General features: G+C 37.6%; 1 protein-coding gene across 1 annotated transcript; it reads right to left on the reverse strand.

Moving 5' to 3' along the window:
- Positions 1-12,805: 12,805 nt before the first annotated feature.
- Positions 12,806-28,483, reverse strand: LOC129401694 (L-lactate dehydrogenase B chain-like). Its single transcript, XM_055124480.1, has 2 exons — positions 28,357-28,483; positions 12,806-13,182 (listed from the first exon to the last, which is right to left on the reverse strand). Exons 1-2 carry the CDS (start codon positions 28,481-28,483, stop codon positions 12,806-12,808), a joined length of 504 nt encoding a protein of 167 aa, XP_054980455.1.
- Positions 28,484-72,089: the final 43,606 nt, after the last annotated feature.

Below are 72,089 nucleotides of genomic sequence, written 5' to 3' on the forward strand. Positions count from 1 at the left end.
AACCACAATGCAAAGAAAAGAGAGATAGAGACAGAGAGACAGAGAGAGACAAAGAGGAGAGAGAGAGAGAGAGAGAGAGAGAGAGAGAGAGAGAGAGAGAGAGAGAGAAGAGAGAAAGAGAAAGAAAATGTACCTGCCGTGGAGGCAGGCTGTATGTGTGTAAGTGTGTATGGGGTGATGATAGTAGGAAAACAGGAGACATTGGTGGTGGGAACTGTGCACTAGTGGAGGGAAGGGTGTTGGATTATTTTATTACTGGGACTCAATAATGAACAGTTTGGTGGTGGTCTAACTCACAAATATCCAATAAAAATTTTAAAATGTATTGCTGTCTTTTATGATAGAATTGCAATGGTTTTGTTAGTGCAATGATAGTCTCTTCATTTCTATAACATATACTTACATTTTAATTTTTGAGGGAAAATATCCTAAAATTCTGATTGCAATGTTCAGATTTATTTTACTTATGCATCTTTTGTTAAATAAAATCACAATATGTTAATTAACATAATAGTTGCAAATTTATAGCAACTTGTACTTTTCATAGATTCCTACACAGTGCTCGAAACAAGTAATGTAGCATTTGTCTCTCAACTTTTGTCTAGGGTGCCACATAAGTAACAGAAATTGGGGGCCAGGAACCTAGCAAAACTCAATTTGACTGCCATCACTAATGGCACCAGGAACCTTGCCACTTACCAGATCACCACAAGATAGGCCGTGGATTCTCCTGAGCACCACCTGGGTGACCTTGGTGGTTTATGCTACTGTATTGAGCAGTCCAGATCAGCTTTCAGAGACTCCCAGGGAGATGTCTGGTAGCCCCTGCCCTGGCTTAGTAGGTCTCCTACTGAATCAGTAATGACGTTCTTCATCTGATCTTAATATCATATGACACATCATATGATATAGTATACTATCCTCAATAATGATTATATATGTGCCAATGAAAGCTACTATACATATGTGGCTATGCAAACATTTGGAAAGAAATATCACAGAAAGAAAGTACATTTAATCAATTAACTAAAAGTTATCCCACACTTAAATAAAAACTGCTGATTAGATATTTGAAAAGATTCTAGAATAGATACCACCAAAGAAAGAAGAACATTCATTGTATTACTTATACAGACTCATAGAGGGGCTGGAGAAATATAATGTAGTGGGTAGGACACTTTCCTTGCAAACGGTAAATCTAGGTTCCATCCCTGTACCCCATATGGGCCCCCAAGCACTGCCAGGAGTGATACCTGAATGCACAACCAAGTTCTAAATGCAACTGATTGTGCCTTTCCCTGCCCTTGCTATCTCCAACCCCAATACTGTCCAAGGAAAAGCAATTTTAAGTTTCCTGAGAACCCTCCATACTCTTTTCCACAAAGATTGAACGAGACTATATTCCTACTAGAGTTTCTTTTTTCACCACATTCCCACCAACAAAGATTGTTTTCATTATTTTTGATCACTGGTGTGAGATGGTATCTCATTTGATTTGGATTTATCTAATAATAAGTGATGGTGAGCAATTTTTCATGTGCCTGTTGGCCATCTTTTGGTATCCCTCAGAGAAGTTCTTATTCATTTCAACTCACTGTATTTTGATGCACTTTCTGGGATTTTGTTCCTGATTTTTTGTGAGTACTTTATATATCCAGGATATGAACTCTTTATCTTGTGTGTTGACCCCAAATATTGTGTTCCATCCAATTAGCTGTCTTTTGGTTTTAGACTGTGTTCTTAAAAAGTAATGAGAACAGTCTGTGTCGGTGGGCACGGGGTGAAAATGTAACTCTAATCTACTGCTGGTAGAAACATAATCTGTTAAACTCCTATGGAAAACAGTATGCAGTGTTCTCAATAAAGTTAAAATTGAGCTACCCTATTATACAGCAATTACACTTTTTGGGTATCCCACTCCTGGGTTCAAAGACACTCATTCAAACAAATGTATGCACACCACTACTCATTGTAGCACTTGGTACAATAACTAAATTTTGGAATCAACTAAATGTCCAAGGCTAGATCAGTATATTATGAAGTTGTGGTATATATATATACAATGGAATACTATACAGTTGTAAGAAATGATAAGTCATGCAATTTGTTGCAACATGGATGAAAGTGAAGATATTATGTCAAATAAAGTAATCCAGAAGAAGAATACAGGATGATATAACTTATATGTGGTATTTAGAGTAACTGAATGAGGAAATGCAAAAGTTTAAGGGGAGGAAGATGCCTAGATGACCTTTGACCCTAGAATACAGGCAGGAGAAGGAAAGAAATAAGGTGAAGATAAAGGGGAAAAGAGATATATAGAAGAAACAGGGGTAGGGGTCAAGGGAACTCATGTAAATTGGTGGGATTAAGTAATGATAGAGGCAAATGTCCAAACCACAGAATCAACAATGCTGATATCATGAAAATCAAACTTTAATAACCATATTTAAAAGTTGCCTGTTAAGAGGGAAGGGTAAGACTCAGGTAGGGGCTGTGATCAGGAGTAGGAACCTGGGAACACTGGTGGAGGGAAGTTGTCAATGGTAGGGGGGATGGTGATGGACACTGTGTGTCAAAAACTCAATTGTGAATAATTTTGTAATTCATGGTACTGTAATAAAATAAAATTTGGGGAAAAAAAGAAAAGAGAATAATAGCCTTGAAAAATTAAATTTGCTATGTCAAGTGTAATTATCAGTGGTTAAAAGAAATATTAAGCCCACACCTTAAACAAATTGTGATCATCAATGACTTATTTTTTCTGCTTATTATCTATGCTTACAAAAATCACTAAGTTTAGTTCAAGTATTTTCTCAAGAAAAGTGTGTTAGCCAAAGATCAAGTAATCATAGTTTTCTAGGTAACTACATTATTTATAATTTAAAAATTGTGTGTAAATTTTTTTCTAGTTCTAGTTTATTCTTTGACCTTAATTTTCTTATGTCATAAAGATTAATATTATTGCTTGAGATTCATTCTTAGACAAGCTCATAGCCCTACCAAATATTTTATCTCATTCTTTGTGAGCATCAGATTCATCATGGATTTTTATGGAATAGATTTTTATAGAATACTATATGAATGGATTCAAACGATAGCACAGCGGGTAGGGCATTTGCCTTGAACATGGCTGACCCGGGTTTGATTCCTCTGTCCCTCTTGGAGAGCCCAGCAAGTTACTGAGGTATCCCGCCTGCACGGCAGCCTGGCAAGTTACCTGTGGCATATGCAATATGCCAAAAACAGTAGCAACAAGTTTCACAATGGAGATGTTACTGTTGCCCGCTCGAGCAAAATCGATGAACAATGGGATGACAGTGCCTCAGGGCTACTCCAGGAACATATCTCTGAAGAGTTTTTGAATGAGGTCTGGAATTATGTATTTGTAACTTACGGTACATTTGTGGCATAATGGTGTGAGTATATCAACACATTTTTTCTCCAGAAATCCAAGAAACCCCAAACTTCAAACAATTGCAGAACTAAGCATAGACTACAGAATAAATTAGGGACACAAGAGAAAATAATAGAAAACAATAACTTATAAAGTAGTTCCTGTGAAAATATCAATACAATTGAAAAAATCACTGCTGAGTTACAAATATTAAAGGAACATATGTATATGATAAATATAGATAGGTAGATAGATATTAACATATATAAACATTTATTGTTTTTTTTTGTTTTCTTGTTTTGTTTTGAGCTTGTCTATGTTCAGAGCAGACTCCTAGCTCTGTGCTCATGAGTCACTCCTGGAGGAATGGAGAACCATTTGAGGTGCTGATGATCAAACTGTGGGCCAATCATGTGCAAGGCAAGTGCCCTACCTGTTATACTATCTTTCCAACTCTTTTCTATTTTTCATACTGGCTAAGATGACGAGGGTATTCCTCAGAGGAATAGATTCCATCAATTATGGCCAAAGCACAATGCAATGAGTGGGAAAAAACTTTTCGGCCACTCCAGAAGGAGGCCACGCCCCCTGTCGTGTGGCCACGCCCCTAACACCCTGGTCGGGAGGGAAAGTGAAGGCTGCCGCCGCAGGGATGAGACACCCAAGAGGGGCCTGGGGTCTCCAGACCCCCAAGCGTGGGCGTGGAGGAGATCGCTGCGTTCTTTGGCAGGGGGCTGGGTCTCCGGCAGAACATCCCAAGTTACCTGATCAGGTGGGTAGGGAAAGTCAAGACCGCTGCCACAGGGAGTGAGACGCGCGAGAGGGGCCTGGGGTCTCCAGACCCCAACTGACCTAGCCTATCCTAATTTTACAAAAACTCTCAGTGAACACATCAAGCTGCACATAAAGTCCTTTGTAAAAAGATCATAGCCCCACACTTTCTCTTGAGAGTCCTCTCTAGCTAAGGAGAGCACTTAACATTAAAACCCAAAACGACATGAAGAAACAGCGAAAATACCCACCACCAGCAGATTTGGAAGAGAGGGTCTCATCAATCCCAACAATGGCTCCCCAGAAATACAATCTCCTCTCTGATAAAGAATTCAGAGAGGAAATCATGAAGATGGTTGAAGAACTTAAAACAACTATGGAGTGAAGATCCAATAAATTAAGGGAGGATATGGATGCAGCATTGGAACGATCCACCAAGATAATCCAGGAAGAAATGAGATCAGAAATTTCAAAGCTACGAACAGAAGTCACACAACTAAAAGAATCGGTATACGAAATAAAAAACTCAGTAGGAGCCCTTAACAGTAGAATGACTACTGCCGAAGAAAGAATCAGTGATCTTGAAGATGAGCTGCAGAAAGCATATAGGCAACAACAAATAATGGCAAAAGATCTCAAAATGGCTCTAGAGCGAATTAGAGTCCTAGGGGATGACCTTAGGAGAAACAACATAACAATCATTGGAGTACCAGAACCACAGGGGATCAATCCTAATGAAAAAAAACACAATTAAAGACATCATTGCTAAGAAATTCCCAGAGCTAGAAAATATGGACATCTAGTTCCAAGGAGTCCGAAGGGTACCAGCTAAAAGGGACCCAAATAAAAAATCCCCAAGGCATATCATAGTCAGAATGATGGATGCTATGGATAGAGACACAATACTGCAAGCAGCAAGATCAAACCAGGAGATCATATACAAAGGAGCACCCCTTAGATTCACAGGAGACCTATCAGAAGAAACCTTCCAAGTCCGAAGACAATGGTGGGATATAGTGAAAAAACTCAATGAAATGAATGCCTCACCAAGAATACTTTACCTCGCTAAACTCTCAATTAAACTTGAAGGAACTATACACTATTTCACGGAGAAACAACAGCTCAGGAACTTCATAGACTCAAGACCAAATTTAAAAGAAGGACTCAAAGGGCTACTATAAGACAAGGAAAATAACCTATAAGAACAACAAACCCTACAGAAAAATGGCACAAAATCCCATGACAATAATTTCTCTTAATGTTAACGGTCTAAATGCACCAATCAAGAGGCACAGAGTGGCAAAATGGATTCGGAAACTAAACTCAACTTTCTGCTGCCTACAAGAAACACATCTGAATAGTCTATTTTTCATACTGGGAGTTCTCAAAAAATCAGGCTAACAAAGAAGCAAAATTCCCCCTCTGGGACTTTGCCTTGGCCTTCTTCTCTGTTATTCACTTATCCTGACGTCAGTCTATAGTGAGTCACTTGAAAATATAGGAGAGCCTCTTTCTAGGAAATGTATCTTATGTTCAATCCTGAATGCGTGCAAAGCCATTTGGGGGCAACTGGAAGACACAGAAAGATACGGGCACTCTTTGGGTTTCTCAGAAGCTCATTGTCTGATGGAGAGGTACATAAGGATCATCTTAGCATAGTGAGTGCAGGTGCTTTCTGAGAGAGGTTTTCAACTTAAATAAGGAATGAAAATAATATCAAGATCAGTTCTTCCATTTGATGAACCTAAAAGTACTATAACATGATTAAAATGACCAGAAATAATTTAGAGAGAGAAAAGTTGTGAGCCAAATATATTCAATTAATATCAAAAGACATTTTACTTTAATCTCATATATGGGTAATTGTGAATTTTATCTAAACTTACCAATGAGCAATAATACCAGTCTTTTGGAGATGCTTTTAGCAAAATAATGGATGGAAAAGTACTCCTTCCCAACTTACTTTTTAAAGTCAAACTGCTTCAATTCAGAGGATTTCCCAAGAAACACAAGATCCATGATCTGTGATGATATGCTGAGTTCCTTAACAAAATATTAGGAAATCAGATTGAGCACAAGATTAGAGAAGTTATGTGTGATTGCCAGGTGGGAGCTCTCGCAGAAATTCTTTTATTTATCATGTGGAAGTCAATGTAATACTCCACATTGATATGATAGAGGATGAAAAATTACCTCAAAAGACAGCTGGCAAAATTCAACATTTAACCATGATTAAAACTCCCAGCAATTTGATAAATAGAGATCAAATAAAGAAAAGACTTACGCATAAAATAAAAACCAAGATAGGCAACACCTTGGCTATTCTCACACTCCAATGTTTAAATTTTAGTAGTTTGAATATGAAAGGAAGAGGAGTGAAAATACCAACTTTGGAAAACAAGAATAAAATCCAGTTTGTTTGAAGATTACATACTCCTAAAAAAATATTCTCAAAATACTACAAACTATAAAATGTTTTATAAAAATATAAGTTAATTTAAAAGCTTTATGATGGTTTTAGACAACGTGCTTGATGAACATCTTTAATAATTATATAACACCAAAGTGCATCAAAACATGAAATACAGAAAGCAATGTCACTCAAAATAATCACTGTATCACACTGTATCACTGTCATCAGTTGCTCATCGATTTGCTCACGCACCAGTAATGTCTCCATTGTGAGACTTGTTACTTTTTTTTGGCATATCAAATATGCCACGGGTAGCTTGCCAGGCTCTGCCATGCGGGTGAGATACTCTCAGTGGCTTGCCGGGCTCTCCGAGAGGGACAGATGAATCAAACCTGGGTCAGCCGCATGCAAGGCAAACACCCTACCTGCTATACTATCGCTCCATAATTTCAGCTCCCAAATTTAGATGTTACATTTATTTCTCTGAATTATTTGTAAATAAATGGGACTATCTCAAACTAAGAAGCTTCTGCATCTCAAAAGAAACAGTGACCAAAATACAAAGACAATCTATAGAATGGGAAAGGATATTTACGTAGTACCCATCCGATAAAGGGTTGATAACAAGGATGTACAATGCACTGGTTGAACTCCACAAGAAGAAAACTGCCAACCCGATCAAAAAATGGGGTGATGAAATGAACAGAAACGTTGCCAAAGAAGAAATCCGAATGGCTGAGAGGCACATAAATTTAATTTATATTGAATTAAAATTGATTCACAAAATGTTTTGGAAGTATGTGTATTTGCTATTTCTAAATTTATATAGAAAGCATAGACCCTAGAATAGCAAACCGATTTCACAACTCAATATGTTATAAAGAAATATTATTTTCTAGGCAGCAGTGATTGGACAGTGGGGTAGGACACGTGCCTTGCATGCGACTTCAATCCCTGGCATCCCATATGGTGTCCCAAGCACCACCAGGAGTAATTCCTGGATATAGAGCCATAAGTAATCCCTGAGCTCTGCTGGGTGTGGCTCCCCAAATATACGTATAAATGTTCTTTTCTTTCATAATACATTATATTCTTCCCATCCCAACAAATTGTTTTATAGAGCATAATCCCTTCATCCAAAAATGCACATATTTGTAACACACTGTAACACTGTCATCCCGTTATTCATAGATTTGTTCGAGCGGTCACCAGTAATGTCTCCATTGTGAGACTTGTTACTGTTTTTGGCATATCGAATATGCCACAGGTAGCTTGCCAGGCTCTGTCATGCGGGTGGGATACTCTCAAAAAATTACATATAAACATACATCCATATACAGCAACAAATAACTCTTAATTTCCTTTTTTTATGTCATAAAATCAGCCATTCACATTTTGCTACAATTTCTTTAACATATAGGCTAAATTCAACATCTCTCTACTACTCATTAGATCTTTCAAAACATATACCTTTGTAGTTATATATTTTATATTTTTTACATACCATTTATAATTATACCTTTTTAAAACCTATTTGCCTCTGTTACCTTAACTTGAAAAAAGACCCTCTAAACTGTAACAGTTCACTGTTCTTTGATAAGTTCTCTTCCAAGGACTTTGGAAAATATCTTCGAAAGGAAAATAGAGGTTTCTGTCCCAAGAACCCCATAGGAGTGATCTCTGAGTGTATACCCAGGAGTAAATCCTGAGCCATACCCAAAAGCTAGGTATGGCCCAAAAGCCAAATAATAAAATAGGAGTAGTAGTAGTAGTAGTAATAGTAATAATAATAGGCAAATATATTGAGATTGTTAGGAAAATATAGTATTTTTCATATAACTTGTCTCCACACACACATAGCTTATGTATACATATATATTGTTTTATTAAACATTCTGAGAATTGAGAAAATGTTAGTTATAATTTTTGCATCTATAACTTATTTCAATAGATCAAAGCATGTTAACTTACTAAGAATCACTTGATATTCTTTTTTTTTCAAATGGGTCAGAAGAAATTTTAAGGTATCTTTTAATAATAAAAGTAGAAAGGAGATAAAGAAGGAGAGCTATATTTAATTTGGAAATGATATCATAGGTGTGACTAAGAGCATGAGGTAGTAAAGATAAAAAACAAATAAATAAGGCATAGGACAGATAGATAAATAAGGCTTGGGCACAGACATTGCAAATATGCATCCCAGTGCAAGCCCTAGCATCACAGCTTGGCCTCCAAGCACCATCAGGAGGGAACGACACCCAATGAGCAAGGAGCAGTGATGAAGACTGCAAGGTAGTGGCCCCATACTCAACAATAAGCAATATTAAATTAAATAGATAAATTAGACTGCATCCCACTAAAATACAATAAGCGACACCTACACCAAAATTAAAGCACTGTGCATTAAAAAGTACAACATGTTTTAATTCACCTTATAGAACAACAGAACATATGTGGAAATCAAATATCTGATATTAATATCAGAGTAAAGGAATGCAATTTTAACCTAAATAAGACAAATAACCTAAATAAAATGGGCAAAGGGCTTAAATAGAAATTGCTTTAAAGAAAATGCACAAATAACCCACAAATAGATGAAAGTCACATCTTAGTACATATCATTAGGAAAACACAAATCAAAATCAGGAAAAAAATATCAATATGTAATCCACTGGAGTGACTACTGCATATGGACAGTTTGAGCAAATGTTGGTAGGAATAAGGAGAAATTATAACCGGTGTGGTGCTTGGGAGAATATAAAATAGTATGTTTCTATTGAAAATAATATGACATTTTCTGATAAAATTAAAATAAAATTACTCTACAAAATGCCCAATTATAGGGCTGGAGAGATCATAGAGTAGGCAAAGCACTTGCCTGGCATGCACTCTACCTGTTTCAATCCCCAGAAACACATATGTTTCCTTGAAAAAGTGCTAGATGTAAGCCCTGAGCACTGCCAGGTGTGGCCCCAATTAACAAAACAAAACAGAGTTCTCAACACATTTCTAATATTTTTTCCCAATTTGTAGTGATTTAGGAGGACAATGGACTTCAATAGCCCCTTAGAATTTCTTTTTAAAAAATCCAATCATAGCCCAGATAAATCCGGAGCCACTGAGCATGAAGAGGACCCTCTACGCCTAAAGACTTTGATTCCAGAGATCTATCACATTTGGGCATCCAGCGCAGCATCTAATAGCAATGCACTGGGACTGCGAACTGGGCTACAACTCTGTGCTGCCGGGGGGTGGATTTTTTTCCTCCCCATCCTGTCTTCCTGCATGGAAAACGGCAGGTTGGCAGCAATCGCATGGCAGGCGCCATCTTCTATGACTCCAAACCCAGAGGTATTCGGTTTTTACTTTTGGGGCTCCCAGGAACTCATGGGAAGGGGGTGTAACCGGCACGCCCTCGGCCCAGATAAATCCGGAGCTGCTGAGCGTGAAGCGGACCCTCTGCGCCTAAAGACTTTGATTCCAGAGACTTCTTACAGCAATGCACTGGGACTGTGAGCTGGGCTATGTAATTTCTGGCAGAATTTTCCCTGGACTTTATACAGAAATCCAAAACTGCATGGACGCTGCCGCATCCGCGCGACTTAACATTTATAATTGTCAGCAATGTGAAACGGTTCCTTTTGAACAGGTCTGACTTGGGGGGAAACTCCAAATAATAACAGTAAGTTTTTGCTGAAATATTGAAGGTTATTAATGTAGCAGCCACCTCTCTGGACTGTGAACTAAGCAAAAGCCCCACGCTGGCAGACGTGGCGTGGTGTACACCATACTATGAGGCGCGGGAAGGGGGATGAGGGGGAAAAACAAAAAGGGAAAAGGAAAAAGAAAAAAAAAGAGAGAGTTATGTACTTGTAGCAGTGAGGCTACATATCTCTTCATTATCTCTTCATTTCCAGCAATGGAAAACTAATTATCAAATGCTTCCTTGGTAGTAGGTCTGTCTCTCTTGGGTGGAAACTCCAACAACTATAGTGAGTTTTGTAGTGAAATATGGAATGTAATCAAGGTAAAGAGAAAATGAAGTGAAATTCATTAGTAATACAGTATGGAGTAGGGGGTGGGGCGGGGGGTATACTGGGGTTTTTGGTGGTGGAATATGGGCACTGGTGAAGGGATGGGTGTTTGAATATTGTATAACTGAGACATAAACCTGAGAACTTTGTAACTTTCCACATGGTGATTTAATAAATAGTTTAAAAAAATCCAATCATAGTCTTTCTTTAGAAATATATGTAAATATTATGTAAAAATATATATACATAACTATGCAATGTGTTTCCTAATGACTAGAATTTTTATACACAGTTATGGTTTTTTCAATTAAAATACAATTATACAATTGTCAGACTCCTGTCCTCATTAAAATGTTGATGTTCCTTGACATACTGTTATGAATTGTTTTTAGAGATTTTGTAGGTGCTACTTAGCATCCTTTCATTCACTGGAAACCACATTTGTACACAAATATGTTTAGAACTTACACATGTAGTTTTCATGCATTTGGAAGTAATTCAAGAGTCTGCTAGGATTTTATTACTATTTCGCAGGCTCGTTTTGCCCTGTGTTTCACTTTATAATTGTTCACTAATTTCTTTTCTGAAAATCTGTATTTGGATTCCAATCCAATGATTTCCCTCTGGTTTATTCCTTTGTTACAAACCTCCTAGGCAATTAACTTTTCTTGCATGACTGTATGCTTGGCCTCCCATACCAGCAATAGAAAACATCAGGAGAGCAATTTTCTTTGAATATTTTTTCAACTTACTCAAATTTCACCTTGCTGCTGATTGCAGTGAAGAATTGCCACTCATTTCCAAGAGATTGCTCTCCTCACCTTTTCCATCTCCAGCTAACTAGTCAGGATAGTACCTATTCCCTCTAGGGTAAACTCCTTATTGGAAGAAATTTTATGCAGCTGTGACATTGCCAATTTTATTTATTTTTTAAACTTTTTTTTTTAACTGTTTCTACATTCGGTCTTAGTAAATCAATAATATGTCAGAGTAGTCACATTCCTGAAATGGTTGATAAGGGGTATCAGATGCGAAGTGGGAGCCAAATTATATTTACTTCAGACAATAATGAGCTGGGATTTGATTTAAGCTCAAAATTATCTTTAAAACTGAAGTTGTTTTCATGCAAAATATATAGTTTAAAGGCTAGGCTATCCCATGGAGTAGGTGACTGACCTGCAAATGTTAAGTTTTGGGATATTAATGCTAAGTGCTATAGGTTTCATCAGAGAATTGCCCCTTTTCCTCCCCCAGAGAAACTTACAGTGTTCTTGGGAGCACCGTGAATTGCCCCAGTTTATCTTTAACTTTTCCTTCATGTTAGTTACTAGATATCCCCAAGCTAGTCTTGGTTATTTATAAGTCAAAACTTCTTGTGATTCTGGATTTTGTATTTGTAGTGAATTACTTGCTTTTCTATTTCCCCTATAACCTTTCCCTATTTTATTATAGAGCAATGTTCTTTACTTAAACACAGAAAGACCATTAGTGCTATGTTCCTAATATTTGGGAGCTGATTTCACTGTCACTGTCATCCCATTGCTCATCGATTTTCTCGAGTGGGCACCAGTAACGGCTCCAATTGTGAGACTTGTTTGTTACTGTTTTTGGAATGTTGTATATGCCATGGGTAGCTTGCCAGGCTCTGCCGTGCAAGCAAGATACTTTAGGTAGCTTGCCGGGCTCTCCGAGAGGGGCAGAGGAATAAATCTCGGGTGGGCCGTGTGCAAGGCATATGCCCTACCACTGTGCTTTCTTACTCTGAAATATATCTATTCCTGGGCACCCATCAGAATTACTTGAGTCAGGCGTTGATCAGTTTGCAACAATGGAATACACTAACATTCACTTCAAAATATTAGACAATTTTAGGAGCTACAGTGATAGTGAGTAGAGCTCTTGTCTCACAAACAGCTGACTGGGGTTCTATTCTCCACATTCCACACTATTTCCCAAGCACCTCCAGGAGTAATTCTAATTTTTTTTAACCCTACAGTTATTAATTTATTATTTGTTCAAAGGTTCATACTTCAAGCACTATGCCAGTGAGGTCTTTGACATTGGGGTGCCCCCTTTTCACATGTTTAGGAAGATAAAAGCTGACTGAGATGCATGTATATGGATGGAAACTAAAGGCGCCAAGTCCGTCACGGTGTCGCCTGCACATTTCTACAGCCTGGCAGCCCGCAGTCACAGGTCTTTGAGGTCCTTCTGGATGTTCCACAGGGTATCAGCGCTTTTCTTGCGTTGTGCGACCTCATCATCCTTCAGCTTCTTGTTGATAACACTGGTCAAGCCGCGAGCATTCAGGATACAGGGAATGCTCAGGAAGACTTCGTTCTCAATACCATACATTCCCTTCACCATTGTTGATATGGGGTGAATCCTGGAGAGATTTTTGAACATGGTTTCAATGAGATCAGCCACACTCAGTCCAGTGGCCCAGTTGGTATATCCTTTCAGCTTGATGACCTCATACGCACTTTCCACCACCATCTTATGCACTCCCTTCCAATTTTCACTGTCGTGGTCTGTGCCCATGTCTGGATTCAGTTCCAGGAGTAATTCTTGAACACAAAAACAGAAGTAACCCCTAAACACACCTCTTGTTGCCCCCAAATCCGTAAATAAACAATAAAGCATATTTAAAGACAAGTAAACAATACAACATATATTAAAGACAAAAGTAAATTTTATGTCTGCTTTGAAAAAACGGTTCAGAGTTGATATTTTTCTAGTTTACCTACACACAGGAAAATATAATTTCCCTTTTTTTGGGGGGGTTATCCCCTCTTCAAATGAGATAGCATATTTTTAAAACTGACACCTAAATTCTAAAATCTTTAGTATATTTAATGCAAATTATAGTCAAATATTTTTAAATATTTTGTACCTTTTTTTTGTACTTTTTTATTTATTTGGCATCTCTCTAAAAATACATTCACTCAAACTTTTATATGATGCTTTGTTCATTTCTGCCATTTATTTTTCATTTGCTTTGCTCTTTTCTTCTCTATCATTTGTACTTGTGGAATTTACCTCAACAGCCATTTTTCAATCTGCAGAACCATAATTCAAGTTAGAAATGACTATCCAGAGAGAACTTTCATTACTTAACCCATGTTCTAAGTAATCTACTTTGCCAAGTCAATTTTAATTCATGATTTCTAAGATAAATATCATACAACTATTTTAAAAAGAAAAATGAAAGTCATTTTAATGTAATTAACCATCTAAAAGAGAAGAATAAAATACCAATCTCCCTCAAAAGCACAAAATAAATAAATCTACCTATGAAGAAAAGTGTTTATTGGCCCTGACTTGGATTCATTTGATATAATGGATAATTAAGAACATTTTTTAAAGATAATGACATACTCTAAAATTGTAATGAATCTTTACAGGAAGATCAAAGAATAATAAATTACAATTTAGGGTAAAAGAGTACATATACAGAAAGAAAAATAAACACCATTCTCACAATATCTAAAATAAACAGATTCTACTAACAATGCAAATATTTAAAAACTAATATTGAAAACAAATTGAATGATAACATCATGAAATTACCAAGATAATTTTAAAAGCTTTTGTTTTACATTGCATGAAATCAAGACAAAGGTAGAATTACTCTTTTTTTTTTTTTTTTTTTGCTTTTTGGGTCACACCCAGCGATGCTCAGGGGTCACTCCTGACTCTGCATTCAGGATTTACCCCTGGCCGTGCTCAGGGGACCATATGGGATGCTGGGAATTGAACCCAGGTCAGCCACCCTACCCGCTGTGCTATCACTTTAGCCCCAGAATTACTCTTTCTTAATCATCATATAACTTGAAAGATCTTTTAACACACATGGATTCATTATTTATAGTATTGTTTAGCTATTGTATCCAGCATCTTATTATTTTTCCATAAGTGCCATATTTTTTAAAATAAATCTCTGTCTGGTAATTTCAAAAATGTAATATGGTGGAAATTTAAAGTAGCAACCCTAGATAAAATGACATGCTGAGATTTGAAGAGTAATTTACAGATTGAAAAAGAAAACTATCTGACTAGTATTTGGGAAATAGCACCACATTACATGACCTGCGTAAATTCGCCTTCTGAATGACGGTCTGAGAAGCAATCTCAGACAAGGACACACATTTGTCAATAGAAATGTTTTGATGGGCTAAGGCACTAGCTCAAGAGTTAGAGCAAAGTCTTAGCCTGTGCAAGACCCTGAGTTTTTCCTTGGCATTGCATGTCCTACCTTCAATACCACTGGATATAGCCTTTATTAAAAAATTAAAAAATAATTGGGCTGTAGTGAATTGACTTTAACAATTGTTTATACAAATGAGCAATTCCTTATGAGAAAATAATTGACCAGTATAAAGGTATTTAAGAAACCAAATGAGAAATCCAGAGGTTGGATAAAGGCTCAAATGAAAACTGACACAAATAATTAAGATGAAATTTCTTCTACATTTTGCACAGGGAATCTCATATCTCAGTCCCCCTATTCCTGTATGTCCAGCTTGAGAATTTTATTTTCCCTGTAAAATCCTAAACTAATTTTGGAACATCCTGGAGCTAGTTTTTTATTTTTCCTCTATGATGACCCTTGTCATATTCTTTCTGATATACTTCATTGCAATTTTTACCTCTTTTAATAAGTTATGTTATGTACTGAGATTTTAGAAAATTTATTCTAAAGGAGTTGTGGCAATCTTTAATCTCATCAGTAACATACCATGTGATAGCTGATTTGTTGACTGATAATGAAATACTGGGAATAGGTAATTGTATCATTTACATATGGATGCTTCTAGTTTAAATATTTTTTCTTCTTATTTAAAAAGTCTCCTTTATAAACTTATTATTACTTCCAATGAGCCTAATACCTATAATACTTATTAACATCGTTTAGGAAAAAGTAAAAGGTCAATGAATTGTATCTCATCCTGATAGCTGAAATATTATTTACTTACACCGTTTCAAGTTTTATTTATTTACATAACATAACATAACATTTTTCATAACATGTGGCCACAGAGCGGAGTCTTTTGCCCCAGTGCCTGACTGTCTTCATTGGGGCCCCTCAGAGGGGGTGGGTTGAGTTTCCCTCCCCACCCAAGCAGAGACCCGGCAGCCAAAGACCTCCGAAACCCAGCCACAGTCATGCTCAGGGCCCCTCTCCACACGTTTGGACAAGCCTCACACAAGAAGAAACCAGCAAAGGAACCCAGGCGTGTGGGACCTGGGGCCAAGATCTCCAAGCCTGCTCGGATCAGCACTGGGCCTCTTACGCCCAGATCCCCTATTTTCCAGATCCCCCATTTTCCAGTAGCTGGGCGGTCACACCCAGAAATTGCCCCCGGCGCCCTGTAATCCCATTAGTGGCCAAGATCTAGAGATTACAAAACCAATTTCTGGAAGTGGCTGCACGATACCTTATAGCCTAGTTCTCCCTCTCAGAGAACCTGGCAAGCAACCAAGAGTTTCCTGCCCACATGGGAGAGCCTGGCAACCTTCCCATGGCGTATTCATATGCCAAAACCAGTAACAATGATGAGTCTCATTCCCCTGACCCTGAAAGAGCCTCTAATGCAGCACCGTTGGGAAGGACAAGTAAAGAGAGGCTTCTAAAATCTCAGGCTGCTAAAAATCTCCTAGGAAACAAATGGAGATGTAACTGAGACTGCTAGAGAAAATTGCCAATCAACAGGATGATGATGATGATGATGACGATGAAGATGATGATGATTCATAACAGGAGGTGGGCCACACTCAGCGATTCTGGGCACTATGCAGTGTTCTGGATCAAACAAAGGTTGATACAAGGCAAGAACCTTAACCCCTGTACTCTTTATCTCACAAAGAAACAAAAGATTGGAATTTTTGTTTGTATTCTGACCACACTCAGCAGTGCTAAGGGTTAACTTCTGGCTCTGTGCTCTGTGTGCTCGGGAGGCAATATAGGGGCCTAAGTATTGGACCTGGGACTGCTGTGTGCAAGGAAAGTAACTTTTTACCACACTATCTCTCTGGTCTGGGAAAATTTGACATTTTAAAACAGGGTATATAAACATGAATACTGAAGTTAATTTTTCTCCATTCTTCCATATATTTCTTTAAATTCAGAGATGTCATATACTTTTAGTTTATGATTTTTTAACCACACATTATTTGGATATTTAAGACTTTCACTTTTTGTTATGTTGGGTTTGCTATTATAAGACCATCATATGAAATACGTTTTTTGGGTCTAGCAATGGATATACTTTAACTGTGTTTATTTTCTAACATATGACTATTCAGTGGTTTGGTTTTGTTTATTGTATTTCTGGAGCTTCTTGTCTGAATGATATCTGCTATTCTCCCAGTCTCCCTTTTAAGAGAATTATCAAGCCCAATATTAAAGATTTTTTCCATGATTTTCACTCTTGTTATTTCCACCATATATGAGCAACATAAAATTGTAGACAATATTATAACTCCAATTTTTTTAAAAAAGCATAAAGAATCCCCTTTTAATGCCCCGGAGTTGATTTACATTTCAATGTTACCTCCTACATGCCTTTTGCTCTCATTTGTAAAGTGATTTAATGATTTATACTTCAATACATTCACAGTGGAAAATAAAAGCATCTCAAATGTTGACAGTAGCATAATTTATTTGTTCTGCCCAATAGAGCAGATGTGTATTGCTTATTAAACACAATGAGGGCAAAAGACTCAGTATAGTTGTTAAGGCACATGCTTTTCAGGTGACCAACCTAGGTCCGATGCAGAAGATCATCGGGTGAAACCCCAACCCTAGACTTCCCTCCCCACAAGCGTTACCAGTATGACCCAGGTAATTCCTGGTGGAGATGGGCCTGAGCAGTGCCATGTCCCTGGGTCCTTGAAATGAATTGATGAACTGATTGGCTCAGAATCATTAGGAGAAAGCCTGGATCTTCTGAGAACCACTAGGGGGTGCCTTGCAAAATAAAATTTTTAAATAATAAATATAAAAAAGAAGGTCATTGGTGGGATTGTGGAATAAACTTGAACCAGAGATTAAAGTAAAAGTGGGGGGCTGGAGCGACAGTGCAAAGGGTAGGGCGTTTGTCTTGCACGTGGCCGACCTGGGTTCCTAGCATCCCATATGAGCACCTCAGGTAGTAATTCCTGAGAGCAAAGTCAGGAGGTTATACCCCTGTGCATTGGCAGGTGTGATCCAAAAAGCAAAGGGAAAGAAAAGTCAAAGTGGTTGGTAATGGCTCTTGGGAACACACTTTATAAAAGACAAATGATTCATAGACTTTGCCTCTTGTCTTTTCCTCAACATTGTTCTTTGAAAGTCGCGGTGTACCCTGGAAAACAGAACTTGTACAATAACAAATTAGGGGAGAAATAGGTCAATGTATTTATTGGATATGTTTGGTTGGGTTTTTAATCTGGAACTACCAAGAAAAGAATACTTAGAATTCAGACACTGGAACCGGCAGTTAGGAATCAGTAGCCGATGCCTGGTAAAGTAGAACATAAATAATAATGAGTCAAAATTATCTTCTTTTCTATTAGGAAACATAATCAATCACAGAATATAGTCATGGTTGTTCCACCAAGCCAACAATATTATTTTTAGAATTGATAACTCACAAAACAGATTCTGCATATACAGAATAATTTGCAGATTGTGCTTAATTTCTAGACCATGTCCTTGGACCATTCTCATTTTTCTATAACCTTTAACATAACTTGATGATCAAATTACATTTCTTTTGTTTATGTACATGTCATAAACACAAACCTGCACATGTGCTCAAGCATCTTTGCACCCAGGGAAAGTTACAGAGTCTGCTACTGAAATTTTGGCAAATTTTTATAAAATGTCCATTTATAAATGTTCACTTGATTGCCAGTTTTCACAATTAGAAAAAAAGACAACTGAATACTGCCAAAAATCTAGGTAGAATACAGGTGTGTAAAGGAAAAAAAGCAATAATCAAAAGAATAAAAATTACTAGATAAGATCTGGTTTTAAAATAAGCCAGTAGTTTCTAAATGTATTTAATGAAACCAGGGTCCTTTTGAATTTTTTTTCCATGCAAGGATGCTTTATAAAAAGATTCAGTGGTTAAATAAGTATGCAAAGTCTTTTGCAACTATTATCTATTATTTTTTCTGACCATCTGCATTTGTGCGTTGAAAAAGCACTTTTCAAAGAATTTCATAATCTTCGTTTCTAAGCTCTAACTTTATCTGTCCTTAAACTAAGCAATTACTTATTAGATTTCATATTTCATCGTGTGGTGGAGAGGTGGGGCTTTTAGTCCCACTCTCTTTTTTTGGTTTCTCTTGTTTGATATTTTCTTTGCCATTTTTATTTGGCTCCACGATTTTTTTTTTCTTTTTGGGTCACACCCAGTGATGCACAGAGGTTACTCCTGACTTTGCACTCAGGAGTTACTCCTGGCGGTGCACAGGGGACCATATGGGATGCTGGGAATCAAACCCGGTCGGCCACGTGCAAGGCAAACACCCTACCCGCTGTGCTATTGCTCAAGCTCCCTCCATGATTTTTAATACTGTTAATTATACATTTCATGCACAATTCATACAAACATCATTCTAATACCAAACCCATCATCCAGTGTCCCGAGGACCTTCACAACCATTCCCCCTCCCACTTAAACTCAGTTTTATAGACTGAGTTTATATCAATTCAAACACCTTTACATCAATTCAAACACATTTGGCCACTTGTTGTTCCCTTACTATATTTCTTTATGTTCCACATATGACAGATATTTTTAAAATAGGGGTGATGACACTTTCACACATATAAATGAATTAAGCTTAAATTGCCAAAATTTCACAAAATCGTAAATTTATCATAAATTGAAAAAAGAATTAAAACTGTGTATCTTTGTTTTTTAAGGAATATACATTTTATAAGTAAATAGTAAAAATAATCTATGCTAATAAAAATTGACATGAAACAGATAAATCCTATGAAGATACAATTTAGTAAGTGTGAGAAGAAAACGAAAGAAAATCTGAATAGGTTTCTGAAAGTATAATAATGTGCTTTATTCTAAAAAATAATGTTATGTTAATAAATATGTTGACATAATTAATATTTAAGTATTATGATTAATTAGTAAAAGTTTATAACAATGATATCTTTAGGCATAAAAAAATCTAAATAAAGATAGAATACTCAGAATAAATAAATTGGGCTGGAGCAATAGCACAGCGGGTAGGGCATTTGCCTTGCAAGTGCTGACCGGGGTTCAATTCCCGGCATCCCAAATGGTGCCCTGAGCACCGCCAGAAGTAATTCCTGAGCACAGAGTCAGGAGTAATTCTGCATCACCAAGTGTGGCCTAAAAAGCAATAAATAAATAAATAAATTATTAGTTCACTACTGAATAAGTATTAAACGCCCTAGAAGTTAAGAACAAATAGATCTTTCTTAACCTACTGGAGGGCAACCATACATGCCGTCCACGAGCCAACACCATGCTCAAGGGCACAGTGCTGAGAAATTTGTCTTGTTTTCAACGAAACTTCTCTAATGCTTCTCAAAAGCCGGTTTCAAGGAATTCTCTGAAATGTTGCCTGTCCATGAAACTTTGTTTTATTTCTTCAAATGTGAATGATCCTCTAGCTGGACAGAGTGTTCCTGGTGAGATGTTCATCATTTTTTAAAACTTTACTTTATCCACAAAATTCAATATATCCACAGCATTTTACTATATCCATGTCATTTACTATACTCATGACCGAAATGAAGAGTAATGGTAGTGACATTAAAATCTCAAGAGAAAGTCTGAACAGCAGACATAACAGCAGTAGAGAAAAACATTGGAAAGCTCCCAGACAAGATTAAAGACATCTTGGGGCTGGAGCGATAGCATAGTGGGTAGGGCGTTTGCCTTGCACGTGGCCAACCCAGGTTCGAATCGCAGCATCCCATATGGTCCCCTGAGCACTGCCAGGGGTAATTCCTGAGTGCAAAACCAGGAGTAACCCCTGTGCATTGCTGGCTGTGACGCAAAAAAAAAAAAAAAAAAAAAAAAAATTAAAGACATCTCTTAAAAACAACAACAACAAAAATATGGAGGGAAAGATGAAATGAAATAAACATTATAACAGAAAATTAAGGGATGAGTTTAGAGGATGTATTTAAGAATTATCAGTGTCCCTGAAGAAAAGGAAAAAGGTAAATTCAATGAAGAGCCACTAAAGAAATCACAAATAAGAATCCCTCAGAGTTAGTAGTGCTGGCACAATAATCAGCATGACAAAAGGCAAAGACAGAGACAACTATTAAAAGCATCAAGATCGCCTTTTCCGGCCCCGCGCGAGATCGACCCCGGAGGCAACTGAACCACTTTGGACACGGACGGCGCCCCCAAAATGCCTCCAAACTGTGTGCTCGGAGCTTCTGGCCCAGGCGCTGCCAGCGAGTGATGCAGTTACCAAAAGAATTTTCCCTGGACTTCATAGAGAAATCCAAAACCTAATATCTCTTGATTGTCAGCAACGTGTAAATGTTCCTTTTTGGCAGGGCTTAACGTGGGGGGAAACTCCAAACAATAGTACTAAGTTTTTTGTTGAAGGGTAAAAGATTGTAGCGATAGAATTTTAGGCAGAATTTTCCCTGAACTTTATATAGAAACCCAAAACCGCGCGGCCGCAGCAGCCTAATGTCATCTAATCATCGGCAATATGAAATGGTTCCTTTGTAATGGGTTGGACTTTGGGGGGACCATAATAGGGTTAAAGTTTGTAGCGACGTGTAATTTCTGGCTGTACTTTCCCTGGACTTTATACAGAAATTCAAAGCCGCGAGGCCGCTGCCATGGCCGTGCAACCTATTGTCATTTAATCATCACCAATATGAAATGGTTCCCTTTTAACGGGTTGGACTTTGGTGGGAAATCCTAACAAGAATAGTAAGTCTTTTGCTGAAATATTGAAGGCTACCAAAGTGGTAGCCATCTTTATAGACTGAACTAAGCCATATCCCCACGCCGGCTGAGAAGAAATATCCTTCTTTCTCGGGAAGAAACGCGGCGTGGCATTAACCATAGTATGATGTCCATTAAGCTGACACGGATCTAGTGGCGTGGGAATGGGATACAAGGGAATAAATTATTATGTACTTGGAACAGCGGGACGCTGGTGGAATCTTGAGCTGGGAACAATACCAGCATATTACTTTTGGTTCCAGAAACTGCTGGCAGACATTCTACCAGACTATCAACTAAGCCAGAGCCCCACGTCGGCTGATGATGAGAAATAACCATCTTTTTTGGTTTGTTTTCCCTTTGTCAGGCAGCGTGGTGATTACTAAACAGGCGTGATCTCGGTGGCGCGGGACGAGGGGGGGAAAAAATAGAAAAGTTATGTAACAAACAGCAGGACTTAATATCTCTATATTCTCAGCAATGGAGAGCCATCAAATGCTTCCTTGACAGTGGGACTGTCTTTTCTTTTTTGGGGGGAAACCCTAGCAACAATAGTGAGTTATGTGTTGAAACATGGACTGTAACCAAGATAAAGTGTAAACGAAGTGCAACTTATCACTTACAAGGGCGGGGACTGGGGGGGCGGGAGGGGGCGGGAGGTATAATGGGGTGGTTGGTGATGGAATATGGGCATGGGTGAAGGGAAGGGTGTTTGAGTATTGTATAACTGACATAATCCTGAGAACTATGTAACCCTCCACATGGTGATTCAATAAAATTTAAATTAAAAAAAATAAATAAATAAATAAATAAATAAAAGCATCAAGATCAAAAAAAGGAACTTACTTACAAAGGGAATTATATAGGATTCACAGCTGAGCTATAAAATGAGGCTCTGTGAGCTAGAATAGAGTGATATATTTAAAAAAGAAAAAAAACCACCAAACCTCCACTTTCTTTTTATTCCATTTTATTATTTATTTATTTATTTATTTTTTTGTTTATTTATTTATTAATTAGTGAATCTCCATGAGATACAGTTACAGACTTACAACTTTTCATGCTTGTGTTTTAGTCATACAATGCTCGAGTACCCATTCCTCCACCAGTGCCCATTCTCCACCACGGATGATCCCAGTATCCCTCCGACCCCCCACCCAATCCTCCCCTCAACCTACCCTGCCTCTGTGGCAGGGCATTCCCTTTTGTTCTCTCTCTCCTTTTGGGTGTTGTTGTTCACAATAGATGTATTGAGTGGCCACCTGTGTTTGATCCACAGTCTACTTTCAGTGCGCATCTCCCATCCCCAGAAAGTCCTCGAACCACACTTTACCTGGTGTTCCCTTCTCTGTCTGAGCAGCCTTTTCCTCCTGCCCAACCCCCACTTTCATTTTTTAACTTGATGGACTAACCTAAACCATGGTTAACATGTGAAATCTCTTTTCATTTGTGTTGTCTTAGAAAAGATGAATAATTACTCTTCGCCTTGGAGGAGTTGGGAATGGCTATTGAGAATGCCGAATTGGGACAGACTCACAGGTTAAACATTGCTTAGTGAAATAATGTGTTAATTTACTGTTTGTGTTCCTTTAGGGTTTCTGTTCCTTTAAGGTGACACAAATTTGTGAATAGATAACACAAATTTCCTGTACCTTCAATGTGCAGATCCTTCCCCTCTGGCCTGAAAAGATAAATCTTGAGAAAGAGAGAACAGTTGATCCAAGATGTTTCTGCAATATTCCATTTTTCTTAGGGACCATCTTAGGTTGGGCTATGCAATCGAGAGCTGGAGATCTCTCTTGGGTTAGGCCAGGCTCAAATCCCTGGTATTATACCAATAGAGTAGAATCCAAAGCAGTAGATGATTTGGGGAGAGAAATCTCCCAAGTGACATTCAATAAGAATGTTAAAGAATCTTTTGTGGCTGTTTCCAATTGTGGAGACCCCAATTACACTATTTCTTCAATGCCTAAAATCTCTCCTCTACTAAAGACATTGAGTTGACTCAGTCCTCTGACGTTCCGTATCATTGTCAATAGCAGAAAGGCACACAAGACTATGTGTGGTACTCTATAAAGGTCACGCAACTGCAACACAGAGAAAAAATAGTAAGAATGGGAAGGCTAAATAGGAATTATCCTGCATTAGCTGTAAGACTCATTTGTAGAACCAGACATGTGGAACAATAATAAAAGAATTCTGAGCTGAAGTAATAGTACAGCAGGTAAGGCGCTTGCCTTGCAAGCAGCAGACTCATGTTTGAGCATTGGAACCACATATGGTCCCCAAGCCCACCAGCAGTGATCCCTGAGCACAAAGCTAGGTGTAGCCAAATATTTTTTTAATAATAAGAGAATTAATATCGTCCCCTTTCTGAGTCTATGAATGGAACCAAGGACATGTGTGATAATAGATAAAAAAAAATTAGTCTGTTCCTTGCAAATTTAAAGCATCAACCAGGCCACGTTTCAGAAATGCTGGAGTAAGCAAAGCATCAGGCTCAGAATACAGGATGGAACAAGGTAAGATATACCTGGAAAAAAAAACTTAAACTGAATGGAAATGCATGGTAATTAGAAATTAAACTGGCAGGGGCCGGCGTGTCCTTGGACATAAAGAGCAGGACATCGGACTCTTGAAGCCAACTCTCCATGCATTTAATTTTGCTCTCTTGGCCAGTCCTTTCTGCCTCTCTCTACTCAATCTACATTTGGGTTTTTAGAAAGAGTGAAAGTCCTGTGTGCTCCACTGTTAGGGGTAAAAGAATTTCCATCCATTGAGATGTATTTCAAAGTGTGATGTTCAGATAAATCCAATGCAAACTGTTGGAGTTCTGGGTGAAATTAAAAATTCTAAATTCATCCTTGATGAAGTGGATAATCTGCATATTAAAACGATCCAAGAGATCCTGATCTTAACCGAAGTTTAGTAAAAGCCATTAGAAAGGCTTTATGTTAGGAAGTGTGTCTACCATGTGCCAGACCTGGTTCAATCTCTGGTAATACATAGTGCCCTGAGCATCCCCCAGTGTGCCCTGGTGTCCCCAGGGCCAGAGTAACCCTACATCCTTGTTCCCACACTTTGAACCACCAGTCCAGTGATCTAAGCATTGTTGGTACAGGTTCCAAATCTCCTGAACATCACTTGAAAGCACCTACCTAAAGAAACACTATGTAATTAATGGAGAATTTTCCTTCTTCCTTTCTTGTGAGATCTGTCAATGCATGCCATACTCTCTAGATAATGGCACTTGAAGCACTCACTCGACATAAAGCATGACTTCATGACTTAGATTTAATAATGTGGGGCATAATTATCTCTATAAGGTAGCCTTTTAATAGATATCTTATTTAACTGCATGTTTTCTGGAACAAAAAAACATAGTTTTATTTTATAAATGGTTGTATTCTTCTAATGAACAGTTTCTCTAAGAATTGCTGTTTAGCAGACTGATGCGTAAGAATGCAAATATAGATATAGATCATGTAGATAGATGTCTATTTGGAATTTGGCTTTGTCAGCATTAATAATGAAGTATAGAGTTTGAAAGTTACTATTCTGGTATTTACACAATCAGACTCAGCAAACTCAGGAGAATGGTAAAATGTAATAATAAAAGACTCAAGGAGTGTACAAGTTTTCCCCTGAGTTAACATCGAGATCTTGCCTCAATGACAGAAAGCTCCAAGGAATATGCCCCAGTCTTTATCCCATGCTTTCCCTCAGATCATTTAAAGAAGAACCCAACCGAGTTGTCTGCTTCCTTTTGAAATTATATCTGCTTCAGGCAAAGCTAGCCTCAAAGGGACCAATTACAGTGCAAACGGGTGGTTATTTCCTTTTCAAGTCCCTGGGCTCTGAGACTCAGCTCTCCTTGCTCAAGCCTTCAGGAGGTCCTTCTTAGGACTATAAAGTTAGTTGGGCAGAACTGTCTTCCGCCTTTCTAATTCCCCGTGGTACTTCACTCCATGTTCCATGTATAACGCACCGCACGACAACTTCAATAAATTGTGGTAATGAAGTTGATGATAAAATAATTATCTCTTTTGTTTGTCCTCCATAGTCCTCAGCACATTAGTGGAAGCAGCTTTATAGAAGCAGCTCTGAGTTTTCAGAAAGGTTAATACCTATCTAGTTATCTGGAAACTTTCACAGGAAGACAAATTAACCTTTTTTTTTTCCTTTTAAATGAGGCTTTCCTTCCTTTGGAAAGGTTGAGTATCCTGAAAGTCAGTCAGAAAGGGTTGTATTAAATAGCTCTACAGTCTAGCAACTTTCGCTCTTTGAAAACCTTAGCCAGACATATTACTACAGAGGAGACCTTAGGCAATTAACTCAGAGAAAACCAGGGCATACGCCCATTATCCAAGTTTCAACAGTTCTCTTTGTGACAGGTACAACACAGGTGAAATTCTCTTTTGTAATTCCTCTTCTGAAACTTGACAGGGTTCTGTGAAGTCTGTCACAGAGCAATTAAAAGGGAATCCAATCACACAATCCGACTGTATCTTCAAGCTGCACCTTGTTCAGCTAAGACAGGCATGTCTTTTAAATATATATATGTATATATAAAGATTTATATAATGTCCTTTATGTATCATTTTTATTGGTTCTGATACTGTATAGATTGTAAAAAAATTTAAAGAATTTAAATTCCCCTGATGTAAATATATTACGTTATTTTCCACACATTCTTATTACTACACTACAATCTTTCACTGTATCACTGTCATCCCGTTATTCATAGATTTGCTTGAGCGGGCACCAGTAACGTCTCCATTCATCCCTGTCGAGTGCTAGTGGCTAGTGTAGCCCGGTGGCATACTGGGGGCTCTTTCAGGATCAGGGGAATGAGGACCGTCGTTGTTCCTGTTTTTGGCATATCGAGTACGTCACGGGTAGCTTGCCAGTCTCTGCTATGTGGGCAGGATATTCTCAGTAGCTTGCCGGGCTCTCCAAGAGGGACAGAGGCTTTTGGGGTGGCCTCTAATCGCCTTTACAGGTTTTCCCGTCTACCGAATGTAAGCTTTTGGTTGACTAGCATGTTGTAACAATCTGCACACTGACAAACACAGACGTGCCTGCATCTCTGGGCGGCACCTGGGACATCTGTGGCCTCAGGTTGGTCTCCTTGAGGCTGATGGAGTGCGCCCGTAGGTTATTGAACAGCTGGTAGAGCAGGACCCTATTGCAGAGGGTCTGTGGCAGGTTGAACACCTGCGCTGAGTCCCAGGTCACCTGGTGGTTGGCTGACAGCACCCCACAGCGGATGAGCCACTGCGCTCACTGCCGCCATGGCTCTATGTCTGAGGCGCTGCGACTCCTCCGGGGTAGGGTAGGCGGTGAAACTGCGGCCGCCGCTGCGGTTTCTCTATTTCAAACACTTAAATATATGAGACCACTTCAATTGCATTTTCATTTGATTCAGAAAATATGGAATTATAGCTGTTTTCAAATAATGTAAACTTTGGCTGGTTTTTATTCTAATTAGTCTACCTGCCTAATTGAATTTGGGGGGCAGGTTATTTTAAAGCATTGTAGCATTCAATCTTTGATTTCTTTAGAGACTAAAAATATAAAAAATATATAAATACCCCCCAAAAAGCTAACTTCTCATCAATGAGAATGAGGCATATCCTGCCATATGTGAAAATAAAATGATCTTTTAATACTATGCAAGGTAAATCAGATAAAAGATGGTTAATATATGATATTAACACATAGAACAGAAATTATTGAGTCTGTAAAAATTCTGAAAGCTAATACTGCTATGACAATTTTCATGAAATATAGGACAAGCAGACAGGATCCATGGTTTAAAGACACAAACTTGTAATAAGTACTAAATAAGCCTTAGAGTTCAGCAATATAATTACATTGGACAAAAGTGATTTAAAATGATAAATATTACTTCAATGGCAAATCCCATTAGTACAACTCAAAATTACAACTTAGTAATACAGAGAAAATAACATACTATATGACACAAATATATGAAATATAAGACACTGGTATGTGATAAATATATCAACACAAAATCCTTATTAATCTGTATGTTTTAGAAAGAGAACTGGACAAGTCATGCTCTTGATTCTTATTTTTACTGCATTGCTCACAGATATTAAGCTTTGAGTGAAAAGAGCTGAGTACCCTTTATATGCCAGAAACTTTACACATTTTCAATCCATACTATCAAAATGGCAGGCAGAAATGAGAAACTCTGGTAATGGGTGTTGGGGAAAACAATGTCTGAAATCATCTGAAATCCAAACCATCCCAAAGACCTTTGACACAACAGACACACATTTCAGGAACCAGGAAAGCTACTGAGATGCAGAATTCCAGTGCTAGGGAACTTCCTTCGAGGAGCGATGGCTGGACCCTCTGCAAGGAGAGCTCCATCTACAAAGGCCAGATCTCCAAGATCTCCCCACTTGACAACTACCTTAGATCTGCATGAGGAAAAGGGGAGTAGTTTGGCAAACTGTATCACTGTATCACTGTTATCCCATTGCTCATCGATTTGCTCGGGTGGGTACCAGTCTCCATTGTGAGACTTGTTGTTACTGTTTTTGGCATATTGAATATGCCACGGGCGGGTAGCTTGCCAGGCTCTGCCGTGTGGGCGAGATACTCTCAGTAGCTTGCCGGGCTCTCTGAGAGGGGCGATGGAATCAAATCCGAGTCGGCTGCTTGCAAGGCAAACACCCTACCACGGTGCTATCACTCCAGCCCTTGGCAAACTGTATATAAACTAAGTTGGCAGAGGAAAAAGCACGCACATACCTCCCACACAAATGCTGCCTGCATCATCCTTCCAGTTCTGTGAACTTTCATACTTTAACATCCATTTTCCTATAAGTGGGAAGTGGTCCACATACCCATGCCTGGGATATGTAATGACTCTCTCCATTCTGAAGAAGCCTTGCAAGGAGCAAAATCTACCTCTCTTCTTCACCCATTAGATTCTCCCAATAAATTTACTGTACTACACTATTTTTCTCCTGGTACCCTATTTAAATTTTTTTTTTTTTTTTACTTTTTGGGTCATACCTGGTGATGCTCAGGGGTGTAGGATAACATAGCCTCAGGTAGTTTAGGTTTATTTGGGTTGTTCCCATCACAGTGCTCCCATTCCTCTGTGCTTATTTTTAATCCTTTCTTTGTGTTCTGTTGACTTGTAAATATTGTTTTTCTCTTCTCCTTGAGTCCTTTGCATAGTTTATTCAGGGCCAAGTCCTTTGTATGTGCACAGGAAGACTTGTCCCAAATGCTATGCTTTTGTAACCTGGGTGTCATTTGACTCTACATGATATTTTCCTCCAGGGCATCTGTTCTCTTGACCTAAGCCTCAGCTGCCCTTACTTCCTAGCACCCCCCAAAACAGGGTCCCAACGAGGGACAGGACAGACCCAGGGCAAGCGGTGAGTTATGCGCTACCCTGGCATCGAGATGGGCCTGGCCAAAGTGCCTAATGCTTAACTATAACTTAAGAGATTGGTCATGGACAAATGCTGCCATCATCCAAAAAGTAACAACTAGATTCGGATCCTGCTAGGGTTAGGAATGATTAAGCTGACTTGAGAGCTATAGTCTGAGTCTGTGGCAAGATGTTGCCAGGAGAGCTGCCCTACAAGCCTCAATGTATCTCTTACTATGTCTACTCAAAATAACTACTGTTAAAATGTTGATGGAGTTCTTGGACTGAGGAAAAGAGAAAAACACCTTAAGAAGATATTTTGCCTGCAGGTGGTCAGGGAGGGCTTTGGAATACCTCTAGGTGATGTTTCCTGTGAACCTGGTGGGCCCTCAGGAAGGTCTTTCTTATGTTGATTTTGCTACCAGACTGTGTGTGGCCCAGAGGGCAAGGTGGGGAGAGACTAGTAGGGGTAAGAGATGAGGGAAGGGGAGAGGAGAATCCAGAGACTAGAATCCAGAGTAGAATCCAGAGAGCAGGGATGGAGGAATGAGGAGCTAGGAAGGAAGAGTGTGAGAGAAGAGGGACGGAAGATTGAATAAATGGTAACTGATCAGCAACCAGCTTGGTCCTCGTTCTTTCACCTGCCCAACGTCATCGACCTCCCCGGGGTCGGGGAAGCAGCGTGAGACTACTGAATTCGGGCTGTGGGAGACATGGAGCACCTGCCCCTTTTTGTGATTACACACAGGGGTTGCTCCTGGCTGTGCACTCAGTAAATGGGGAGCTTGGTATCTTCAATGATAGGTATAATTGAATACTTGTAGAGAAATGCTGGAATGATTTTTTTAAATACTGGAATAGCATACTAAAAATGATATGCTGAAAAGAAAAGTAAATTTCTAACTCACACCAGTGAAAAAATCATACTAACAACAATTTTAACATTTAGAAAAATATAGAATGTTGCCTTAACTTCAAAAATTACTTCTTAGAGGAAACAAACAAAAAGTTTGTTTTCTATTTTAGGTTCACTTAAATAAAGATGTAATGTTCTTCAAAAGACATTAACAATGAGGGAAATCACAGTGGTCAGCAGTTAATTACAAGATTCTACCAAGAAAATTTAAGATCCATATTTTGAGAATATTACCTATAATCCAGAAAAGTATATTATTCATATATGTGGGATCTGCTTGATCTCACAAATATATGAATATAAAGAAAAGTCACAAAAAAATTCAATTTCACATTGCACAAACTCTTTTTAACTTCACTAGTATGTCAACAAACTGAAGTGTAACCCTCTGATTATGAAAATGCAAATAAACACAGTCCCATTGGAAAATCAAGTTGCTGGATACCTACTAAAGCTGTGATGTGTGTGTGTATGCTCCAAACAAGATATTTAAATATAGATTTAAGTCCTGGAGAAATATATAAATATTTTCTCTTATATTAATGTGTAGGAATGCTCAGAGTAGCAATAATTGAAATCTCAATACCAAGGATTATTGAGATGTTCAGGGACTGGAGAGATAATACAGTGGGTAGGGTACTTGTCTTGCATGCAGCTGGCCCGAGTTTGATCCTCAGTATCCCATAAATCCCCTGAGCACCACTAGTAGCAATTTCTCAGTGCAGAACCAGAAGCCTGAGCATCACTTGATATGGACCAAAAAACAAAACAAAAAACTATTATCGATATATTGAACAAATAGCTAAAATATCCACTGGCTGACTGAATGATAAATTTTAATTTATACACCAGGGACTCCGCAGCTCTGGAAATAAATCATATAGATTTATGGGAATCATGATGCAATTTCTGTAAATAATAAAGATGGAAAACAATGTTATGTATTGTTTTCATTTTGTATGTGTATATAGCAAAATATAAAAACAGGTGAAATTTATAAACACTAAATCAATTCAAAATGATGACAAAGATTGTTAAAAGTGGAGAAAATGATTCTAAAGAATTACTAAAGGATTCTGTGATGTAAATACATTATATATTTAACTGGGTTGTTGATATCCTGCCATGCAGTATGTAAAATCCTGACATGCCATATGTAAATTTCTCTCTCCTTTCTCCCATCTTTGTTTCTTTTTGAAATCATGATTCAATACAAATATATATTTAGATAATTTTTCAAAGTCTTTATTTTCTTCAGAGAATTAATTTGATTTTATTTGGAAATCGAGATTGTTTTCATTTTTGATTTTTTGTTATATGTGAGTCAGTTTTAAAAAGCACTGGATTATTTCATTTTATAACAGTTCACAATATTGGATGCATCAGTTCTGACTTCAGTGAAGTCAGTTCTTTGAAGGATTTAATCTATTTGATTCTCAATCAGATAAATTTTCCCCAATTCAGGGACAACTAGACAACATTATAAAGGTATTTGAAGGAACAAAGATCATGTCATCATGCTGGGAATTCATCTGCCTTTCTGATTAATATTGAATGTGAGCAATTTCAGACTACTGATTAGATTTATCAATAATTAATGTAATGTTATTGTGGATGATTAAGGTTATTTCACTTAATGTGATTTTCAAATCACTTTTAACACCCTTATATAAATTCTTGATGACATATAGCCTTACATACCCTTTACCAGAAGTACCAAAGAAACTTTCTAGTGATTCAACCAATTTTGGGCCATATGCCAAAAAAAAAAAAGGTTACAAGTTTACCTAATAAATGTTTATAGTAAAATCTTTCAATGTAGCAAGATGACAGTGTTTTATAATTAGTCTTAGAAACGGTCTTTTACTTCTTTGTAATTTATTTCAATCTAGTTTAATATTTAATTATGCTTATTGTTTAATATTATGCCTCTAATATAAAAGATATATTTAAAATTAGGGAATCAAAGATGTTAAGTGATCATATAAAAATGTGAAAGAATACAAAATATACAACTTACTGAGAAAAATAAATTCATCATAAAAACAGAATAAAACATATCTAGTAACTGTATAACTGAAACATTTAAAAGCTTACTGATCAGAGTCCTTATATAATTATTAAAGATTTTAATAAAAATCTTTAATAGATTTTTATTATAATAAACACTGTAATAGGAATACAATCTTGCAACATGAATACTGAAATTTCAAGAATTTGAATAAATGAACATTTGTATATCCAGCTAGTCACTGTCACTGTCATCCCATTGCTCATCGATTTGTTCAAGCGGGCAACAGTAACGTGTCTCATTGAGAGACTTATTGTTACTGTTTCTGGCATATCCAAACAAATAGTACGGGTAGCTTGCCAGGCTCTGCCATGGGGGCTCGATACTCTCGGTAGCTTGCCGGGCTCTCCAAGAGGGGCGGAGGAATCGAACAGGTCGGCCGCATGAAAGCCTAAAGCCCAACCTCTGTGCTATCACTCCAGCTAGTAATCAAATAAAATAATATACTTCTGAACAGCTATTCTTGAGCTATTTCTGTTCAGCTACTCCTATTCAAAGTTACAAAATCATTTAACCCAGCAACAAAAATTTCAGAACAACTACTTATCAATACATAAATTGGATATATGTAGCACTGCACTGTCCTCCCATTGTTCATCAACTTGCTGGAGTGGGCACCAGCAATGTCTCGGGTGCTTGCAAGGAAAACGCTCTACCCACTGTGCTATCTACCGCAGACTGGAACATTATTCATATGCTTATTAAATATAATAATGGTGGGGTATACAAAAAAGGTAGAGAAATGTATGTTTACAAAAAACAAAACAAAACAAAACCCAAAAGCAGCCATGTACTAACAGAAGTTCAGGGAATTGCAAGAACACAAAGCCCCTAATTTATTAGAATTAGATTCACATACAGCTAGAAAGACCCCAGATGTCAATAGTTTAAAGTAAATAGGATGTTTTTTCCTCCAACTTGAACATCTGTAGGTAAACACCTGGATAAATTTTTCCTCATGTATTTTTTTGGCCCTGGCAGTGCTCAGGGCTTACTCCTGACTGTGCTTCGGAATTACTCTTGGGGGACCAGGTGGGGTTCCCGGGATCAATTCAGGTCAGCTATGTGCATACAGTCTCTCTGACCCCAAATCTTGAATCTATGTTTTGTTTGTTTGTTTGTTTGTTTGAGGGCCACAACCTGAAATGCTCAGGGCTTACTCCTAGGGGAGAATTTTGGAGACCATGTATGGTACTGGGGATTGAACCAGAGCACAGAGCCAGGAGTAGCCCTGAACACAGCTGAGTATTGTCCCTCACTAAAGAGTGTTAGAAATGATAAATTCAAGAGAATCACTAAAAATGGGTTTATCTTTATGCAGACTGTTACAATGATAAAGAAGAAAATAATTCATTTTACTGGCTCTGATGAGAAAAAAACAAGCAAATGCTTCTTTCCTTTATTGGAGGTTATATGGTGAGCATTTAACATCTAACATTAGTGAATGTACCTACAATAATGATACTTTAAATTTATGTTCAACTTTTCAAACTTACCTGTGTAAACTCCTATTACGGGCTGTGTAAACCTTTTTTCGGAGCTGTGTAAGCTCCTATCAGGCTTTGTAAACACCTTTCAGCCGGGTAACGCTAGGAGTGATCACCCATTAAAGCGTGTTCAGCTGCATTTGGTGGTCTCAGGCCACTTCCCCACCCAGGAGGGCCGTTGCCTTGGGTAGAGGAAGGAGGAACGAGGACCAAGTTGGTTGGTGTTTATTTGCCGTTTATTCCATTCTCCTCTCTCCACAACTCTTCCCCCAACTCGCAACTCCCTCTCTCTCAGCTCTCTCCAGCCCTCTCTCTAACTCGCTCCACAGTGCTCTCTCCAACTCTCGCTTGCGAACTCTCTCTCTCACTCTGCCCGGGCTCCCACTCTGCCTCTCTGGAACTCTACCTCTTCTCTGTCTCAGCTCTGTCCTCCTACCTTTCTCAGCCACCACTTTGACCACCTCTTCCCTAACCACGCCTCCCCACCCCTCCATCCCCCCAAGCACAAACAATCAACAAGTTTTTTGAGCTGAGCCTTCCTGACTACCTGTAGCCCAGGAGGGCAAAAGGGCAAAAGAGCATTTAAGGTGTGTTTTTCCTCTCCTCAGACCCAAAACTTAAATTAACATCTTAATTCTGCTTCCTAATATTTGCCCTTGTGAGACTTGTTACTGGACCCGGAGCCAATAGCACAGCGGGTAGGGCATTTGCCTTGCACGTGGTCAACCCCTTGTTGGATTCCTTTGTCCCTCTTGAAGAGCCTGGCAAGAAGAGGTGTTGTGCAGCCATGCATGCAGCAGCAAGCTTTAGGAGAAGTTTGCTGAAGTTCATAAACAAGCTTAGCTTGTTAATATGGCAGAGGCCATCTGTGGAGGCTTCCAGGGTCAAAATCCTATATTCCCTTTCTTAGGATAAAACACACGTTTATGCTTTTGCAGGTCTATTTAGATTTTCCCTTTTAATGTTTCTTAATTCTTGTCACTTAATAAATTTGCATTAGTAGGATTTTTCTATTTCAAGTAAACTTTAAAATGTATTAACACAGAATGACTCATATTTTTTAAATTCATATATATGGGCTGGAGCGATAGCACAGCAGTTGGGCTTTCACCTTTCACGCTGCCAACCTCTTGTTCAATTCCTCCGCCCCTCTCGGAGAGCTCAGCAAGCTACCAGTGTGGAGAGCCTCCACAGGACCGGGCCTCACAGATGGTGCCTGTTTCCTGTTGTTGCATCTGTGCTTCATAAACAACTCCTAATAAGGAAACAGGATGTCCTGCCACGCCCACGGGGTGTAACTAGCCTATCAGCTGCAGACACTTGGGCATAACCAGCAGCAAGAGGGATAAAAGGGGGGGGAAGCCACCTAGCTAGAGGTTCCTCTTTTCCCCATGCATGGGAAGGTTCCTGAATAAATCCCTGTAAGAAGAATCTCCAGGTTGCATGTTTCTTTGCTGGTCGAAGCGGCGCACAACAACCGAGAGTATCGAGCCCCCATGGCAGAGCCTGGCAAGCTACCCATGCGTATTGGATATGCCAAAAACAGTAACAATAAAGTCTCTCAATGAGAGACGTTACTGGTGCCCGCTTGAACAAATCGGTGAGCAACGGGATGACAGTGATACAGTGACAGTGATAATCGTTTATTTCCAATTTGTGGAATTTCAAGAGATTAGCTATATCCGCCTATATGTATGTATGTGGCATCCCCTCCGCCACCCTTACAACCCCCAAAAGAGATGGTCCCATACGTGGGATAAAATGGAACATAGTAAGAGAACAATAAATAGTCAAAGTTGTTGGAACTAAGGGTTTTGTCTATTCAACTGAGAATACATGGGGAGGGGGCTGGGGTTGTTGAGACAGTGATGAAAAGAAATGGACTCTCTGGTGGTGGTTGAGTTATTAAAGTGATAACGTGTGAAAAGTATGATTAATAATATAAATTCCAGAATCTAAATAAATGTGGTTAATAAAATAAGGTAAGAAGGAGATACTAGTTGTACTAATTATAGAATTGCTACAAAGATTATTCAAGTTAATAATTCCAAAATCTTAGAACTATTCTTGACATGTAGTATGCACTATGTAAGACTTTAATAATAAATAAATGATAAAGTGTTCAAAGCATCACATCCTTTTCTCTATGCCAGCTGCAATGAATATAATTTTTCCAGAGGCCTTACTAAAAATTCAGGAAATGTTCAACAGAAGGAGAAAAATGAATCAAAAACCATTAGTTCAATTATTTATTAATAATGTCACACAGTGAAAACAGTTCAAGACGAGAATTCTGAAAAGAAGTTAGATAATTAGAGAGTTTTAAGGAACAAACTGAGAAAGATCAATCAAAATCAGGTTTTGTTTTGAGTTCTATTTTTCTGTTCAAAATCACAAAAGGCATGGAGAACTGGATGTGCTAAAACTGAGGAGGGTTGTAAGCCTTAGAGATCACCATTGATTTATGATTAGGAAGAAGAATAAAACAATTTGTTTTATTATTTAAAAAAAATATTGTGGCTCTGTAGTTTACAATGTTATGGATGATGGAGTTTCAAGCATACAATGTTCCAACACCAATCACCATTGTCTACTTCCCTGAACCAAATGTCCCCAGTTTCCTTCCCACCCACCAGCATGCCTATGACAGGTACTTACAGTATTTACAGTATTGTTACTCATAGGGTTTTATACCTGTAGCTAACATTTCCTTGTTCCAGGACCCCTCCTGCACCATTGTCCCTTTCGATCTACTTTTATTATAGTGTCTCCCTCCTTTATTTATTCCCTTCTCCCAGGGTTCCTACTGAAGACTATTTCTTATTTTTAGTTTCTGCTGTCTTTTGACATTTTTTATTTCTGCCATGTTTCTTTATATCCCACATATGACAGAGATAATTTTGAGTTAAGAGTTTTGCGGCCAATATCATGCTATGATCAGCTGGGAACAAACTCAGAATTTTAGGGAAATTATGACATCAAAAAGGGGTTACTTAGAATACACGAGGTGCTTTCCAACCCTTAAATCCTAGGCAGAGATCAATCTGTTTAACTATGCATTAGGGTCACCAGAGTCTGTACATAAATGTATAGTTACAAAGTTTATATTACAACCCTGATAGAGTGAGTTACTCTAACCAGAAATTTACTCTCCTGGGTTAATGAAATAGCATTAGAAATTATGAAGCCACTTTCCAACAGGGTATTGTTTGCAGAGTCTCTGCTGTTCACCCAATGAATGTTGGAAACAGCTTTTTATGTGTGCAGTTACTGGACCACTTCTCTAGATAATATATATTAGCAATGAGATTTCATTGGTGAAATAAATACTGAAAAAGCATCTGAAGAATATAAATTTATGGGATTGGATTTTTGCACTGGCAGACTCAGGTTTGATCTTTGGAACTCCATAGGAATCTTTCCAGGAGTATTCTCTGAGTGAAGAGCCAGGAGTAAACCCCGAGCACAGCTAGGTGTGGAGTGTGTGTGTGTGTTGTTGTTGTTGTAGTTGTTGTGTATATATATATATGTGTGTGTATGTGTGTGTGTGCACATGTAGTAAGGTATTGGGAAAATGTTCCTCAAATATTTTTTAACAGAATATAAAAATTTAGTAACTGATTTTTTTAATTTAGAGTAAATTATTAGATTTAACTACTGCTCAAAAATTAATTTTATTTTATCAGTCTATTGAATTTAATGCAAGTCATGCCTTCCTGACTAAAGAAGATATCCTGCTGAATCCACAAATGATAAAGGGCAGTTTCTTGGCATAAAAGTTTTAGACAAACTGTTTGCCAAAATTGTCAAAAACCAGAAGAGAGAAGGTGTCAAGATCACATCAAGTTTAAAGAACAAATTTCATGATAGATTTTTCTTTTTTGCAGTATATATCAGTTGTTTATTATATGTGGTAGGATTCAGTCTTACATTTCTCATTCCAACCTAGAGGTAGCTCATTCTTTCTTCTATCATTAATAAACAAAACAAAATTAACACACTAATCAAAGTAGGTGGAAATAAATAAAGTCCCACAAGTCAAAGTACCACAAGTCCAAATGTTTCCAATGTCCTATTAATAAAAAAACTAGAGTTTCTCCTAGTGAATGACTATAGATACTCATATATTTAAAATTCTTGCAATGTAATCTTATTTAATAACACACACCTCTAATTTGGAAAATGAGACACACAGAAATTGGAGAAATAGAGTATTGGTAATCTACAGGGGGAAACCTGAGAAGGAAGCATGACAGAGTGTTCTCAGGAAAGAAGGGATGGATTCTGCATAGGTTAGAAGGTTCTAACATCACTTGTAGATGGTCCAAAAGTGACATGTTATTACCTGTCAATTGACTTATCTGAACCTTATCAGAGAACACTGTGGACAGCACAGTACAAATGTACTTTTACAACAGACAAGTTTGCAACCATCTGTGCAGTTTAGAAACAGATGGTAAAAATTCTGCCCTTTATCACTTTGTTCTAACTGGCTTTAAGGAAATCAAATGAAACTCTCATTTTACAAACTAGCATATGCATTTTCATTTAACCTACTTTGACATCTATATGTCTTTAACTGCTTTTATGAAACATTAAAGGATCATTAAAGAGAATGTTTAAAGTTGCATTTGGATTGTTTCTAAAATGAGATTCTGTTATCAGAGGATCACTGTATCACTGTCATCCCATTGTTCATTGATTTGCTCGAGCGGGCGGGCGCTAGTAACATATCCATTCATTCTAGCCCTGAGATTTTAGCAGCCTCTCTTTACTCTTCCATCCCAATGATGCCACATTAGAGGCTCTTTCAGGGTCAAGGGAATGAGACCCATCATTGTTGCTGTTTTTGGCATATTGAGTATGCCATGGGGAACTTTCCAGGGTCTGCTGTGTGGGCAGGATACTCTTGGTAGTTTGCCGGGTTCTCTGAGAGGGAGAACTAGGTAATATGAGGTTGCCCGACCACAGATGTGGCTGTGTGCTTCCGAGAGCTTTGTTTTATAGTCTCTGGATCTTGGCCATCGATGGGATTACACAGCACTGGGGGCAGTTTGTGGATGTGACCACCTACTACTGGAAAAAGGGGAATCTGGGTAGAGGAGGCTCGGTCCTGATCCGAGCAGGCTTGGAGATCTCAGGCCCGAGTCCCACACCCCTGGGTTTCTCTGCTGGTTCTTTCATGTGTGAGGCTCATCCGAGTCTGAGGAGAGTGGCCTTGAGCATGGCTGTGGCTGGGTTCCTGAGGTGTTCAGATGCCAGAGAGATTTTGTTATAGCCATGATAAATATACTTATACTTGCATAAATATAAGTTTATATAAAAGTATAAAAATAATCTAAAATAACTGTATTACTATGGTCATTTTAGTCTTTGAAAATGCCAGAGAGACAGCCCAGAGGTAAGGCACATGTGTTGGATGCAACCAAGCTAGGTTTGATCCCGGAGCCAAATATGGCCCCTTGAGCACCACAATGAGTGGCCGGAGTACAGAGCCACAAGTAAGTCCTGAGTATGACCAGGTCTGGACTCCAAACCAAAAATAGCATTGCAGCACTGTCATCCCATTGTTCAGTTGATTTGCTCAGGTGGACACCAGTAACATCTCCAGTGTAACACTTGCTACTGTTTTTGGCATATCGAATACGCCACGGGTAGCTTGCCAGGCTCTGCCATGCAGGCGGGATACTCTCGTAGCTTGCCAGGCTCTCCAAGAGGGGCGGAGGAATCGAACCCAGGTTGGCCGCATGTAAGCCCAACGTCCTACCTGCAGTACTATTGCTCCAGTCCAAACTAAAAATATATAAATTAATTAATAAATACGATAATATACCACTCCACTTATCTCTAAGTGTGACTTTTTTTTCCAAATAGCTTCAATACTGGCAGAATAAAAGAGAGGCAACTTGGAGATTTTGCCATTACAACTTTGTGTTTTATTTCTAGCAAGTTGCTTAATTATCTGCTGGATGTTTGAGACAAAAACTCCCCAAAGTACAGATGGCACCAGATTCCTCCTGTACTAGTTGTCAACATTCTTACTTGGTTTGAGGGGGCCATAGGATTCAGCGAAACTAAAACATACTATAGCAACTTTCTAGAAATGAATAGTGACTGACATTTTGGATAGATTTAAATTTCAACAAAATATGTTAGAGTAGTGAGGATATTATAAGACAACAGTTTAACACAAAAGCCTGCCCAAGCATTCCCAGCCAAAGTTTCAGCCATTAGCAAACGGAAGCATGGTGATATGAAAAGAATGACAAGGCTTTCCTTTTAAGAGAGAATAATGCCTCGCTTATGACCAATGAATTACATTTGATGGGTGATAAGACAGTCCTAAATATTTGTGTCAACCCTATTTCTGCACATCAGAAAATTTTATCTGCATAAATTTGAATCTGATCTGAGTCCAGAAATAAAGATGGTGCCAGTCATATTGGAAATAGAAGCTTTAGTCTGGCATTAAAAAAAACATGGAAAAACCAGAGCCAGAAGTACAGTTAGAGCCAGCTGGATCTAAGGAGGAACTGGCATGAAACAGTGGTGGGAATAGTTCCCAATGTAGAGAAGGGGCTAACCAGAAGGGAGGAAAACACACGAGCACATGGTTGAAGAGAGAGCCAGGTTTCCAGGATTCCCATATACCCAAATCAGCCCCATTCCCCAGTGATACAGATAGAAGTCTTCTTTTATTTCCACACAAAGCCACAATGTTTGGGATAAAGCCCAGAGCTAAGTAGGGCTTTGCCAGCAACCATGACCTAATTCAGTCCAGATTTATGAGGAGAAAATGTAGAAAAGAAAAACATAAGCATGGTTACAATCTTATTTTATAAATATATGAACTATTATTATCAAAGACACACTGATAGCAAATTTCATCAGCGACGTAAAAAAATCAAATAAAGACAAGACTTTATTCAGGATTTAATTCAAGATTCAAGTAGAATCATTATAGAATATTGCCAAGTATGATTCAACAATGTGAATGGGGATACTTGTAAAGAAAAGATTTTATGCAGTCCTGCCAATAATATGTAATCTTTGTTCCAACATCACATGCAATTTGATCTCAAGTGCTCTGAATTTCTACTTTTGGAAGGAATTTTCCAGGTTATAGCTTCTTCTCACTAATGTTTAGACATGTTCAAATCTTCTCCATATCTTTCACTTGATAAATATGGCCATATTTTCAGATTTGTTGGATATAGGTCATGCATGAAAGGAGTACTTTGGCTAATCCACAAAAAATCTGATGCTCCAGAATGTTCTTCTGTAAGAAAGGCTGAATGGTGTGCCAATGTTCAGTACAGTTCTTCTAATTGTGTAAAAAGTTGAGCTATTTGAAATGGCACTGGGGCAAGAGATTGTTTATATGGCAACAATTCCAGTGAGTCAGCAAGAAAAAGGATGTAGTGGCTAAAATAACGTATAAAAATAAACTTTTTTCTGCTTTTTTACATTGGGGTGGGAGTTATAATCCAGTTGGTAGGGCATGTGTCTTGCAGACAACCAACCCGACTTCAGGTCCTGGCACCCCATAGGGCCCATAAAGCTCACCAGGAGTGATCCCTGAGCACAGAGCTGGGAATTAAGTACTGAGCACTGGTTCTGTGGGCACAAGAGCAAGTGGTAAATTAATTTGTTACTTCACTATAACCACCACCTAACCTTTACATCATCCATTAACACATCCTTCTTTTCCCATACCTTAATATGCATACACATATACACATACAATTTTATATATTATAAATATATGTATTTTTTTGCTTTTTTGGGTCACACCTAGGGATGCAGAGGGGTTACTCCTGGCTTTACACTCAGGAATTACTTCTGGTGGTGCTCAGGGGACAATATGGAATGCTGGGAATCGAACCCAGGTCGGCCACGTGCAAAGAAAACACCCTACCACTATGACTCCAGCCCCCAATATATGTGCATATATGTATAAAACCATATATGTATATATGCTGATATATATACGTATATATAGCAGTTTTTGTTTTAGCTTTCTACATAAAATGATATTCCTCAAATTCCTGTTCTCTGTTGTTTTCAAATAATAAATTTCAACTTGCCTGCTATTCTCACCTGTTCAACAGTTCTAAATTCAGTTCTTGAAAAACATTCCTGGAATCAGGATCAGATGAATATTTTTCTTCAGAGAAATCTCAGGGGAAATAACACCTGCATTTGTAGCTGGTCACTCCAGTTACTACCCATTTGGCCTCTAGAACAACAAATGCCCTTGGTGGCATTTATATGGTGACATAGCACGGGCTCATTTTGGAGGACTCTGAACTGCTAATCCCTATGCATGTTTTCAGTTCCAAGCTGACAAAGGTCTCCATTCTATCAAAAATTAATTATATTTTTTGTCTGATGACAACAATGTTCTTCCCCTTTATCACATTGTTTTACAGCAAGGTCATCACTTTCTAGAAAGACCTATCACCCCAATGTAGGAGCTCTTTTTTGTCTTTGGGTCCCTTACAACATTAAAGTGCCAATAACCCCTTACAAATGGATTCTCCATGTGATATTTAAAGTCTTTAAGTGAGCAGAACTCATATGTGTTACTACTAAAAATAAAATGTTATGCATCTATGAATCATAGATTATCTATAGATTATCATAGATTATCTATAGAGTATAAAGTATGGATCCATAGAGTATCCATAAAGTTGTATTATATGGTTTTGGGCTATGTAGTTTACATACAGCTGGGTTTAATGCCTTATATAGTCTTGTTTCATTTTTTAGCATTGGGAACTTGAGAAATTCTGATAAAATTGAGACATCAATCCCAGCATAGAGCACATTAACTCCTTTATTGAAGGAATAGATCAGTTTCATAGCTCAGTTCACCACTCATGCAGTAAAAGAATTTAGTTGACTTCAGATCTACACTGCTCGGAAAGGGCATAGCAGGACATATATCATCATCATCATCATCATCGTCATCATCCCATTGCTCATCGAATTTCTCAAGTGGTCTCAGTAACGTCTCCATTTGTCCAAGCCCTGAGATTACAGAAGCCTCTCTCTACTTGTCCTCCCAACGATGCTGTACTGGAGGCTCTTTCAGGGTCAGGGGAATGAGACCCAACTTGTTACTGGTTTTGACATATATATCTATCAGGGCATATATCTCAATTTTTATAAATACTGCAAGATTACTCTTAGATGACATTAAATATTTATATTCCCAGTAGCATCAATTATGTTTCTACTTCCTCACAGTCTCATCAACACTTAGATGAGATTAAGTAATAAATAGATGCCTTTTGTAATTAGAGTCCTTCTATTTGGAAGAGATCAAAACTTACTCCACATATCACTGGTAAGTTAAAAATATCTCTCAAATATTTGTTAGCCTTTGGGCATTCACTGTGAAAGTTCTTTTTCACCTCACTTGGCAGCTTTCCCATTGCTTGTCTTCTTTTTTTATATATTTGTATAATGCACCCCATTTAAATTTAAGATGCTTCAATTATTTTCTCTCAAGATGGTTCTTGTGAAATAAAAAAAAACTTACATGTTGATCTCTGTAGGGTTCTTGATACAGGTCTTATGATTTGCAAACATTAGGTATTAGGAAATCTTTTGTGCTAATATGTGATTAGTTAATACCTTCATATTTAATTCCAAATCCAAAACTCCTGAAATCTCTATAACTTTCTGAGTTACAGGAATAACACATGCTTTGATGAGGTACTCTTGGTAGACTCTGGGATGTGACTGATCACTCAAAAGACAAACTTCATGATTAGAAGCTTGGCACTTTACTTTTTATAAATTTAATATATTTATTATTAAGGTAACATACTTTATAATCTTATAAATGTTTATGCTGTTGGCATACAAATTTTATACCTTTTTTTTTGTTGTTTTTTTGCTGTTTGGGTCACCCTGGGCTGTGCTCAAGACGTACTCATAGCTCTGTGTTCAGGAATGACCCCTACCTCCAGAGACTATTCGAGATGCCCCAAACTGAATCCAGGTCAGTTGTGTACGAGGCAAGTTTCCTATTCATTGTACTTTCTCTCTAGCCCAGAGTTTTGCTGTAACCCCCACTCATCCCACCATTCTCCAGAGACAGAAATCATCCAATAATAAGTTAATCTGATACAGTCTCCATAAACATTTTGAAGGTGTGGTTCTCAGAGAGCTCCCAGAAGGGTGACTGTACTACCAGCATGATGGCTTATCCCTATCTACACAAACAGAAAGTTTTTCAGTCAGGCCTTTCCCTGTATATCTTTTCCATCTGGTTCATCTATACTCATTACTACATTCTTCAAAATAAACGTTTCTTTAACATAATTAAACATTTCCCTGAAGATTGTGGTCCATTCTAATACATTATAAGACCACAGAAGAGGAAGTTAGAAATGTATTTGAAGGTCTTTTACCTGAGACTGGTGTGTAGGAATGAACCTCTAATGGGTGATATTAGATACACACTAAGGATAGTGTCAGAGTGGAACTGAAATGTAGAATACCCAGTGGTGCTGGAGAACTGACTAATTTAGGAAAAGATGAACACATTTTGTATGGATATTCATGTGAGCATTAAAGAACACAGTGCTATTTTCCTCAACATCAACCATCTATCTCCAGTTATTTTACAGTGCTCAGAAGTGTTTCATTTGGAATAATGAATGTCTGACAATAGAAGACAAAACCTCTGAAGAGAGGAAAAGCTTAAAATAAAAGACCTGTGATAAAAATATGAAAGAACAGCAATGTTTAAAGCTTTTTTCCTTGGTAGCACCCTAACAATAGACTTTGATTATCCAGAGTTCCAAGTGGGGGCAGTTTGGGAAAAACCCTACAAAACTAACCATAACACCCCCCCAGTACAAAAATCAGACTTTAAATGATTAAGAAGGAAAATCAACAGTTGGTCGAAAAATCAATCACTTTCTATTTTGCACCTCAGATCAAAAGTTTAGAAGGAGTAAGAATATTTTCACCAGTGTATCTCTTAAAGTCAGGGTATCTAAACTAAACAGACTGACCTTTTAGGTTACAAATAATTTACAGATTTGTCCCTAAAAATTTGCTAATTTAATACTAGAGTCTCATGAGCAAATGAGGAGGGTGTATGGGGAAGGGACAAGTGATACAACTTCCCAATATAAATGCTGATTCTCTCTAAAATCTCAGAAAATGCACCTAGATGTATCTAGCAGACTTTGTGTTATCAATAGCTCTTTGCTACTTCTACATTAAAAAGCAAATAAAAAAGTCTATTTCATGTGTTAATGAATTTCTCTCTTCTAGGAACTTCCTCAACCTTAAATGCCCTCTGCTTCTTATGTCTGCTAAGAGAAATGGTGATATATTATAATACTTTAACTTGCATTAATACCACATAAAATAAAACCAATAGCATTTTAATAAAACCACAATAAAATTTTGATTTATTTTAGTCAAATGGATGTTTTGAAAATATAAAGTAGAGCCATAAAATGGGAAGGAAATGGCTAAGGATCATTGACACAATACCAAATTAATACCTTTGTTTTCTGAATAAATGCCAAAACTAAGCTTACTGAATACATGCTAAAACCATCCTAATTAGTTTGGAGCACATAGGAGAACATCTAATATAATTAAAATTTTGCATGCCTATATACTCATGACTGACTGACATGTAACATATTGGTTATATTAAAATGACTCAATATTAGTACATATTGAGAATATACCACCACAATAAATCTAACTTATATCCATGAGAATTATAGCAATAATTTTGAAGTTTTGTCCTTGTGATGAAAATATTTAAGATTGCTTTCAGCAATTTTCAAATATACAATATAGTTTTATTAACTATTGTCTTCATGCTATCTGTATTATTTCTCTACAGCTTATTTATTTTATTTTTATTTTTTTTTTTATATATTTTATTTTTTTTTTATTTTTTTTTTAATTTATTTATTTTTAATTAGAGAATCACTGTGAGGGTACAGTTACAGATTTATACACTTCTGTGCTCACACTTCCCTCATACAAAGTTTGGGAACCCATCCCTTCACCAGTGCCCATTCTCCACCACCCGTAAACCCAGTGTCCCTCCCACCCTCCCCAATCCCATCTCCCCCCCACCCCACCCTGCCACTGTGGCAAGGCATTCCCTTCTGCTTTCTCTCTCTAATTAGCTGTTGTGGTTTGCAACAAAGGTGTTGAGTGGCCGCTGTGCTCAGTCTCTAGCCCTCATTCAGCCCGCAACTCCCTTCCCCCACATGGCCTTCGACTGCAATGTAGTTGGTGATCGCTTCTCTGAGTTGACCTTTCCCCGGAACGTGAGGCCAGCCTCGAAGCCATGGAGTCAACCTCCTGGTACTTATTTCTACAGTTCTTGGGTGTTAGTCTCCCACTCTGTTATTCTATATACCATAGATGAGTGCAATCTTTCTATGTCTGTCTCTCTCTTTCTGACTCATTTCACTCAGCATGAAACTTTTCATGCCCATCCACTTAACTACAAAATCCCTGACCTCCCTTTTTCTAACAGCTGCATAGTATTCCATTGTATAGATGTACCAAAGTTTCCTCAACCAGTCATCCGTTCTGGGGCATTCGGGTTTTTTCCAGATTCTGGCTATTGTAAACAGTGCTGCGATGAACATACATGTGCAGATGTTGTTTCGATTGTACTTTTTTGATTCTCTGGGATATATTCCCAGCAGTGGTATTGCTGGGTCAAATGGGAATTCAATATCTAATTTTTTGAGAGTCGTCCAAATTGTTTTCCAGAAGGGCTGAACCAGTCGGCATTCCCACCAGCAGTGAAGAAGGGTCCCTTTCTCCCCACATCCTCTCCAACAGCGGTTGCTTTTGTTCTGTTGGATGTGTGCTAGTCTATGTGGTGTGAGGTGGTATCTCATGGTTGTTTTGATCTGCATCTCTCTGATGATTAGTGATGTAGAGCACTTTTTCATGTGCCTTTTGGCCATTCGTATTTCTTCCTTGGTAAAGTTTCTGTTCATTTCTTTGCCCCATTTTTTGATGGGGTTGGATGTTTTCTTCTTGTAGAGCTCAACCAGTGCTTTATATACCATTGATATCAACCCCTTATCTGATGGGTATTGTGTAAATATCCTTTCCCATTCTGTGGATAGTCTTTGTATTCTGGTCACTGTATCTCTTGCGGTGCAGAAGCTTTTTAGTTTAATGTAGTCCCATTTGTTGATCTCTGTTTTTACTAGATTGCTTAGTTCCGTGTCACCTTTGAAGATACCCTTATCTTCAATATCGTGGAGGGTTTCGCCGACCTTGTCTTCAATGTACCTTATGGTTTGTGGTCTAATGTTGAGGTCTTTAATCCATTTTGATCTGACTTTTGTGCATGGTGTCAGGTCAAGGTCTAAACCCATTTTTTTGCATGTGGTTGTCCAGTTGTGCCAGCACCATTTGTTAAAGAGGCTTTCCTTGCTCCACTTCACTTCTCTTGCTCCCTTATCAAAGATTAGATGGTCATACATTTGGGGTTGTGTGTAGGGATATTCCACCCTGTTCCATTGGTCTACGGCTCTGCCTTTGTTCCAGTACCATGCTGTTTTAATTGTTACTGCTTTGTAGTAAAGTTTGAGGTTGGGGATGGTGATGCCTCCCATCATCTTTTTCCCAAGAATTGTTTTAGCTATCCTTGGACGTTTGTTATTCCATATGAATTTTAGGATTGCTTGATCCATTTCTTTGAAGAATGTCATGGGTATATTTATAGGGATCGCATTGAATCTGTATAATGCTTTAGGGAGTATTGCCATTTTGACAACATTGATTCTCCCTATCCACGAGCAGGGTATATGTTTCCATTTCCTCATGTCCTCTTTGATTTCATGGAGTAGCGTTATGTAGTTTTCTTTGTAAAGGTCTTTTACTTCCTTGGTTAAGCTGATTCCGAGGTACCTGATTTTCTGGGGCACGATTGTGAATGGGATTGCTTTTTTCATGTCCCTTTCCTCTGCCTCATTGTTTGCATATATGAAGGCCATGGATTTTTGGGTATTGATTTTGTAGCCTGCAACTTTACTGTATAAGTCTATTGTTTCTAAGAGTTTCTTAGTAGAGGTTTTAGGCTTCTCTACATATAGTATCATGTCGTCTGCAAATAGTGAGAGTTTGATTTCTTCCCTTCCTATCTGGATGCCCTTAATCTCTTTTTCTTGTCTAATAGCTATTGCAAGTACTTCCAGTACTATATTGAAGAGGAGTGGTGAGAGTGGGCATCCTTGTCTTGTGCCTGATCTCAGAGGAAAGGCCCTTAGTTTTTCCCCGTTGAGGATAATGCTTGCCGTAGGCTTGTGATAGATGGCTTCGACTATCTTGAGGAAAGTTCCTCCAAACCCCATTTTGGCGAGGGTTTTCATCATGAAAGGATGTTGGATCTTGTCAAATGCTTTCTCTGCATCTATTGATATGATCATATGGTTTTTATCTTTCCTTTTGTTGATATGCTGGATTATGTTGATTGATTTCCGAATGTTAAACCATCCTTGCATCCCTGGGATGAATCCCACTTGGTCGTGGTGTATGATCTTTTTGATGAGTTGTTGGATCCTATTTGCTAGTATTTTGTTGAGGATCTTCGCATCGGTGTTCATCAGGGAAATTGGTCTGTAATTTTCTTTCTTAGTGGTGTCTTTGTTTGCTTTTGGTATTAGGGAGATATGTGCTTCATAGAAACTGTTTGGGAGAGTTCCTGTTTTTTCAATTTCCTGGAAAAGTTTGAGGAAAACAGGCAATAGGTCTTCTTTAAATGTTTGGAAGAATTCGCCAGTGAAACCATCTGGGCCTGGGCTTTTGTTTTTGGGGAGGTTTTTGATTACCGTTTCAATTTCCTTAACATTGATGGGTCTATTCAGGTATTCCAGGTCTTCTTTCTTCAGTCTTGGGAGATTGTAGGAATCAAGGAATCCATCCATTTCTTTTAGGTTCTCCTTTTTTGTGGCGTAAAGACTTTCAAAGTAGTCTCTAATGATCTTTTGAATCTCACTGGTTTCTGTTATGATGTCCCCAGCTTATTTATTTTAGAACTAGAAGCTGGTAACTTTTAGAATTTCACTTAACTTTAAAATATCTTCTATGTAATTTTGTCAGGGAATATGGGACAGAAATTTAAAAGATGGAGAAGGATTTTTGCCTTGATGATTTCATACCAAGTTGAAGCTCAGGCTAGATTATATAAGAAATGACCCTTTAATTCATGGCTATTCTATTGAAGGTAGAAAGAAAACTGAAAATACAAATTAAGAGTTAGACCAAGCTTGAGATCTGAGCTCCCATGTGCCAATTTATAGTATGTTTCAGCAGCTGTACTTTTGGTTTTGAGGGTTTTGTTATTGTTTTTTAAATACAAGTCTGGGATAGTTACAGTTCTAGTAGAGTAAACAGAAATCAAGCAGATTCAAGTATATAAAATGTTCATGTAACTTTGAAATGTACTGGATATCATAACCTAATATTTTTTTTATAATTAGCACAAGATATTAATGGCATTACAGAAGAAAAAGAATTCCACATAAAATGACTTTGGGCGGTCAGGAATTCTGACATAAATTATTTGCATAAAGCAAGCTTAAAAAAATCTCAAGGCTATTCTTTAGTCTTTCTATATGATTTTCATTTGTGGGATTTAAAAAAAACATACTATGAAACTGTCATCCAAAGAACAGTAGAAACAAGGGCCAGGAGAATCAGGAGAATTAGTCCATGGTTGGAAACCTGCTTGAAGGGCTGTGGAAGAGAGCAGCTGGTATAGAGGAGACCATTATGACAATGATGGTTGGAAAGGATAGCTCTGAATAGGACATGTGTGCTGAACATGGGTAAAGGACCAAACATGATGAATGTCCTCTCAGTATCTGTATTGCAAATCATAATACCCAAAATGGAGGAGGGGAGAGAGAGGGGGGCGGAAAGGGAGAGAGAGCGAGAGAGAGAGAGAGAGAGAGAGAGACAGAGACAGAGAGAGAGAGACAGAGAGAGAGAGAGATGAGAAGTTCCTGCCAGAGAGTGGGTGATTGGAGAGAAATGAAAAATATTGGTAGTGGGAGGATTCCACACTGGTGGAAGAATGGAGGATGTGGAAGCACTGTATGACTGAAATGAATCACAAAATCTTCATAACTATATCTCATGGTTATTCAATGAAAAATAATTATATTTCTTAAAGATAGCATTATAAAGAACACAAGTAGCATTCTAGATTTATCATGTAGCATACCATTGGCCTAAATGTAACTGGTATACTCTTTAAGAAATGATAAATATGAACTTAGTCCTCTACTGTTCCTCCCCAACTGAATAAATAAACCCTCACTTTCCAATAAACCCTTACGTTTCCATTTACCTACTCCATACATTCCCACCATCAACAAAGAAAGAGGGAGAAATTATTTTAAAGTAAAATCTTGAGTTACAGCAGACAAAACTCCTGCTGCCTGTAAGAAGAAATCATAACTGAAGTAATAATCAATTTGTCTACATTATTTGTAATAATCATTTATTGTCACTTAGAAAATAGTTATCCAACACCATGTGATAGATTGTATGTGAAATGCTGGAGTTTCAAATAAAAATAAAATGCATAAACCATAACTAATTCACCCAACAATCTTTATAATCCATTTCTCAAATTGGGTGAAACTTGGGGGTAGCAGACACTGGAACCCACCAGAACACAGAGGTAGTCTCCAGTGCAATCTGGGGAGAGGTTTTATCATAGCATTTATCAAGAAATTGAACAATGTAGTCATGAACTACTTAAAAAATGTCAGTAAGATAAGCTTCACACAAAATTATTTTCAGTAGTATTCAGTTTGATTGTATTTGAAAGGTAATGCATGAAGCATAAAGAATCCTGACTTCTGTGCATTCTAAATAAAATGGTTATGATATAGAAATGAGACATACTTTGTATTTATAGTCATTTATTTTACACTTGTAATAAAATCCTATAAATCAAAATATAGCATATACTGGAAGAGAAAGAATTACAAATAATGTAGAAAGGCTAACAGCTGCTGTGCCAGATTACCCCTCCTGAAAAATGTGATAATGCAGATTCTTTTCTTCCCTGACAGTCATTTAATGAAATAAAGTTCCCCTCAGTGAGAGTGGTCTGCCAGCAAAGCATGAAAAAAGGGTGTTATGTACTTCAACGCCTTTTTTGCTGTGTCAGGATCCATAAGGGAAAATTCTAAAAATGACTTCCATAAATCCCTATCCTTTGTTCAGGTTTTTGCAAACGTTCTTGTTCTGTGTGATCTTTTTTGGGCTTGATTCAATAAAGTTATTTGATAGATCTTCAATTTGTTCTTTCAGAATTATCTAAAAGTGTTATCTATGCACTCTTGTCATAATGACCCAGAATCTGTCACCTGAAATAGATTAACAGCAGTTAGCTTCAGAGGTTATGTTGCTCACTTTACATATTGTCTGGAGAAGAAGTAGAAAGTGGGGCATTGTTTTAATTCTTGGAAAATGTCTATAAATTTGATATGATGAGGAGAGGTTGTAGTGACTAACATCTTTCATAAATACATACAATTGAAACCCTGGACTGATGACTCAGATGGCGGGAGCACATACTTGGCACACAAAGGAGCACTGGGTTCAAGTCCTAGAACCATCAGGAGTGACAATCAAAGCTAACTACCACTGTGTGTAGTCTTGGAACACTGTTGAGTGTAACAAAAACACTAAACACACAAACAAATGCACACAAATCACATAACTGAGTTTTGAAAAAGATTTAAAGTCAATTTTTAACATTTCTATCAAACAATGCCAAAAGCATGTTGGCCTATTTTTCTTAGTTCAAATATGTTATTTGCAATGCGAGTTTGTCTTTTCTTTTTTAAAGGGGACATAGGCTGTGATATTGGGTCAGTGGGTAGGTGGGATACTCCAGTAATTTTTACTTGGTGTAGGCCTGATAATTTAGTGTTTTGGCCAGTTACCTAACAGACAATGGCCAGTGGTATTTGCTCAAGACATGTGGTGCCCAGGGATTAAGCTCAGGGTCTCATACATGATAGACATGTGTTCTACCCTCTGAGCTCTCTCCCAGCCCTAAATATATATTTAGGGTAAAAGTCAATACATTTAAAATGCTCAGTCTGTCTTTGGAATGTTTAGAAGTCTTAAACCGCATTTTAAAAATTGTATTACTCAGAACTATTTCTCATTGAGAGAAATGAAAATCAAGCTTAAGTGCAATAGAAGTTCATTGATTCAGATAAGGGAACATCCCTCGCTGAAAATCATTATGAATTATACCTAAGTACTCAAATTATATAATAAGCTGCCTATTCAAATATCCGCAAATGGTTTTCTATTCAGTGTTCACCACAACGGTCTAAGATTTAGAAAATATTGCAGAATAGTTTGGCAAAAGAAAGAGACAAAGACGCTTATTCAGAAAAAGTGAGTATATTTTCAACCAGGGCTGGCCCACTGGAGTTGTTTCCACAAGTTTCCAGCCAGGAGTTGAAGGGAGATTAATACAGGGCATATCTCCAGTCTGGGGACTGGTCTGCACAGGAAATTTGTGGCTGGGGAGAGGAGCAGGTATAGTTACATGTAATGTTGTATAGAAATATGCCAGGGTGATATAATAGCACGCACAGGGAGTTAAAGCAAGACTGAGGGAATCAGGCTTCCATGATAGTACTGACATTGTAATGAGCAAAAATACCTCCTTTCATAAACATCAGACCATTTTTGCTAAAATGGGTACAGGCCTCATAAATCAGGTACAAGAAACAGGCTTCCCTTTAGTCTATCAGTATTCTGTTTATTTTATACATTAAACAAACTACCTAAAGAATGTCTCTTCTTATCATTCAAACTCCTCACCAGACATCACTTATTCCTATGTCAATTTCTCCTGATGCCACTATCTGTTCTCAGCAATGTGGCATGTTTGAGTCCAGACCATGTCAGACACTCGTATTGGAGAATAGAACATGTCAGTCACCAAAACCACCAGACTCTGATGAAAAGAAAGAGGGTTATTTCCCAAAGGATACACTACCACTAAGGAAGAGAGTGCTGGTCTATGTTTCTTATATGTATATCTCACTTTTAAAATGAGTTGCACAAGAGACTAGCAATTAGTCATTAATTATTAATAATTGTTAGTTAATTATTATTAGTTAGTAATAATTAGTTATTACTTATTAATTAAAAATGAAGAAAATCACCCATATGTCTACTACCCTAATATAGCTTACCATTTTCATCCATTCTTTTTCCTAAACATGCTCCATCAATGGACAATCTTATTATACTTATATTTATACTTATGAAAAGTATAAGCTTTTTCTTTTTTAAATTTAACTTGAAATATATCTTTATAATAATATTTTTGAAATATATGCTAATGTAAATATTAAGTATTCAATACAGTGTTGATAACTAGAAGCACAACGTTGTTTCACAGAGCATAACATTTCATATAAGTGAGGCTTTAGACTTACAAAAAGCAATAGGTCTCCTCAAGCCCAGAAAGCTACCATGCTCTCCATGCTCTCTGTTACTCGTGAGTTTGAGTTTTTAGATACCTGATGTAGGAGGAATCATTCACTATCTGTTACTCTGTTGACATAACACCTCCAGGTTCATCCAAGTTATCTCATGTGGCAGGAATATTTTTCTTTACTAAGGCTGAATAATATTATATTTTACTGCACATAGAAGTGTAGTTATCCCTTTATCTGTTGATGAGTAGTTAGGTATTCCCGTATATGAGCCAAATAATGAAGTAACATGGCAATAAACATAGGAAGGCAATTATCACTTCAAGATTCTGACTTATCTTTTAGTATATACACAAAGTTCAAAGTTCTAGAATTGCAAGGTAATTTTTTTTCATTTTCTAAGGGACTTCCATATTGTTTTGTCTTAGTGGTTTCGTTTTTCTATATCTACTGTGTACAATAATTCCAATTCGACCTCATTCTCACCAATAGCTCCTATATTTTCTTTCACTATATTGATGTTTTTATCTTCCTGGTACTTAGTGATAACTGATCATATTTTTAAACTCTTCCTATTTTCTTTTTTTTTTATTTTATTGAATCACCATGTGGAAAGTTACAAAGCTTTCAGGGTTAAGTCTCAGTTATACAATGCTCGAACACCCATCCCTTCACCAGTGCACATATTCCATCACCAAGAACCACAGTAAACCTCCCTACTCCACACCCCTCAGCCTCCACCCCACCTGTGTAGCTGATATATTTCACTTTACTTTCTCTTTACTTTGATTACATTTATTTTTTCAACAAAAAACTCACTATTATTGTTTGAAGTTTCCCCTACCGAAGTCGGATCTGCTGGAAAAGAAGCATTTGATAATTTGTTTTCCATTGCTGAGAATGAAGAGATATGAGGTCGTGTGGCCACAATAGCTGCTGCGAGATTTTGGATTTCTGTATTTTAGTAACTAAGTTTCCTGGCTATTTTAACATTTTCTTTGCAAAATACTTCTCAAAAGAAGCAAACTTCAGTACCGATGTAAGGAAATAGCAGACATGAAGAACACTATGTACCAAAGGAGCCAATAGATTGAACATTTCACCCAATAGCAAAGAAATGCAATCTTCCTAAGCACAGATAGAATATTCCTAAGGCAGATAATATGTTAGGCTATCACTGTATCACTATCATCCCATTGCTCATTGTTTTGCTCTATCAGGCACCAGTAACGTCTCCATTGTTACTGGAGTTGCTGATTTTGGCATATCAAATACATCACAGGTAGCTTGCCAGACTCTGCCATGCAGGCGAGATACTCTTGGTAGTGTGCTGGGCTCTCCAAGAGGGAATCGAACCCAGGTGCGTGCAAGGCAAAGGCCCTACCTGTTATGCTCCAGCCTGTGTTAGGCCATAAAGAAAATCTTTCATTTAACTTTGTTAGATAGATATTTTCTACATATAAGTCTTACATATACATGTACCTCTTCTAATGTACTTTTAACTTCTACTTTTGATACATATTTTGCTACAATAATTATCTAACAATAGATTCGTAATAATATGATTTTATCCAGACAAAACAAAATACACTGTATGGTGGCAGGCAATGATAATAAGTACACGAATTTGCAAAAAAAATTATTTAATAATTAAATACTTTTCCATGAAAGGGAGATAGAATAAGGACACACCAGCAATATTTAATTATGAAACACCAGTAATATTTTACATATATATTACAATGTCTATTACTAACATTATATTACTATGTTTATATTTTCTTAATGATATTGATTTGATAATATAAATAACAGTCATAAATTAACTGTCTAATAAATGACAGTATGCGTAAGTTATTAATTGCAGTTGTTTTCATTATTTTCATTTTACTGATTCGAAAATGAATTTTCAGAGACCTAATTAGAATTTATAATGTTCTCACAACTAGTATGGGATGTTAATGAAAATTTCCTGACTTAAATATATCACCCTTTCCCACTATTTCAGTTGTAGCACTGTAGCACTGTCGTCCCATTGTTCATCGATTTGCTCAAGCGGACACCAGTAACGTCTCCATTGTGAGACTTGTTACTGTTTTTGGTATATCGAATACTCTATGGGTAGCTTGCCAGGCTCTGCCGTGAGGGCAGGATACGCTTGGTAGCTTGCAGGGCTCTCCGAGAGGGACGGAGGAATCGAACCAGGGTTGGCCACGTGTAAGGCAAACGTCTTACCCAGTGTGCTATTGCTCCAGTCTACTATTTCAGTTTTATGATTCTCCCTACCACGAAGACAAGATGTGATCCTTAACCACAAATATTACTTCGTATAAACATGCATGTTTTATGCTTATAATATATATCCACTCTTTCTTAAAACAAAAGCAAAATTTAGAAAGTGTAAAAGTTAAGATGTACATAAAGAGATGTTCCTTTCTGCCCTTCAGCACCCCAGCTTACAACCACCCTCTTTGCTGGTTCCTGCTCTTTCTCTTACTACTGATGATCCGACTTTCAGGTGCTGTACCCTTGACTCTAGTTTAGTCAGAGTTTACTTTTCACCTTGTTCTTAAGTTCCTCTAGCAGGACAACTGCATGATCCTTTAAAATCAGTGCCTACAGTGCCCAGTCCAGTAACAGAGTCCTTTCATCCCCTTTTATACTTAAACCAAGCACTTTGATTCTGTTAGATCTGGGATTCTGGTTTTGATCCCAACTCCAGGGAGACATCTTTATGTAAATCCCAAAGTAGTTTGACTCTAATGCTCTCATGTACAAATATCTGCTGTTTCATTATTCTCTTTTATCTCCCTCTCATGGATAAGTATTTAATTATTGAATAATTTTCTTTTGGAAATTCATGTGAAACTTATTATCATTGCCTACCACCATAGAGAGTACTTTGTTTTGTCTGGATAAAATCATTCTGCTTTTCTATCTCTGGGTTTGAACAGTAGTCTTCTCTTTATGAAACCCAAGCTTCACTTCTCAAATCCATCCTGTCTTTTGCATCTAATTAAGACTCTTTGTGCCCATATATCTGGTTTACTCCATGATACAGAATAAATTTTTTTTCAATTTGTGCTATATCCCCCAACTTAGACTATTTAAAGTTAACTCTTTCATGATAAATAAAAGTTCTTCCAAGATAACCTGTCACTGTCACTGTCATCCCATTGATCATCGATTTGCTCGAGTGGACACCAGTAACATCGCCATTGTGAGACTTGTTACTGTTTTTGGCACATCGAATATGCCATGGGTAGCTTGCTAGGCTCTACTTTCTGGCAGGATACTCTCAGTAGCTTGCCAGGCTCTCCGAGAGGGACAGAAGAATCAGACCCCTGTCGGCCATGTGCAAGGCAAACACCCTACCCACTGTGCAATTGCTCCAGTCTAAGATAAAACTGTACACAATTATAATTACTTCTTGTTACCACTGATGTATAAAATGTGATTCTAGGAGACTACTAGATGCCATATAGAATTTTATTGTTACAGCAAATCCTTTGTTTATCCTGGAAACCCCTTCCTCCAAAAATAAAAATTTAATAATGCCTAATTTAAGGCATTTGACTAAAAAAATCCTAATCTAGTTGTCCAAGAGTTTAGCCCTGACCAAGAACTGAAGTAAAGATATTTTAAAATACCCACATGAAATTATAGTACTATTCTAAACTCCTTCCAAATACATTTTAAAAGTGCAAAATGCAGATGCTTTCATTCTAGCTTGGGTTTATTGTCTATTTTTTTTAAATGCTAACATTGGTAAAACACTAAAAATTCATGTTTCAGTTACATTATATTACAGTGAATTTGAAAAGAACTGAGTAAAATGAAAAATTATATTTTATCAGTATGAAATATGAAGATTATCAAAGAAATAAAAATTTATTTGATATGGTCTGCATACTCAGTAACACTTTTGAAATATATATATAAACTCTAAAAATATTGTCTACTTAATAATTAAATAATACAGTATAAAAGCATTATAGAGAAGGGAGTAGAGAGACAATACAGAATCTAAGGTCTTGCATGTGGCCAACCTGGGTATAATCCTTGGCACCCCATGTTGTACCCTGAGCATGACCAAGAATGATTCCTGAATGTAGAGATAGGAGTAAACCCTGAGCATCATTGAGTATGGTCCCTGCCAAGCAATCAAGCAAATACAAAGGATTATAGAGGAATTAAAAATTAATTAAAATAAACACATTTTAATATTTTTAAATTATACATTTTATTTTTATCCCACAAGCTTCATAAATGTAATCTCTATGACCATAAATTATGTTTATTTTACCAAACTCATTTTAAGTATTTTCACATACACTTATGATTATTGTTGATTGCTCTTCTCATCACATTATCATGAGATCTTATTCACAAACTGTGTTGATAATACATAAAAAACATACAATGTTGAGAAAAAGTAAGTAAAAAAGGAGAACAAATCATTATCTTTTGTGTTTTCTTACATGCCAATGTGGAGATTTGCTTCACAATTATCAAACTCAAGCATTCAAAATTTTGCAATTTAATTATTTGGCACCAAATAGACAACAGAACAGCATCTAATGCATGCAATCCAGGTTCCATCCCCAGCACGGATTCAGGAATAACTCCGGAATACTGCTGGGTGTGGCTCCCAAAGCAGTTTATCTCTTCATTCTCAAAGTTGTCCTTAAATGAATCCTGTATTCCAGTGAAAATTGAAACATTTCAATATTCTCTGAAGAGGTATAATATTCCTACCTTATTCAAATGCCAACCTCATACTTTTCTTTATATATTTTTATTGCATTACCGTGAGATACAGTTACAAATCTTCCATGTTTGAATTTCAGTCATAAAATCATCAAACACCCATCCCTCCACCAGTGCACATTTGCCACCAATAATGTCCTCAGTGTCTCTCCCCTTGCCTCTATGGCAGACAATTTCCCCGTAATCTCTCGCTACGTTTGGGCATTATGGTTGCTTGAATTTTCCCACCACCATTCAAGTCTGTCTGCCTGTCAGGGGCAGATGCTAGATAATTTATTTTCTTTCCTTTATTTTATTTATTTATTTATTTATTTATTTTTTATTTATTCCTTATGGGGTCAGACCCAGCAATGCTCAGGAGTTAGTCCTGACTCTACACTCAGGAATTACTTTTGGTGGTGCTCGAGGAACCATATGGCATGCTCAAAATTGAACCCAGGTCAGTCGTGTGCAAGACCAATGCCCTACCCGCTGTGCTATCGCTCCAGCCCCTAGATAATTTATTTTCTATTGCTTATTATCAATCTCATGAGAGTTCGTGATGCCACAAAAGTGGTTGCAGGTTTCTGAAATTCTAAAGTTCTAAATGGTTGGGATCTAGAGACATCTCTGTAGGGAGCGAATCCATTTTGAGATCATTTGGGACTCTCTGGACCAAGGTCATTAGTGTGCTGAGATGGTGCCCAGGGCAGATTGTGGGTGTGACCGCCAGGACCCCAAGCATGTGGGGAGATAGGGAGGAACAGCTCGTCTCTGCTGCCATCATTAGTCAGCCTCATCCTTCCAAATTCTTTAAGACCCAATTTTAATCCTTTTTAAACTTCCTGAATCACACCGACATATTGAGAATTCTATGATTTCTGTACCAAAGGAAAACACACACACACACACACACACACACACACACACACATAACATGCACACCATTTTGATCAAAATACCTATCTGCTATTTACATTAAGTATAAACACTTAAGAACATGCTACTTCTTCAATGAAAGTCTCTTTGTGGCAAAGTTATATAATGATTATGATTTGAATACAAATTCTGAGTACAAAAATCTTAGAATTTCTGTTGAAGAAGCCAACTTGAATAAGTCACTTTATTTGAGGTGGGGAGGAGGGCAAAATAAAATATGAGTTGAATTTTACATGATTTTCCATCTAACATTTGAGATTCCAATTTTGAAATTCACATATAAAATGTAATCGAAGAGACTATATTTCTGTTCATCTCTATATGTTATTTAGTAGATAAATTAAATTGATGTTTACTGATAGCTGACATGAACCTGGTCACTAGGGCAAGATATTCTGATATGAGTTAATCCTTTACTTTTCATATACTTATGAAATTAATCATGAGTTCAATAAATATTTATTTTCTTTCTGAAAAAGAAAGTCTACTCTTTAAGAACATGGAGATAAAGCAAATTTTCAAAGAATGTTCATTTTAGAGAGCAACAAACAATAAACATGTACTAAACAAAACTACTTAGAATAATGTAAACCATGAGAAAAGAAAAAACAATATTTTAGTGATGCATAGAATGGGCAAGAAATAATGCTCTCAACGTCCTGACCCTGTGCCAGGCTGTCTTCACCTGGGCAACTTGAAGAAGAGCAGGATGAGTTTCTCTCCCTGACACAACAGAGCCCAGGCAGCCAAAAACCTCCAGAACTCATCCCTGCCATGTTCACGGCCACCCTCCACAGGCTCAGACAAGCCTCACCAAGGAGTGAGTCTGCAAAGGGGTCCAGGTATGTGAGACCCATGACTGAAATCTCCAAGCTCACTCCAAGCAGGAATGGGCCTCTTCCCCACATCTCCCAAGTTTACCAGTAACTTGACAGTCACACCCACAAACTGCCCTTTGTGCTATATAATCTCATCAATGGCCAAGATTCAACAATTCAGAAATAAAGGTCCCAGAAGAGAGCACCATGGGCCTCACCCATGAATGAATCTGCTATGTAATTGAATTCTAAATTTTAGAATTCCTGAACCTCTCATACTCTACACCACTGATGTGCCAAGAGTAGCATACATTTGATTGGGTTTAACAAACATGTTTGTAATCTCTTAGACAGTGTTTAATGGCTAAGATGAAATACAACAGTCTTCACACATGTTCCCCCTATGGTGGTGGAAAGGTGCAGTGGTGATGGGATTGGTGTTTGAATATAAAATGTAATGAATTTTTCTGAACAACGTTATAAAAATTTTAAAAAAGAAAGAATGCTCTGAGGGATGACAGTAAGCTTAGAACTGATTGACAGTTGAGTGACAATTGAAAGATTTCAGGAAAAAGACGCGCGAATATCTTCAAGATCACTGTATCACTGTATCACTATCATCCCGCTGTTCATCGATTTGCTTGAGCGGGTGCCAGTAACGTTTTCATTTATCCCTGTTGCATGCTAGTGTAGCCAATGGCACCTGCTCACTCCAGGAACATGACGAGCACATTGTTATTACTGTTTTTGACATGTCAATTATGTCAATGTTAGCTTGCCAGGCTCTGCTGTGTTCTTCAAGAAGCATAATGAAATGTACTGTGACTCAAACTAGATTCAATGAGAACAATTTCTGAATAGCACATTTAAAGATGTATGTAGGAGTCAAAAATGTGAACCACTAGAGGAGAAAACAAAAGTGCAAGATGAATTAGTAATTCCATATGATCTAGCTGAACCTTCCATAGTAGGTATTATCCTGCCTATATATGTGAACAGTGAATTGAAATCGAGAGACTTTATGTAACCAGACTGCAGAGTTCAAGGATGAAGTTGGTGTCTGAAAAAAAGATTCTGATTCCAGAACCCAACTTCTTACTATACTACATGTCTAAGCATGCTTATCACTTCTTTACTATGGTCCTTTTAAGCACCACTGTATTCAACTATGCAATGTATCCTCAAAGCTTTCCCCACCACAAAATTATACCAGTGATGATTTTGAATTCTCCTCTAACAAAACTTTTAGTACCAATTATAATCCTCTGTCCTGCTGTTTCATGGGTTCGTAACTCACCTGTTGACCCTTAAGGCTGTGTGTTTTTCGGGATTTAATTTTAGCCTGGTCTTATCATGTATCCATGAGGAAAGCTGTCTAGAATTTTTTTTTTTTTGCTTTCTGGGTCACACCTGGCTATGCACAGGGGTCACTCCTGGCTATGCACTCAGGAATTTTCCCTAGTGGTGCTCAGGGGACCATATAGGATGCTGGGAATCTAACCCGGGTTGGCCGCGTGCAAGGCAAATGCCCTACCCGCTGTGCTATTGCTCCAGCCCTTGTCTAGAATTTTTGATTTATGGGTAAAAATTATTTATCTCTACAACATATTTCTGAAAAGTAATGCAAATATTGGCTTTACAATAAAAAATTTAAACTAGGTTAAATGAAAGCAGAAAACAGAAAAGGAATTTTGTTAGGAACAAAAAAGAAGTTTCAAACAGATGGAATCTTTAATGAGTGGGGTGATGGAATCTAATCAAGTTTTGCTAAACAAGATTGAGTGGCTGAAAAACCAAACTTGATTGTCTACTGCTAGACTCCAGGGTCCATGAATTCTGGAGGAGATGATTTGATTGCATTTATGGAAATATGGATTCTTAAGTTACTGGGGACTGATACTAAGAATGATCGAATTAGAGTAAAAGGGCATTGTAGATGCCAAGGAGACTTTAATAATGTAAGAAAAAAAAAGACAGTTCTAAAAGTTACAATCTCTGATAACAAAATAGTCTGTAGACATTTCTAAAAGGAAGGTAGATAAAACAACTTTTTAAAATTATGCATTCTCTCAATCTTCTCAGAGAAGATAAATGAAAGATAAATTTTCCACTTATTTCTGCCTTAAAGGAAGAAAATTGCTATGATAAACAGAACCCCTGGGGAAATCCTTAACTAAGAGACTCTATTTGTTTCTGTTGGACCATCAAAACCTACAATGTTAGAATTTAACAGCCATAGAAAATATATAAAGTGACCCTGGTTTTAGCTTATCTGTTCAGAATATCAATAACAATCTCATAGTATTCAAAGTATTCTAGGACTTACTAAGTTATTAAGTGATTATAATAAATTATAAATCATTACATTATTCTGGCTTTTATGTATATTATCAAATATATCAATTATTTTAATTCAACAATTCTGGAGCATTATTGCTAGTTTTATTTTATTTTATTTATTTATTTTTATTTTATTTTTTTATTGAATCACCATGTGGAAAAGTACTCAGGCTTACAAAGTACTCAGGCTTATGTCTCAGTTATACAACATTCAAACACCCATCCCTTCACCAGTGCCCATATTCCACCACCAAAAACCCCAGTATATCTCCCTCCCCTGCCCCCCCATCCCCAACTGCATAACTGATGAATTTCACTTCATTTTCTCTTTACCTTGATTACATTTCATATTTCAACACAAAACTCACTCTTGTTGTTGGAGTTTCCCCCCAAGAAGGACAGCCCTACTACCAAGGAAGCATTTGATAATTAGTTTTCCATTGCTTAGAATGAAGAGATATGTAGCCCCACTGCTCCAAGTACATAACTCTTTTTATTTTCTTTTTCCTTTTCCTTTTTTTTCCCCCTCTTCCCCCTTCCCGCGCCTCATAGTATGGTGGACGCCACGCCGAGTTTATCCCTGAAAATGGAAAACAACCGGGAAAGAGGGATATTTCCTCTTCTCAGCTGGCGTGGGGCTGTTGCTTAGTTCAGTCTAGAAAAATGGCTGCTACTTTGACTACCTTCAATATTTCAACAAAAAAAAATCACTGTTATTATTTGGAGTTTTCCCCCGAAGTCAGACCTGCTAAAAAAAGGAACATTTCACATTGCTGACAATTAAGAGATGTTAAGATGTTAACTGCGTCCACACAGTTTTGCATTTCTGTATAAAGTCCAGGGAAAATTCTGCCAGAAACTGCGTAGCCCATCTCACAGTCTCAGTGCATTGCTGTAAGAAGCTGCGCTGGATGCCAAAATGTGTTAGAAGGTCTCTGGAATCAAAGTCTTTAGGTGCAGAGGGTCCATTTCACTCTCAGAAGCTCCCGATTTATCTGGGCCTAGCGCATGCCGGTTATACCCATTTCCCATGGTTCCCTAGGAGCCCCAAGTGTAAAAACCGTATACCTCTGGGTTAGGAGTCTTAGAAGATGGCTCTAACCACATGGATATTGCTGCTGCCGCCATTTTCCATGCAGAAAAACAGGGTGGAGAGGAAAGATCCATCCCCGGGCAGCGCAGGGTTGTAGCCCAGCTCACAGTCCCAGTGCATTGCTTTAAGAAGCTGCGCTCGATGCCAAAATGTATTAGAAGGTCTCTGGAATCAAAGTCTTTAGGCGCAGAGGTCCTTTCACTCTCCTAGTTTTATTTTATAAGAACACTACGTTGTAGTAATCTTAAATGCTTTGGCCAAATTGCATAGTAGTAAACCATGGATCTGGAATTTAAACCCAGGAGATCTGACTTTATCTCTGTGCTCTAATTACTGTATTTTGTAGTCCATAGTTTACCACACTGCAAAGGGATATTGAGATAAAGTGAGATATATACGATTATATATATATATATATATATATCATTGGTGGCTCATAATGTGCAAATTCCCATTGCTCACTTAAGCAACTTTAAAGAGCAGCTTAGCAACCACTCAAACACAGCCCCAATCTGTCAAACTTTGTGGAATCATTTTCTCAGTTAAAGCCTAGTATTATTATTTTATCTCTTTGGATTATTCAATAAGGAAAAGGCTTTTTACACACATCCCACAATGAATATTCTCAAATTCATATTGGTACAACAAATAGAATTTTAGGAAATAAACTCTATTTATTTTTATTTTCTTGGTTTGGGGTTACCACCTCTGGGCAGGTTACTCCTGGCTCTGTGCTCAGAGATCCCTCCTGGAGGACCTCAGGATAGCATATGGAGTTCTGGGAACCAACCCAGGTTGATTGCATGCATGACAAGCTCTGTACATATTGTATTATTTCTGTGGCCCAGGAGATACGCTTGTATAATAATTTCAAGAACAAGGGAGTTGAGCAAGTTCTACATCAACCTTTAAGAAATGCATGCTTGAGAAGCCCCAAAGCTGCTATCAATCACAACTTCCATAATATTTTTATTCTTTATTACTCTACTGGAAATATCTCTTTTTGTTTTTCTTCTAGCAACTGAAAATTTGTTGACACATAGCTCTTGGTAAGACCCAGAGGCTATTAGGGATAAGATACCAAAGACTAATATTACATGGTGTAATATTTTATTATGATATTTCTATCATATTTTAATAAAATTGCCTTCACAGTATCTTATTTCCTTATTTCCAAGAAATTTGTCTTCATTCTAATATCGTTGATTTTCTAATATCATTGATCGGAGATGACTTTCTTAAGTCATCTCCACTCCAACTGTGCCACCATCAACTGTCTAAGAAGAGAAGTTGGACTACAATAGACATATTCTCTCATGAGCCCTTACTTTTAAACATTTCCATATCAATAGCAGAATTTTGTTTTAGGGGCACACACTGGGATACTTAGGACTTAGTGCTCAGGAATCACTCCTGGTAGGTCTTTTGGGAACCATATTGGTGCCGAGTATCCAGTATTTTGGCCTTGTGTAAGACAAGTACTCTACTCCCGTCCTATTGCTCTGACACAATCACACAGAACTTTTGACCATCGTTTATTCAGGCAAAGTTTAGAGGCATGGGTATCAGAGTCACAGTTTTCCTTTCTATTCACTCCTTTTGTGCAGCCCCGCCTCATATGTCCTTAACATTTTACACTTTAGAACTTAGCCTCATCTCTCCTCATATTTATTAAGCAACACACTCTCAAAAGAGATTGCATATCTTTCAGAATATTGCAATTAAAATTTCTGTTCCCTAGCACTCAGATAACCTCCAACTTGCCACCCTCTCCTTGTTTTCTAGAACCTGATCCAGAAAAAAATAATTCATTTTCATATAAAATCAGCATTGAAATAGTCTCATCTACTCTTTAATAAGTCTAAATTACTCACGAAGGCAGATACCTAAGCTTTGCTGACCATTAGAGTTAGGAATGAAAAACTCAGTACTTGGGAAGAAGGTAAAGAAGTAGTTAATTTAGACTCAATTATCAATTTAGAGACTTCTTAATCAAATGAGATTTCAATCCTATTCTCACTAAAATGTATGTGTAGTCTTATTTCAGAACTTCAATGTAATACAGTATTGTTTTGTCTTCTCTCAAAAAAAGACATTTTCTGATGTTTAGAAAAAATCTTCTCTTCATCTATGTCGTACTTTTCAATCTTGTAGCATTTACTCTGGCTAAATGCAAGATAGTTTCTAAATATTTCCATTATGATGTGATGCAGAAAAGTAACTACCTACTACTTCAGAAAAGTAAGCCTTCACAAAGAGAAATGAAACTCAAAGATGATTTTTCAGTGCTTAAGACTCTTATAATACTGCTATAATACCATCCGTACAGGAGGAGACCACAAACATTTAATAAATGAATAGATAAAGAGCAAACTCCAGATGTGCTACATTTAAGTTGGATGTGGTAAGTTAGATCTGCTTGGTAATATAACTTTTTTTTTTATAAAACCAAATACTGAATTGATTTTTCTAAGGACTCAGAGAAGAGTTCAATTGTTCACTAGATTTACTATCTAGATCTTGGCTAGACTCACTGTCTTATTATGAATTACATTGTATTTTTATCTACTTTATACTCTGGGATGTTTTTTTAAGTTCGGGCACAGTTTTAACAGTTTCCTGCTTACATTTCCTTTTCTTGGCTTATTTTTTTTTTTATCTTATTACTGAACACTATTTCTGAATTGCAGTGGCTCTAGTATAGCTCATAAGGTATTCCATCCAGGTTTGGTGTCATCCACTTTTTGATTCAAATTACATCATAGACCTGTGGTTTAAAAAAAAAAATCAAAGTCATCAGATTTTATCACATTTATACTTCAAATGTTGTGTTAAAAAATATGTTGCAGTGGGTGTTTCCTAACACATCCACTCCCTTTGTCATCCTCCCACAAGCTTTTCCCATGCTTCTGATAAGCTGTCATCTATGACTTCATCACTTGTATCACTCGTCATCCGTTGATCTTTGATTTGCTTGAGCATGCCCCAGTAACAGTTCCATTTGTTCCTGTCGAGTTCTAGTGTAGCCCAATGGTGTTTGCTCCCTCCAGGAATAGGAAGAGCCTCAAACTGTTCATTCAGAGTTTTGATGAAGTCTGACCATCTCGTAGGTGGGCAGCTACACAGTTGGTCTTTTGACCATGGAATCCAGTCAGTAACAGTTCTGGTCCAGCGGTCGTCTCTAAATCGTATTATGTGTCTGGCCCATCTGATTTTCGACACCATGGCAAATGAGACAGCGTTCCTGATTCTTGATTGTCAATGGAGATTAGAACTCTGGATTCCTTCTCTCACTGAGTGAAATGTGATACTCCAAGCAAAGCTCTTTCGATTCCTCTTTGGGATACCCAAATAGCGTTCTCATCCTGTTTTCGTATTACTTCATATAGTTAGTAATTGTTTTTCAAAGTACCATAAAATTCCACGAGAAATGAAAATCATTGAGTCAGATATTCATTGATTTACTATTATTTCCTGAGTACCTACTGTGATCCAGGTACTTTTGTGGTACCATGTTTGTTATGTTTTGAAAATTCTGCAGCCCTCGGGCCAGAGAGATAGTATAAGGACCAAGGTGCATACATTGCACGCTGTTGGCTCTGGTTTGCATCGTGCTCCAACAATGTTCTGTGAGTATTTATGGGTGCAGCCCTGTCGGAACCTGAGCACTGCTGGTTCCAGTGGCCAGAGCAAGCCTTTGCACCACAGAACCCAAGGAGTACCACGTCCTAGAGGCCTTGAAAACCTCTAGCTGAGCTGGTCAAGAATTGTGGAGTAGAGGGGCACCCTTCGTCTTTAGTCTGAAGCCTCAGGAATACAATACCCCTTGGGAGAAACTGTTCCTCAGGGGAAAATATATATATACATGCAGCCTTGTGAAGGAGAAAAATGTACAAAAATAGTAACAGGTACTATTATATTACTTGTATCACTTGTCATCCTCTTGATCTTTGATTTGTTCAAGCAGGCACCAGCAATGTCTCCATTCGTCCTTGTCGCGTGCTAGTGTAGCCCAATAGTATCTGTTCACTCCAGGAACACAAAGAGCCTCAAACCATTCATTTGGGGTTTTGATGAAGAAGTCTGACCATCTCATAGGTGGGTGGCCATGCAGTCTTTTGACATCCAGTGGAATCCAGTCAGTAACAGCTCTAGTCCAGTGGTCGTCTCTGAATCACATTATGTGTCCAGCCCATCTGATTTTAGACACCATAGCAAATGAGAGAGTTGTTATAGTAACAGTAACAACTACTATATACTGCATAGAAAAATGTTTAGATTTTAAATAAGAGGTAAAAAAAAGATTTTAAATAACAGGTAAAAAAAAGATTATCCCAAGGCTCCATTTGCAAAGAAATCTAAGGTAGGTAGAATAGAGGCAGGAGAATATCTGGCTGAGGAGGAAGAGCAAGTCACTGCAGGAAAGTTATTCTTGACCAACTTAATAATAATAATAATAATAATAATAATAATAATAATAATACAGAGAAAAGCTAATGTAGCTGAATCAGAGAGATTTCAGAAATAAATATAATTAGCTAACATATTATGAGTATGATTATAACTTATTCCAACAATTTTTCTAGTAGCCAGGTCACATTTTATTATCTTGATAACAGACCAAACAGAAAAATTAAGTTCAAGTGTCTTCCTTGATTCTGACACATATTTCTGTTGCATGCGGTAATTTGAAGACCCCCTAAATGCACTTGTCATCCAGGAAAATGATCATGGCACATATCCATTCAAGTATGATAAGAGCATCATTGTACAATCCAAAGCCTAATTTATTTTTTTCTGATATAAGTGTCTGCCATTCAACTTTCCATTAATTCTTCATGTTTAATATTCCAAATAATTTAGTACAATGTTGTGAATAGGAATTCTAAATCTGTGTTTATTGTTAAAGCTTCCATGACAACACACCTTAATTTAAGTTTATATAAAGAGAATTTCTCAGAACCAACCATCTATTTCATCAATATGCTTTTTTTAAAACTTTTCAATTGAATCACTGTGAGATAGACCCTTAGAAAGATGGTAAGATGTTCATAATTGGATTTCAGTCATACAATATTCAACATCAATCCCTGCTCCAGTGCACATTTCCCAGCAACAGTGTCCCCAGATTCCCTCCCATCAACCCCCACCCAGCCTACCTCTATGACAGGCACAGCTCTCTCTCTCTCTCTCTCTCTCTCTCTTGTTCTCTCTCTATCTCCTTTTGTTCCTTGTGATTTATAATATTGATATTAAAAAGTTATCAAGAAAAACCCTTTACCTACTTATAACCCTCAGGTCTTGTCTAATGTGATTATTCCCAGCTATTATTGTCATATTGGTCTCTTCTCTATCTTACCTACCCTCAGCCACACACACACACACACACACACACACACACACACTTGTGGTTAACTCCAACCATTGACCAATCCCCTAACCCCCTGTTTTTCCTGGCCATGGATATTAGTCTTCTACTATATATATTTTTGTATACCACAAATGAATGTAGCCATTCTATATCTGTCCCTCTTCTTCTGAATCAATTCACTCAGCATGATACTCTCCATGTCCATCCATTTAAAGGCAAATTTCATGACTTCATTTTTCCTGGCAGTTAAATAGTATTCCATTGCGTAGATGTGTCATAGTTTCTATATCTATTTGTCTGTTCTTGGGCACACAGGTTGTTTCCAGATTCTGGCTATAGTGAATACTGCTGCAATGAACATAACAAGTGCAGATGGTATTTCTGCTGTGTGTTTTTGGGCCCCCAGGTTATATTCCCAGAAGTGGTATGTCTGGGTCAAATGTGAGCTCAATTTCTAATTTTTTGAGAAACATCTGTATTGTTTTCCAAAAAGGCTGGACCAGTCAGCATCCCCACCAACAATGAAGGAGTGTCTCTTTCTCCCCACATACACACCAACACTGGTTGCTTTTGTTCTTTTAGATGTGTGCCAGCCTCTGTGATGTCAGATGATAACTCATTATTGTATTGATCTGCGTTTGATATGATTAGTTATAAAGAGCATTTTCTCATGTGACTTTTGGCCCTTTGAATTTCTTTGAGAAATTTTCTGGTCATTTCATTGTCCCATTTTCTTATGGGATTGGGTTTTCTTTTTCTTGAAAAGCTCAACCGGTGCCTTATATATCTTTGATATTCACCCCTTATCAGAAGAATATTGGGTGAATATCCTTTCCCATTTCATAGGCTGTCTTTGTATCCTGGTCACTGCTTCTTTTGAGATGCAGAAGCTTCTGAGTTTGAAAAAGTCATTTGTTTCCCTCTGCTTCCTCTTGCTTGGTAAGTGGCATTTCATCTTTGAAGATAGCTTCAGCTTCAATGTCATGGAGGGTTGTGCCAACCTTTTCTTCAGTGTACCTTATGGGTTCTGGTCTGATATTGAGGTTTTTAATCCATTTTGAGCTGACCTTTGTGCATGGTGTTAGGTAGAGGTTTGAGCCAATTTTTGTTGTTTTGTTTTTATTCTTTCATATAACTGTACAGTTTCCACAACACCACTTGTTCTTTAAAGGCCTTTTTTGCTCCACTTCATATTTCTTGCTCCCTTATCAAAGATTAAATGAACATATATTTGAGGGTGTGTATAAGAGTATTCAACCCTATCCCACTGGTTTGCAGATTTGTCTTTATTCCAATATCATGCTATTTTAATTATTCCCACTTTCTAGTACAAAGAAAATTTCTCAGAACCAACCATCTATTTCATCGATATAATTTTTTGCTCTTTTGATCATCATCACTTCTTCCCTAGCTTTTTTAGAATTGTCCTCCACTGCCCGCATGCAACAATAAATTTTTTCACACTTGATTATGACTTTGGAATGCTAAATGCTATCATGTTTCTACTTAGATTTTTTTTGAGGCAAGCCTTTTTTATTCTTAGTTTATATTTTTCCCTTTTCTAATAATTTATTATTCTTTATTTTTACATGAATCACCATGATGTACAGTTATAGATTTACAAACGTTCATGCTTATGTTTCAGTCATACACGGACCGAGTACCCATTCATCCACCAGCCTCCACCACCACCATTCTCCACCACCACCAATGAACCCAGTATCTCTCTCACCACCCCCACTCTTCCCCCCCCACCCACGCCACCGCTATGGCAGGGAATTCCATTTTGCTCTCTCTCTCCTTTTGGATGTTGTAGTTTGCAATATTTGTATTGAGTGGCCACCATGTTTGGCCTATAATCTACTTTCAGCTCACATCTCCCATCCCGAGTGGGCCCTCCAAACACCCTTTACTTGGTGGTCCCTTTTCACTTGGTGGCTGCCTTTTTCCCCAGCATATGAGGCTTCCAAGACATGGAGCAATCCTCCTGGTACACATCTCCGCTATTCTTGGGTGTAAGTCTTGCATTCTATTACTTTATATTACTTAGGAGATTTTAATTGTAAACTTTCATTAACTCCAATAAGTTTTTTTAAACTTTTAATTTCACAGTTTATTCTACACTAAAATTTTATAATTGATGACTGTGAATTCTGAGTGTGTAAAAGTGAAGTGAAAAAATTAATGAATAAAGATTAGAGGAAGAGAATATACTTATGTTGTTGAAAATTTTTAGGGTCTCTGAGCAACTGCAACAGTATTATAAAATTTTTCGGGCTTTTAAAAAATTGACTTGTCTTTAAAAAATTGATAAGTCTATCTATCTATCTATCTATCTACCTATCTCTATCTACCTATAGATATAGATACAGATAGATAGATATACGTATAAATAGATAGATTTGTAAAAACATATTTCCCTCTAAGATTGGTTGCCCTTTTTTTTTGGCTTTTGGGGTCACATCTGGCTATGCTCAGAGGTTACTCCTGACTCTGCACTCAGGAATTACTCCTGGCGGTGCTGGGGATGATATGGGATGCTGGGAATCAAACCCAGGGTGGCTACTTGCAAGACAAATGCCCTATCTGCTGTACTATTGCTCCAGCCCCAAGATTGGTTGCCTTTTACTTTAAACTCCATCAAATGTAGTGCGCTACACTTGATGAGTATGAGTGATGTGAGGTATGAGATGCCATATGGCTGAAAATGCTGCCATGCAGTCCAGGGATAGGTAAACTTGTGGGTCAGGCTCTGCCCAAGCATATGTAGAGCAGCCATGAGCATGGCAGCAATTGAGTTCTGGAGGTTTTCGGCTCTGAGACTGGGCCCCTTGGGGTGGGGAGGGGCCTCACACACCCCACTCTGGGGTGCCCCCAACAAAACAGCCTGGTGTGGGTTCAAGGGCATGTCCATGGCAGTGTCGTTTTATGCTATCTTCCAAGAGAGGAAAATGAGTTTCTGGACTGTGAACATTGATGAGATTATCTGGCACCAGTCAGAGGTGACTTGTGGGCATGACTGCCAAGTAGCCAGAAACAGGTGGGGGGACATGGGCAGCGGTCACCCATTCCTGGTTCCATTGAGTCAGACAGGGGATTTTTAATGTTTCAATTTCCTCCTGTGCCTTCTGCTATCCTTGATTTTTACTATATCCATACACATGTACTGGAATACTTGTATAGAAAATCCATCTGACTTTGTTTATATCCATTTTACCTCTGTCTAGACAAAGATTGTGCATTCAAAGAGAATCACTCCATGAAATATAGTTTGATTAATACTTATTAAGAATTCCTAAGGTGTATTCATTTACTAAATGAAGAATGAATTGTTTTTATTTAATATCAACATGGCATAATTCAATCTGGAAGTAATTGCAAGTTCCTTCAGTTAATAATTACAGGATAAATATACTAACGACCATGCAGATCTTTACAGATTGGACAGAGAGATCTAGACAGCATATGCATCAAAAATGAAGCACAGGGTTGGTCTATTGTCCTTTATTAGTCTACATTCAAATTTAATGACTTGAAAACTAATAGAATTTAATGAGAATTTTATAAGAAAAATTTTATATAGTGCACATTGGCAATGAAAGAACTTAAAACACATGAATATAATAAAGGTTTTTAGTGATTTGAATAAAGAAATCCTCTCACAGTCAAAATTTTCATCACAAGTAATGAAATTAGACTTCAGCGGACTTTTATTGTCTCAGCAGCTTACTAAAAAAATGACAGATCACTGTGAAAAACATTCAAGACAACAAGAATGTCTTTAGGAAAACCTGCAAAGAATAATTC

The sequence above is a fragment of the Sorex araneus genome, chromosome 2 (genome assembly GCF_027595985.1).
Source record: "Sorex araneus isolate mSorAra2 chromosome 2, mSorAra2.pri, whole genome shotgun sequence".
Taxonomy (NCBI): Eukaryota; Metazoa; Chordata; class Mammalia; order Eulipotyphla; family Soricidae; genus Sorex; species Sorex araneus.

Excerpts from the sequence above, each read along its gene's own strand:
- LOC129401694 (XM_055124480.1), bottom strand. The coding sequence starts at position 28,483 with ATGGAGAGAGTCATTACATATCCCAGGCATGGGTATGTGGACCACTTC. Across the intron at positions 13,183-28,356 it reads AGGCAGCATTTGTGTGGGAG|AATTACTCCTGGAACTGAAT; the intron begins GTATGTGCGTGC and ends TTTGTGTTCAAG.